Source organism: Bos taurus, chromosome 4 (assembly GCF_002263795.3).
Source record: "Bos taurus isolate L1 Dominette 01449 registration number 42190680 breed Hereford chromosome 4, ARS-UCD2.0, whole genome shotgun sequence".
NCBI lineage: Eukaryota > Metazoa > Chordata > Mammalia > Artiodactyla > Bovidae > Bos > Bos taurus.
The window spans coordinates 11308849-11380937 of NC_037331.1; the positions used below are offsets into that span (position 1 = coordinate 11308849).

Genomic DNA, 72089 nt, shown 5'->3' on the forward strand with positions numbered 1-72089 from the left:
ACCTTTTTAGTGTCTCCAATAATGTATTTTATGATGAATTTTCAAAGTGAACATAGAAAGCTTGAAAAGGACAAACATAAAATAAATAGACCTTGTCTGAGCCCTAAAAAAGGCAAGATGCCATTATCAAAACATTTTGAGTAACTGTGAATTAGTTATAATAATTGCTATAGATATTTTTGTTATTATGTTATTTAGAAAATGACTTCGCAGAAAGAACACTCATGGTATTAGCAAAATTCCCAGTATACCTAAATGATAAATCTAATTTTATTTATACTTATTATATTTATACAGACTCACATACATACTGTATATTCTGTGAGTAATATTTAAACAGAAATATCTATAAAATCTAATATATACAGAGGTAGTTCTGTTTCCCATCAAGGTTTATCTAAAAGCCCAGAATTGTCTTTTAACCATGTATCCTCACACCTGTAGAAAATGTGTCCCTTCATAGGGGAGGGCGAGGGAGGTGCCATACAATGAGGTTTAAATCTAATAATCACAAAATTAACGTACTATTGCTAATACATTAGCAAACACTAGATCAAAGTCTAGGACATCAATGCAGGAGATCTATTCCTTCTTTGAAACTTGGGGACAATTTAGGTATACAGAGTTTTTCTTAATGTAACAGTTAATGCTCAAGCTTAAATGACATGCAAACATTCCATTCAGCACCAAAGAATTGATGCTTTCAAACTGTGGTGTTGGAGAAGACTCTTGAGAGTCACTTGGACTGCAAGGAGATTCAACCAGTCCATTCTGAAGGAGATCACCCCTGGGATTTCTTTGGAAGGAATGATGCTAAAGCTGAAACTCCAGTACTTTGGCCACCTCATGTGAAGAGTTGACTCATTGGAAAAGACTCTGATGCTGGGAGGGATTGGGGGCAGGAGGAGAAAGGGACGACAGAGGATGAGATGGCTGGATGGCATCACTGACTCGATGGACGTGAGTCTGAGTGAACTCCAGGAGTTGGTGATGGACAGGGAGGCCTGGCGTGCTGCGATTCATGGGGTCGCAAAGAGTCAGACACGATTGAGCGACTTAACTGAACTGAAACATTCCATTTCATGGGGGAAAAAAATTACAAAATGCTTCTGCTAAATCTAAACAGCTGCCTCACTTCTGCAGGACTCTCAGATACCAGTAATCAGACTAATCAATCTTTCTGGAAAGTTAGAGTGACCTTCTGTCCAGGTTTTCTCAAAGCCATCCCTAACTATGCTTCATGGTCCCAGCATAATTATTAATGAAGTGTACTTTCCCTCCCAAGTATCTCATCCTGGATAATAAATTATAGAGTTACCCTATTTTATGTTAAAGCAACAAATAGGAAATTTTGTTAAAGATATGGGCTGGTTGCAAATGATATTTAAGTAAGAAATCTTTTCAATTATATACTAACTTTTTATGAAGTAAGTTGACTTTTAAAGGGGCAGATAAAAGCTTTATTAAATAAAAATTTTAAAGATATTTTTTAGCTCTTTTTAGCAGCTGCAGATTTTTTTTTTTAAGTTCAATTGGAATTAAAAAAAATAAAGAAGTCTTGAGAAAATTCCTAAGAGGCTTTGCTTTTCTTAAAATAGAGCTCTATTTGAGGTATAGGCTATGGTTATATTTCTTTCTGTCCAGAGAACAACACTCTATATATCAAGTCTTTGGCCATAATTCTACTGTAGACATTACTGTATCATCCTGTCTGGATGTGATTGAGTGTGAAGTATTAACTCTAGAACATGAGCTGTCAGAGACAAATTTTGTTCCTCCTGTGCTATGGTGTCCATGACAGTGCCTAAGTAGCCAGGCAACAAAACCAGTACACGCAAAAGGCAGAACGTGCTGACCCAAGGTTGTTTTCTGATTCAATTAACTTTTATAGAAAGCCTATTATGTGCCAGGCCTTTCGACACAACTTTTTTTATTTGATCCTAATAACAACGTGTGAGGTATGTGTTACATTACAGACAGGGAAAGAGAGCCAGAAAGATTAAGTGACTTCCTTAAAGTCACTTAGCTGGTAATTGATGGAAAGTTGATTCAAATCCAGGTGGATTGATTTAGTCTGTGTGCTCTTTCTGCCCCACCTCTGCTTATACCTCTGGCTCCAATCTTTGATGGTCTGGCTGAGAAGAGTTTTCAGATGGGTGGAACACCACTTCCTGCTACACTAACATATAATCCCTGCATGGAGGTAAAACTGAATATTCCTATTTAACTTGAAAATTTTTCAACACTTGCCTTTTCTTCTAAAATGTTTTCTGATGAAAAAGTTTTAAAACCTGAAACAAAATTTATCAGAGTATTAAAAGCAGTAATCTTTGGATGATGAAAAATCAAGATTATTTTCTCTTTTGTACTTTTCCAATTTCTACAATGAGTATGTATGTTCAGAAAAAGACATGTTTTTATTTTTGGTCAGGAAATTCCTTGTGTGTGTGGCTTTGATTATGGGCTTCCCTGGTGACTCAGACTGTAAAGAATCTGTCTGCAATGCAAGAGACGCGGGTTTGATTCCTGGGTTGGGAGGATCCTTTGGAGAAGGGAATGACAACCCACTCCAATATTCTTGTCCGGAGAATTCCATAGGCAGAGGAGCCTGAGGGCTACAGTTTTGCACAGACTTTGGTTTAAAAAAAAAAAATTAACGTATTTTTTTATTTTAAAAAGATAATGCAAAAACCTTTATACTACATGTTAGAAAATATCTGAAAACTTTAACACCAACGCTTTGGCCTTTGATGGGAAAAATTTCCTGCCCATTAACATTGTTTTTGTATAGAAACTGAGATTGTCATTGAGTTCTTTATGTTCTCATTACAAGCAGACACACACCTTTTTTGAACGCTAAAATGATCCCTGATATAATGAGCATATGTGGAAAATGCTTCAGTCTGTTGAATAGTTGAAGAATATCATGATACCATCTTTCAATATCATGCTCAATTATACCTCCATATACTGTTTCCAGTTTTCAAAGTATTGAGTGTCCACTAAGTACACTTGTTGTTGGTTTGTTTTTTTTTAAAAACTTACATCTTCCTTGGAAGTTTTGGAAGGCACTGTAGAATTTCAAAGTGTCTCTGAGCCATTATTTTGACATGTTATTACATAGCTCTGTGGCTGTGGTAGATGGGCCTGAAAGGAAGCCTGTTTCCTTTTCGGCTTCTGGACAAGTGACAAGCATCTGATGAAATTTGCAGAGCCAGCCTTCTGTTGTGATCATTAGTTGGAACCTGAAGGGTCCACTGCGAAAACACCTATATATTCATTTCTAAGTAATTTGAAAATTTTGTTTAAAGTTGAAGTAAATGGAATTCAAGGAGAGCTGCAGAAAAACTGAGCAGACAATCAGTGAATTTATGGAAGGCTGATGGAATGGGAAACCTGAGTCATTCTTTGACCCTTGATCTTTCCCATTCCCCTCATATCCAGAATCATTTTTCACATTGTGAAGGATGGATGTTAAGTTTTTACTTTCAAAAGTGGAGTGAAGAAGATATGACAAGATTATTCTGAGGGCTTGACTAAATGGTACATGTGAAAGGTATCTGTCTATAGTATATATATGCATATATATATATGAGACATATATGATATAGTCACAGTAAGTGGTGTAATGACCATTTTAGAATTTATTTATTTATTCGCTTTTGGCTGTTCTGGGTCTTTGTTGCTGTGCATGGGCTTTCTCTAGTGGCAAGCAGGGGCTGCTCTCTAGCTGTGGTGTGCAGGCTGCTCACGGCGGTGGCTTCTCTCTTGAGAGAAGCACTATTTCTGAGCACCAGTTCTAGGCTGTGGGCTCCACAGTTGCAGCACATGGGCGCTTATTGCCCTGTGACATATAGGACTTTCCCAGATCAGATATCAAACCTGAGTCCCCTGCATTAGCAGGAAGGTTCTCAACCACTAGACCACCAGAGAAGTCTGTGTAATGACGACTTAAGAATACTCTGAGGCTATCAGCTCTATCTAGTAGGGGAGATGAATGCAGGCAGGATCTCTGAACAATAGCTTTCCAGATAACTATAAAAGAAAACATTTTTATTATACTTGAAAAATAGGAATTAGCTTATTATTATAGACTTTATTTTGGGGGGCTTCAAAATCACTGCAGATGGTGACTGCAGCCATGAAATTAAAAGACGCTTACTCCTTGGAAGGACAGTTATGACCAACCTAGACAGCATATTCAAAAGCAGAGACATTACTTTGCCAACAAAAGTCCGTCTAGTCAAGGCTATGGTTTTTCCAGTGGTCATGCGTGGATGTGAGAGTTGGACTGTGAAGAAAGCTGAGCACCAAAGAATTGATGCTTTTGAACTGTGGTGTTGGAGAAGACTCTTGAGAGTCTCTTGGACTGCAAGGAGATCCAACCAGTCCATTCTAAAGGACATTAGTCCTGGAAGGAATGATGCTAAAGCTGAAACTCCAGTACTTTGGCCACCTCATGCGAAGAGGTGACTCATTGGAAAAGACTCTGATGCTGGGAGGGATTGGGGGCAGGAGGAGAAGGGGACGACAGAGGATGAGATGGCTGGATGGCATCACTGACTCGATGGACGTGAGTCTGAGTGAACTCCGGGAGTTGGTGATGGACAGGGAGGCCTGGCGTGCTGCGATTCATGGGGTCACAGAGAGTCGGACATGACTGAGTGACTGAACTGAACTGAACTGATTGTGCTTTAGTGCGTTTCACGTTTTATCTTGGCATGATCATTTGGCTGGTCTCCTGCAGATCTTCTTTTAATTCATAACATGGATTTAAGACTTGTCCACTGGCTTCCATTTCATTTAGTTTGTTTTCCAATTTCTCTTCTTTTTCCCCTGATGTTCTTTCTCAAGTTTAATAGGAAAACTTTTGTATGTATATATATATATATATATATATATATATATATATATATATATAAATGAATATTATGTATAAGTTAGAAATAGAAAACATGAATTTTTGCTTAGCTAAAAAAATTTATAACATTTTGATTCCACTTGTTTGACTTAGTTTGAAAGTTAGGTTTCTAATTTATATTCACTCAAAACTGATAGAGTTCCATGTATTTTGGCATCTAGTTTTACTACTAAAAGTCTAGAAAGTTTATTATCTTAATGATCTTTAAAAAAAACTTTTTTGAATGAGGCTTGAAACTTCTAATCCAATTCTGAGAATATAAAGAAATGCTATGTTGTTAAAAAAAAAAAAAACAACTAGCAAGTGATATAGTATTATTATAGTCCAGAGATACCTGTAGTAACAAGCAAGTTTGCTCTTGGAGTACAAAATGAAGCAGGGCAAAGGCTAGCAGAGTTTTTCCAAGGGAACGCACTGGTCATAACAAACACCCTCTTCCAACAACACAAGAGATGATTCTACACATGGACATCACCAGGTGGTTAATACAGAAATCAGATTGGTTACATTCTTTGCAGCCAAAGATGGAGAAGCTCTATACAGTCAGCAAAAACAAGACCGGGAGCTGACTGTGGCTCAGATCATGATAAAGATATTGCAAAATTCAGATTTAAATTGAATAAAGTAGGGAAAACCACTAGACTATTCAGATATGACCTAAATCAAATCCCTTACAATTATACAGTAGAAGTGACAAATAGATTCAAAGGATTAGATCTGACAGACAGAGTGCCTGAAGAACTATGGACAAAGGTTCATAACATTGTACAGGAGGTGGTGACCAAAACCATCCCCAAGAAAAAGAAATGCAAAAAGGCAAAATGGTTGTCTGAGGAGGCCTTACAAATGGCTGAGAAAAGAAGAGAATCAAAAGGCAAAGAAGAAAAGGAAAGATATTGTAATGTAATTAGCCTTCAATTAAAATAAACAATTAAAAAAAAAGATATACCCATTGGAATGCAGAGTTCAAAGAATAACAAGGAGAGATAAGAAAGACTTCCTAAGTGAATAATGCAAAGAAACAAAGAAAAATAATAGAATGGGAAAGACTAGAGATCTCTTCAATAAAATTAGTGATACCAAGGGAACATTTCATGCAAAGATGGGCTTAATAAAGGACAGAAATAGTATGGACCTAACAGAATCAGAAGATATTAATAAGAGATGGCAAGAATACACAGAAGAATTATGCAAAAAAAAAAAATCTTAATGACTCAGATAACCTATATGGTGTGACCACTCACTTAGAGCCGGACATCCTGGAATGTAAAGTCAAGTGGGCCTTAGGAAGCACCATTATGAACCAAGCTAGTGGAGGTGATGGAATTCCAGTTGAGCTATTTCAAATCCTAAAAGATGATGCTGTGAAAGTGCTGCACTCAATGCACCAGCAAATTTGGAAAACTCAGCAGTGGCCACAGGACTGGAAAAGGTCAGTTTTCATTCCAATCCCAAAGAAAGGCAATGCCAAAGAATGCTCAAACTACTGAACAATAGCACTCATTTCACACACTAGCAAAGTAATGCTCAAAATTCTCCAAGCCAGGCTTCAACAGAACGTGAACCAAGAATTTCCAGATGTTCAAGCTGGATTTAGAAAAGGCAGAGGAACGAGAGACCAAATTGCCAACATCCATTGGTACATAGAAAAAGCAAGAGAATTCCAGAAGAACATCTGCTTCTGCTCTATTGGCTATGCTAAAGGCTTTGACTGTGTGGATCACAACAAACTGTGGAAAATTCTTCAAGAGATGGGAATACCATACCACCTCACCTGCCTCCTGAGAAATCTGTATGCAGGTCAAGAAGCAACAGTTAGAACCAGACATGGAACAACGGATTGGTTCAAAATTTGGAAAGGAGTATGTGAAGGCTGTGTATTGTTATCCTGCTTATTTAACTTATATGCAGAGCACATCATGTGAAATACCAGGCTGGATGAAGCACAAGCTGGAATCAAGATTTCCAGAAGAAACATCAATAATCTCAGGTATGCAGCTGATACCACTATTATGGCAGAAAGTGAAGAGGAACTTAAGAACCTCTTGATGAAAGTGAAAGAAGAGAGTGAAAAATCTGGCTTAAAACTCAACATTCAAAAAACGAAGATCATGGCATCTGGTCCCATCATTTCATCGCAAATAGATGAGGAAACAATGGAAACAGTGAAAGACTTTATTTTATTGGGCTCCAAAATCACTTCAGATGGTATCTGCAGCCATGAAAATAAAAGATTGCTCCTTGCTCTTGCTCCTTGGAAGAAAAGCTATGACAAACCTAGACAGCATATTAAAAAGCAGAGACAACACTTTGCAAACAAAAATCCATCTAGTCAAAGCTATGGTTTTTCCAGTAGTTATGTATGGATGTGAGAGTTGGACCAAAGAATTGATGCTTTTGAACTGTGGTGTTGGAGAAGAGTCTTGAGAGTCCCTTGGACCTGCAAGGAGATCCAAACAGTCCATCCTAAAGGAAATCAGTCCTGAATATTCATTGGAAGGACTAATGCTGAAGTTGAAGCTCCAGTACTTTGGCCACCTGATTCGAGGAGATGACTCATTAGAAAAGACTCTGATGCTGGGAAAGACTGAGGGCAGGAGGAGAAGGAGACAACAAAGGACAAGATGGTTGGATGGCATCACCGACTCGATGGACGTGAGTTTGAACAAGCTCTGGGAGATGGTGATGGACAGGGAAGCCTGGCGTGCTGTAGTCCATGGGGTCGCAAAATCAGACATGACTGAGCAACTGAACAACAGCAAGAGTATTATTAACTAAATTTTGTTCAAAGTTCACAGAATTTTATGCGTGTCCGTTATTTCTTTTCATATCTTATTTGAGACTCCACATTGTATTTAACTGCGTTGAGTAACTTCAGCTGCATGCAACAAATTCTGGGAAATTTCTTTTCATTTTTATTCTATTACAAATATTTACTATTTCCTTGTTATGGCTTCTTGGATACACCCATCATTTAAAGTGGACATTTAATTTCCAAATACATGGGATTTTTATAGTTATCTCTGATAGTAATTTTTCTTTTTTTTAAATTTTATTTTATTTTTAAACTTTACAATATTTTATTAGTTTTGCCAAACATCAAAATGAATCCACCACAGGTATACCCGTGCTCCCCATCCTGAACCCTCCTCCCTCCCCACACCCTCCCTCTGGGTCGTCCCAGTGCACCAGCCCCAAGCATCCAGTATCGTGCATTTGACATTAATTTTTAATTTTGATTTTAATTTCTCAATTAAACGCTTTCTTCTCTGCAATTACCCTCCAGTTTTCCAGTCTTCTATCTTTATTGAAGCTTTCAAGGGCTGAGTTAAAGATCTCTCTTGGGAAATGTCACATTGCGTTTGAAACTATGTGGGTTTTTTTCAAATATCTTTTGATATTTATCTCTAACATTATTCCACAGCGATAAGAGAACAGACACTGTGTGATTTCAATACCTTTAGACTGTTAAGTTTTTGCACCTGGATATTTTCAGGGTCTCCTAGTTTATAGTCTATGGGAACTTGAATAGAATTTATGTCCTGCTGTAGTGTGAAAAGTCTATAAATGTTAATTATGTTGAATTGGTTCATGGTGTTTTCAAGTCTGCTATGTCCTTCTACTTTTCTGTCTACTCATTCTATTAACCTGACAGTTTGATATTGAAATTCCAACTGAAAATCTTAATATATCTACTTAAGAAATAATTGTAATATACAGTGGAACTGTATGTAACTTCATTCTGTATTTTCCAAGTCTCCTCTAAATGTGTTATCATATTTTCATAAATTAAAAAATTAAAAAAGAAGCCCAAAAGAGTGCATAGACAAGCCAAAAAAATTTTTAAAATGTCCGTTTTTCATAGGACTTTTAGCTCAAAGGTGATGGAGTAATTGCGCTTGATAGTGACTTAGAATCTGCTTTAATCTAGACAGTAGGATGGTAGTTGGGGTGTGTCTTGTCTTTAATATGTGATTTTTCTCAAAAGTTTGAATTTTATGTAGGTTGAGTCAGGACACTATTGCCTGAAATGGACAGGGATGCGTGATGAAACTTATAGAAGGAATTTAGTTGTAGAGCTTTGTTACTGAATCTTTTAAAGTCAGTTTTATTTGAATGGTCTGTTTTATTTGGCTGGCCTCTTTTGCTCAGAGCAATTTTTCAGTAAAAGTAACAAGACATGAAAAATACAGGAACACCTCAAGGGGCATCAAGGTGAAAACTTTTATAAGCAAGATATTTGTTCAGCTCATTCTAGATAATTTAGCAACTTTGTCTACCACCCTCTGAGATCATGTAACTGAATTTGAATGTTATTGAGACTACCAGGAATACACTGTCAGAATATGTATTTTGCTAATGATTTCATACAGAATGACTAACCAGTTAATTAAATTGTAGAAAGAAAACATCCCACTTGTTTTTCTTTGAGTGTTTTAGAATTGATGACCCATTCTGAAATTACACATTCCTAAACAACTGTATTCAAAATTATTTTTTCTCCTCTTTGAAAATATCTCAGGCAACTATGGTAGGCTACCGCCCACGGGGTTGCTAAGAGTCAGACACGATTGAGCAACTTCACTTTCACTTTTCACTTTCATGCATTGGAGAAGGAAATGGCAACCCATTCCAGTGTTCTTGCCTGGAGAATCCCAGGGACAGAGGAGCCTGGTGGCCTGCCGTCTATGGGGTCACGCAGAGTGGGACACGACAGAAGCGACTTAGCAGCAGCAGCCTCAGCAGCAGGCAACTATGCTTAACGTGTTATAGTCAGATTAATTATGGATTTTTTCCACAAGCTTTCATGAGTTGCTATTTTACTCACTAGACTTTATGCCTTTGGAACTCACTATACCTGTTACCGTACAAGTGTTTGTGTCCAATCAAGTGTTCGTGTGCAAAGCAGAATGACTGTTAATACAAGAGGGTGTGGGTAAGGGGGAGGTGAGGCAGAAGTGTTGGATTGTCTGTAGATGCTTTTTACGAAGCATCTCTATGAGTCAGCCTCCCACCATCGCAATTCTGTCTGCAGCTCCAGTGGCCTTAACCCCAAGATCTTTGCTCCACTGGACTCATCTCTGTTCTCCCAACCTCAGCTTTTCAGTGAGACGGTCTCTGGCCATGCCCTCTAAAGTGGCATCCCCAGTAATTCTCACTCTAATTACCCGACTTATTGCTTATTTATCAAAATATGCTTATTTTTATTATCCATGGGTTTAGCTTCTCTCTTGCCTGCTCTGTGCTATATTGCATCCCTAACATCCAGCAAAGTGCATGGCATGCAAAAGTGGCTTATTCAGTATTTTGCTAAGCAAATGAATGACAGATCCCTTCAACAGTCCTGGGACGGAGATAAAGGTACCCTCAGTTCACAGAAGAGGAAACAGTGCCAGAGAGATTATGCGACTTGCCACACAGCTAAAAATGGAAAAGCTAAAATTTAAACCTAAGTGTTTCTGACTCAGAACTTTTTCCTGCTCCATTAAAGCTTCAATTATTTGGCTTTTAAGACCTTTGGGTAAATGACATTCTTTTAATTGTCATAATATTATTGCTCTTTGTGCAGGCAATTGTGCTCCTATGTTAACCTCATATAAGCTGCACAGCACCTGAAAAAAAGTTAATGTTTAAATAAGCTAACAGCACATGCAGTTTAAGCAACAGAGGAACAATTTATTTGGCTTTCTTTCCCCTAAAAATATCTAGTGCTTTTAGTGACAATCTTGATATTCCCATTCAGATGTTTAGATCTTCTCTACACCAAGGCTATTTCATTTTTTCTCCAGGTATTTCCCTGAAACCATGGTGAATTTCCAATTGTTGTTGTTCAGTCACTCAGTCAAGTCCAACTCTTTGTGACCCCATGGACTGCAGCACACCGGGTTTCCCTTCCTTCACCATCTCCTGGAGCTTGCTCAAACTCACATCCATTAAAACAGAAAAAATACCTATGGCATAAATTGTCTGCCCTACTTCATTATTAAATTGGGTAAAACTGAATTGAGGGGAAATGTAGCGTCTATGTGCAAACTGTTTGTCTAGTAAATAAATAAGTGTGTTTCTGAAGAAACTGAATCTTCAAATCATATGGGTTTTTAAAAACTGGTTTAAAATTCTAGTTGTTACATCTTATATGTTATCCACTAAAAAAACATCTATTTAATAACATATTTCATGAAGCAAGTAGGTATAATCAGGTATCAAATTTCATTAGCTGTCTTCTAGTAGCATTTTTTTCGGAGAAGGCAATGGCACCCCACTCCAGTGCTCTTGCCTGGAAAATCCCATGGATGGAGGAGCCTGGAAGGCTGCAGTTCATGGGGTTGCTGAGGGTCAGACATGACTGAGTGACTTCACTTTCAGTTTTCACTTTCATGCATTGGAGAAGGAAATGGCAACCCACTCCAGTGTTGTTGCCTGGAGAATCCCAGGGACTGGGCATCCTGGTGGGCTGCCGTCTATGGGGTCGCAGAGAGTCGGACACGACTGAAGTGACTCAGCAGCAGTAGCATTTTTACAGATATAGGAATTATTCGGTATGTATAATGTATAATAAAGTGAGTATTTCCCCTGCAAAGCTCAGAGGAATATGTATATATATATATATTGGACATGGAAATGGCAACCCACTCCAGTATTCTTGCCTGGGAAATCCCATGGACAGGCGAGCCTGGTGGGCGCAGTCCATGGGGTCGCAAGAGTCAGAACATGACTTAGCAACTAAACCACCACTATGTATATATATGTATGTATGTGTGTGTGTGTGTATATATATATATGGCCTTCCCTGGTGGCTCAGATAGTAAAGAATCCGCCTACAATATGGGAGACCTAGGTTTGATTCCTGGTTGGGAAGATCCCCTGCAGGAGGGCTTGGCAACCCACTCCAGTATTCTTGCCTGGAAAATCCCCATGGACAGAGGAGCCTGGCATACAGTCCATGCGGTTGGAAAGAGCTGGATACGACTGAGTGGCTACGCACAGCACATACATGTGTGTGTGTGTGTGTGTGTGTGTGTGTGTATATAATGTAATCATCACTGCTGCTCACCAAATATTGTTCTTTTTTCTAGGCATATAGTAAGATTTCCCTCTCTGCCTTCTGATATTTGGGTTAGGCTTTGGCAGGGATGTGTGAACAGAATGTCACGTGTTACTGCCAGACCCAGAATAAAGAACTGTTTGCACATCCCTGTTTTCTTCCCTCAGTGATTATGAAGCTCAGAGATGGGGCCTCCCCCAGCTTAAGCAGAGGATAACATAGAGCAGAGCTCCCTAGACAACCTGTAACGGGCATGTGGCAAGGGCAAGAGATGGATCTTGGCCTTTTGAGCCCCTGAGAACTTCCTGTGGTTCGTTAAGCATCATCAAGCCTGTCTTGCCTAGTGTGTATGTTTTTGTTTTTAAACCAACAGAGAAGCCTGCTGTTCACTGTATTTCATCCACACGACAAAAGTGGCTGAAAAACCACATGGCTGAGGGACAGTCTAGGTGGTGATATGGGTCCAAGCACTTAGTTAAAAGGTAACCTTATCTAGTTTCAATTTTGCCACCACCTACCTACCACTGGGATCTGGCAACTCAAATCATGTGATGATCTAACTTAAATTAGATTCTGGTGGTTTGGATCCCATTGACCCTGAAATTTCTTTCACAACCATTAGCTTTTTTTTTAAGTGTATTTTTTACTGTTTATTGTAATAGGAGGAGGCAGATGTCAGAAATAATAGTTTAAAGTTTAATTCTTGTAGAATAAATATTTACCGTGGCTTTAATTATTCTTAATGACATATCTTTTCATGAAATAGTTTATGTGGTTATAGACTTCAAAATTTTAAATGTTGATATTCTACTTATTAAATATATTTATCCTATGAATTAAAAAGTTTTATCAATTTCCCACATATTTTACAGTTCTTAACTTTTAAGGAGCAATTTGGCTTCTCTGGTGGCTCAGATGGTAAAGAATCTGCAATGCAGGGGACCTGGGTTCGACCCCTGGGTTGGGAAAATCCCCTGGAGAAGGGAATTTCCACTCCAATATTCTTATCTGGAGAATTCCATGACCATAGGAGGCTGGTGGGCTACAGTCCACGGGCTGCAAACAGACACGACTGAATGACTAACACTTTCACTTTATCCAGATAGTAAGATTTATTGGATATTATCAATCCTGAAAACATTCATCTAGCCATTTACAACATCTTGGTATGTTATAGTACCCCATTTCCCAAACAGATCTTAACCAGTTGTTTCTATGTGCCAATTATTTTTTTAATTGTACTGTCAAATCATTATGCATAAGTAATATAAAATAGCTCCAAGTAAGTGGATAAGGGCTTTTGCATGGTAGGAATCATGCAGAAGTTTAATAACTGATGAAGGGCAATTAGGGAGAAGTCAAAGGAGAGACAGAGCCTACATGCTTTAGATAGAGTACTGAAGCCAGTTAACAATGAATTCTTCCTTGATTAAGGAAAAGACATTCTCTTCTCTGTTAGCACCTGAAATTCCTAATTCATAAAGATAGACTGAGAATCTAGTTATAATAAGGAATTTTTTTCCCAAAGAAACAGCAGAAGTAAAGTCATCATCTTACATTATCCAGGCTTATAGAAGACTTGACAGGTAGCACCTTCCCATATTACCTCCTCTCAGAAAGGAACTCCTAGACCTCATAGTTTGTGGAACAAGAAGTCTTCCGTATGACAAAAAATCCTATGGTGTTGCCAATAGGAATCAAGGTCAATATTTTTAATTTGGGTCCTTTGAAAAATAAACATTTATTTGATTACATCTTCCTTCCATTTAAGACTGAGAAGTTTTTGTGTATTTTTTCATTGTTAAAGTTTAAATTCCTCTTGATATGATGATATCTTAATGAATGAGTGAAAATAAATTTATTTCTTTTCAAAAACTCACCATTGAGAGTATTTGTAGAATTAGAATATGTTTATGTAATAGAACATATACATTATGTATATAATTCTTTTTTTTCCTCTCCTTCAGCAAAGTCAGAAAGTTAGATCTTTTGGAAAAGTATTCAGTTTTCTTTTCTAGACCTCTATGAGGATATGAGATTTTTAAATTACTTTAGCATGTACAAGTTAGTTTTTTTTTATGTTTATGTATAACTCAGAAGGATATTCAAATGATGAATCAGATCGGCATGTTACTAATCAGCTGCTTAATTACTTATAACTTAAAGGCAAATAGCATCAATGTATAGATTAGAAACATCATCAATATCATACTCCCAAGAAATAAGTTACCTGGTTAAAAATGAAAAATGCCTTCGTAATAGGAAAGAATTATCTGAAAGGCAGTGTATGATATGGCAGTCAGATTTTGAGTCAAATATGAAGAGTCATTTGCAGCTGTTATGGTCTGCATTGCTGTCTATATAGATAATAGTTTATGTAGAACCAAGACATCAGGATTACTGCCTAACAAATTAATTAACTCACTGCACAATTATCAGACCTTTTTCTTCTCTGTGAGTTAAGGTGGCAAATATGTAAGGGACCACGTGTCCATTTTGTGTGTTTTCTCTCAGTAATACTAAAATTACTGTCATACATGGATCTGTGCCACAAATGGTGAGGTATATCAGTAAGTTTTATGCCAAGAAAATAGCTTGGGCTAACTTGATGAGAAAATGAACCTGGTTGCAGTTTGCCCATATAATCGTGCTGAAGTCCGGGGGATCAAGAACAGAAAGTGGATATGGACAAATAAATGAAGGCTGGCTAGAGAGCAGGAAGCATGTCTAATCACGACTCATGAACACCCTGGTTGGTGGCCACTGGCATTGCCACTTGTAGATACCAAGGCTGGTTTTTCACTGTCTCTGCCAGACTATTCAACATGGGACATTCAGGTTGCTGCCTTTGGACTGTGCATTGATCTCTGTTAGACAGTTGAGGCGGAGGCTTCTGCCATTAATAGTTTCTCAGCTGCTTGCATCTTTTGAAATCTTGGTTGGTCAAGTTTGGATTCTGAGCCTACGACCTAGTTACCAGAAGGGCAGGAAGAGAGTGTCTTCAGTCACTCTGGCTTCTGAACCAGGAAGCCACACTTACATGACCTGAGAACGCCCCACAATAGGCAGTCCCTGGGAGCTGGTTACATAAAACAACCAATGTCCACCAATAAAGCCTACCTGTGTCAATTTTCAATGCAATAGGAAGGACATACAACCAACTGAAAGGTGCATTATAAAAACTTCTACTTAAAAATATGTTTTTATTATTCATCTGAAGACAGTAGTCTTTTCCCTTAAATGTCATGTCATAAATTAATGAACTCCAGCTTAACATGATCTCTTAATTTTCATAAACTCGTCCTCTTCTAATTATGATTACATAAAAATTCAGTAGTTAGATTCCGCTTATTTTAAATACTGTCTTGAGGAAGTATGATGCATTTTGGAGTGATCTAAATTGCATGTTAAAGTTATAACTCACTCTGTGTTTCAGATTGCATTCATTCTCTCACTCAGTAAATATTTCTGGAGCACTGGTCACTGGGAATAGACCAGGGCACACAGCAATCAACCCTGATTCTTATGGAACTGATTCTTTCCTTTGCTTATAATTATGTCCAGTTTTGGTCTTCCCTGTAGCTCAATCAGTAAAAAATCTGCCTGCAACGCAGGAGACCTGGGTTCGATTCCTGGGTTGGGAAGATCCTCTGGAGAAGGGAATGGCTACCCATTCCACTATTCTGGCCTGGAGAATGCCATGGACAGAGGAGCCTGGTGGGCTACAGTCCATGGGATTGCAAAGAGTCAGACAAGACTGAGTGGCCAACACTACTACTACTACTGCTATGTCCAGCTTTAATCCTGTGTTCCTTAGACCCTTCAGCCTCAGGCGTGGGAGTAAAACACTGCAGAGTCATTTCCATCCATTGCTGGGGAGTTTACTTCTTATCTGGGCAGCTATGAAACTGGTACAGCTTCTGATGTTAAAACTGAGTGAAACAAGTCTTAAATTACCATAATCCTACGTGTTTTTCCCAGATTTGCCTTTCCAACTGTGTTTATTACCGTTTTTAAGGATCTTATTCTTTGCATTAGTGGGTATGAGGCTCTGAAAAGAAGCAGTGCACTTGAGGCCATATTATCTTCCTGTACAAGAGCAGGTGTGATGTAATTGCATGAATTTGGGGCATTTAAGCTTACTTCTTCTTCTCTGACCCCTGTTCCCATTAGTCCTCACCTGTGTGTCAGGAGTGATACTATTTCAGTCTCCATTATGGAAATTCTATAGATTGAAGTGATTTTATTCACAAGCCATTCCCCTCACCCCCCACCCTTATTTTTTTACTCTGTAAGATCTGAGAATAGGGCAAGGAACAGAAGGAACAGTTCAGTTCACACTGGCAAGAAGATGGCCTGAAAAATCAGGTACCTTTTTGTCTTTAAAATATTCCTCTTATGTTCATCTTCATTCTATGTCCAATCGTCCTCTTATTAAAGAAATGCATTTAAAACTTATTTTCTTCATCTTTAATGTTTTGCATTTTTAATATGCTGTGCCTGTGAGGTTTTGCTTCTTTTATTTTCTTCTTTTTTCTTTATAATCTCTTTGCACTGTAGTGTGGCATATTGATCAAAGAACTCATGTCATTTTTTTCAATTCTGGAGAATTTTCACTCATTGTCTCTTCAAAACTTGGCTCATTTCCATTTTGGCCATTTTCCCTTTGGGACTTTTAGATACATGTTGGAATTCTCATTTTACAAATCACCATAAATTCTATAATCCTGTGATCAGACCAGAAATTTTTAGCTCTGAAAATTCATGACAGACTGAAAGAGCAGAGTTACTGCTGCTGCTGCTAAGTCACTTCAGTCGTGTCCGACTCTGTGCGACCCCACAGACAGCAACCCACCAAGCTCCCCTGTCCCTGGGATAAGTTGCTAATATTTATCACTTGCCTTTCCTGAATAAGAATGGACTGCCTGTCCTGAAAGATATAAAATAAAGCTTCTATTTCCTCTGATTTCCTTTTTCAGCAGATATTAAGAGAACGGATGTGATGACTCTATTGTCAATGGTAACAAAGTGTAGGCAACCCAAGAACACTGTCTTAATTGGACAACTTCCTCCACTAGTATATAACGTCCCACTCTCTGACCTTGATCTGTGTGCCAATGAAGTTCCCACCACTTACAATGGTAACTGGGTTACATATCTTGTTGTAGGGCTTTGAGTGATATGCATACATCTTGGCTAAGGATAGAAGTCAAGTCTAAATTACTCCGAGACAGAAAAAAAAATTCTTGAAAACACTAGGTTTTGTGGAATAGAATGCCTTACCCACCTGATTGACTTGGGTCAGAGACGTTGATAAACCTCTTCTGTTTTTTCAATTTATTTTTTAAACTTGGTATTTTTGTATTGGGGTATATCCAATTAACAAACCATGTTGTGATAGTTACAGGTGAATAGCGAAGGAAGGGATAGTTAGGGAGTTGGGATGGACGTGTACACGCTGCTATATTTACAATGGATAACCAACAAGGACCTACTGTACAGCACAGGGAACTCTGCTCAATGTTATGTGGCAGCCTAGGTGGGAGGGGAGTTTGGGGGAGAATGGAAATCTCTTCTGTTTCAAAATGTGATTGATGATGGATGGAAGAAAAGGAATATTAAGTGGCTTTCCTCAGATCCTCTGCTACTTGGGTCGGATTTGGTGTCATCTGTTCTCAACGTTTTAGGCAGAGCATTCTATTTTAGCCCATAAAATAGAATGGGCTTCAGCTTTCTAAAGTGAAAAACAAAAGAAGAATTTTACATTAGTGATGATTTTTGGCCCCTAATTAATTGAATGGCTACAGTATTGTGTCTCCAATATTCAGAGAAGTTCAGCTCGTAACTGGGCTTATAATGTTACTACTTACATTGCACATTTTTATTGAAGGTTTTCTATGATATCAGCACTGAAATTTTAGTGAGAGATAATAAAAAAAAAGATATGTCTTCTAATAGGAAACATCAACTTATTTACCGAAAGCTTCTTGAGATCTCCTGCTCTGCCAAGTGTTTGAGGGAAAATTCTAGTGTGTATCATAAGGTAGATGCCATGTCCTTGGCATTCAGTTCTCACCAATTTTTCAAACTGGAGGATATTTGTTTTACAATGTTGCAGTTGTCTCTGCTAGTTTTTCTTTTTAAGCATCATAGACACCTGGGTAGAATACTTACAATGGATAATGTGGTTATATTTTGCATTACCCTTTACTACTAAAGCTACAGATGATTAATTAAGCTTCTGTGAATTTTCAAGTCTAATATCAAATATATGGAATTTTTTTTTTTGGTCCAAAATATTTTATGTGCATTTTGATCTTTCTGTTCACATTGAAGATTAGGAAAGATTATTCTAAGACCTCTTTGCTGCTCTCTTCAATTCATATGGTGAGTTGAAAGAGTTTTCACAAGAGTTTTTCTCATGAAAAACTCTTCTCAAAAGGCAAACAGGTAAGACTTGAACTCCTCAGCTAACCTTCATCTATAAAGAGAAATCTTCATAAAATATCCAGAACAATTCCTACACTCTGGGAAATTAATTGGAGGGAAAACCATAGAGAATAACAGCAATCATCTACCTTTACAATATACAATTTGTATACAGTATTTGAACGACCGGAAGATGGGAGATCAATATGTGTAGCATGCATTTACCCATAAATATTGAGAAAAGAAGGTGACATATGCCATTTGAAAAACATTATTTTGGTTAATCTATCAGTTTATGTTGCCTGAGCTTTTGTCTATTAAAATTTAAGCAAGAGATTCTCATTTAAGGAACAAATAACTTCTACATTTAAAAAATGGCTTTTAAAACTATTTTTTTTTTTAATGGTACGGGGAGGGAGAAGGGAGGGGGGTTCAGGATGGGGAACACGTGTATACCCGTGGTGGATTCATATTGATGTATGGCAAAACCAATACAATATTGTAAAGTAATTAACCTCCAATTAAAGTAAAACTAATTTTATTTAGTTGTGCTGGGTCGTCCTTGCTCTGTGGGCTCTTCTCTAGTTGCAGCGAGCAGGGGCCATTCTCCAGTTGGGTGTGCAGCTTCTCATTGCTGTGCACAAGCTCTCCGGCACATGGGCTTAGGTGCCCCATGGCATGTGGGATCTTCCCTGACCAGGGACTGAAGCCACATCTGCTACTCTGGCAGGCAGACTGTTTACTACTGAGCCGCCAGGGAAGCCCTGACTTCTACATTTTTAAAAAGAATATTTATCATCAATATAACTAGTGGTGTACCAAAGCCAGTTTGTACCAGCTTATTAGAGCCAACTATCATATGTTTTCATAATTCTGTGTTCAGTGCTGTTCCATTCGGTAGCTTCAAATCAAAGGTGGTGGAAATATTTATACCATAGAAATTGAAAGTTACTAAAGCTCAGTCCCCTACCACTAACTGCAAGGAGCTGGTTTACCACTATATATCATTAAATACAGACATAAAGTGAAAAATGTTAAATTTGCTTGGAGTCAAAATATAACATTTCAATAGGGAAACATTTGTTTTCTTTTTTTTTTTTCCAGTGAAGATTATAAAATATGAATGTTTATCAAAATCCACTATGCTTTATTAAAATACTATCAGACCACACTGAAGTTCATTGGAAATAATAAATTGAATGAATAAATATGAAAAAGGAATGTGAAATAAATAAATAAGAAAAAAGAATAAATTGGTATGTGTTGTCTATTAAAATACTATGAAACTACAATGACGAAAATAGTGTGGTATTGGTACAAGGATAAAAAAATTGAGTACAGCAAAATATTATACATACACAAGAAAATGACTCTGTCATCTAACCACAATAACATATAAGGAGAGAAAGGTGTTAATATTTACTGTGGGAATAACTAATTGGTGTTTCATAAATTAAAAATAAAATCATTTGTGCCCCTTACCTCAACATTTCAAAATAGAAGAAAGTTAAATCTATATAGAAAAAGTAAAAAGAAATGAAATGTTTATAACTTTTTACCAAGCAGAAAACCTTCTAAGTTCTCTCCCTTCAAACTTCTGTTTTCAGAAAGCTGAAAAGTTTGTTGTTCTCACTCCAATAACTCAAGGTTTTTTAAAAACGAAATCCCATGATTGCTGAAGATACAAACATTAAAAAAAAACTAAATTCCAGAAAATGATGACCCTTCCCAGAAAAGACAAACAGCTGCTTATATCCCTGGTGGGATTATGGGAGAGAGAAAGCAGCCAAAATTTATCAGCAACATGTAGGCTAGCATGACATTAAAATTCCCAAGCACCTGTCCATAGACCCACAAAGGCAACAGCCATCATTGAGTGCCAGGAACCCATTCGAAGTTCTTTACAAGGAATATCATTTATTTATCACAATAACTCTATGAATGTATTACTGCTACCTATATATGATTATTTTTGCTTTACAAATAAAGTAACTGAGGTGGAGAGGTCATCAGATCAAAGTTATGACATGAATAGGGGAGCCAGGATTTACGCTCAGGCAGTGGGACTGCATAGCTTTCAGTCTTACTATGCTTTTGTGTTTCCCAGTAAATACTGAGTCAAAGTTTGTTCATCAATATGGCCTGATAAAGTTATTTACTGATTGAATGAACCCAAATTATCAAGCACTTTTCCCACGTTTTCTACAAGGATGCAAACTCAAGACACAAAATGAGAAATTTAAGAGCACTGAAAAATCAGGGAAACTAGGTTGATGGAAATAGATGGTTTTTATGGGTGCAGGTGCTATAGTTTTCTGCTCCCAAATTCTGATGTTTAAAATGTTGCCTATTTAACAACTCTTCTCTGCTTAAGTAGTATACAAGAATTAATTTGCATGTTAAAGTCTATCAGTATTATGTATAATTCTCTCTTTCCTCATTGTGGAAACCTATGCCTGGTATAGGGGATTCCCTGGTGGCTCTGACGGTAGACTCTGCCTGCAATGCAGGAGACCTGGGTTTGATTCCTGGGTCAGGGAAGACTCCCTGGAGAAGAAAATGGCAAGCCGCTCCAGTATTCTTGCCTGGAAAATCCCATGGACGGAGGAGCCTGGCGGGCTACAGTCCATGGGGTTGCAAAAAGTCAGACATGACTGAGTGACTCCACTTTCATGCCTGGTATCCATAGGGGATGGGGCAGGTAAATTAAAGTTTCTACCATTTGGACCAACTCCTAGTGAAATAACTAGATATTTTTCAGAAAAAATCTAGAGACTTGAGATTTTTCTGAAGCTTCCTTTATCATTTAAAGCACAGGGTTTACAGTATATCACCCACCAAACAACCTACAAGTCTCATGTTTGAATAAAAATAATAATATGAATATTTTGCTTATTCAGTTATTACAATCAACCTCCCAGACACCAAGAGCAATAAAGTCCTTTTCAATTTAGCAATGAGTTTGTAAAGGATTATGAAAATATTAGAACTTTCCCATATTTGATGTTTTCCCAAAATTTTATTTCCGGAAGTACTTTTTCTTAGGGGTCCCCAAGCAGAAGGAAGAAAGAATTAAATAGATTTTTGAAATTGTTGTCATGATTTATCTCGTTTGTTTGAACCAAGTAGTGAAATAATACATTAAGCTTTTCTGAGTTTGTTGTGAGTTTTCAGAACCACTTCTTGGTTTGTGGGGGAAAAAAAAGACTTGAACAAAGAAGCAACAAAGTCAATTAATATATTTTACTAAAAGTTTTATTTTTGAAGCCCATCAATGAGCAAATTCCAAAACAGTAGCAATACAGACAATTTCACAACATTTTGACATCTACTTAGCAGTCCATTTTTGCAAATGTTTCCTATAAACAAATACACTGGATTAAAACAACTGTGCCCTTAACCCCAAGTTCAATGCCTGAGTATTTATTTTGAGCACATAATAAAGCAGAGGCAATTACTTTTCCTGAACATTTTATTTCCATTCAGAGCTTAGCAATTACTTTAGCTTCACATTATTCTGTCATAAATGATAACCAAATGGCCTGAGTGGCTAAAATCATAAAACTATTATAAGCCAAGTCAATGTTATATATATATAAAGTTAATATAAAATGACAACTATACTGGTACACACTTGTTTTGGATCCTACTAGAAATATGCCAAAATAACAAGTTTTAGTAAAGACTGAGGTCCTTGGGTAGAGGGGGGGAAGAAGAGTCCTATCATCAAAAATTATTAGGAAAACTGCAGGTTAAAAAAAAATCAGCCTACAATTTAAACAAAATAAAGGAGGAAAGAAGAGTACAACATTGGGGCGATGACAATCCAGGAAACACACTCCTCATCCATCACAGACTTGCTCACCACCTCAAGAGCACAGCACCAGGCTCTTTAGGCACTGCTACTCTCCCAGTAAGTCTCTTTATGTGGAACAGAAACCTACATTTATGATCACAACAGAATTTTATAACTGCTCTTTCATCTCACAGCAAAAAACAGGGAAAAAGTGTTAGGGCCAGAGTGAACCTCAGAACATCTCAGTACCCCTGAAAATAGGGGCAAAAAGTGAATCATTAAGAAACAGTATCCAAAGAGCACTGTATTATCTGGTGTGATTTATAAAACAAGATTCAGTACTCTTTGATGGGAATAGCCATAGTAGCTGAAATTTAGGAATGTTTTGATGCTGATTTTTTTTTTTTTTACTGATGTGGTACTCCAAGCTGTTAAGTTGGAACAAATTCCAAACTCACACTGACTCGCATCACCTCAGTTTAATAATCCAGTAAATGACAAAAAAGACAAATAATGAGAACAGCATCATATAGCAGAGCAACTTCGTTTGGCTTCCTCTGGATAAAAGCTTCAGTTTTCCCATAGTTTTACCTAGAAATCCAGTTGTAGAATCAAACTGTGAATCCTGTGAGGAAAAAAGGAAAACATAATGGTTGGATTCTAACATTCTACATATGCATATTTGAGTAATTTAATATACAGTTATTAGAATACACTTTTAATGACATATTCTGGAGCCTGTGTATAACTTGGATAATCAACCTGATTACTCCATGCAAAATAATTTTCTCAATAAATAAGCTCTTTCATTATCCAATAAACATTTTTTCAGCTCCAGAGTAATTCAAAATCCCAAAGTATTTAGGTCTTATTCCAATTATGTGGATTAAAAAACATTAACAATAAAAGTAAGAGGTTCATCTACCATCACACAGGTTTCCCCCTCATTTTGTTGGAGGTATCACTCTCCAAGGTTAAATTCCCAGTACAGCAATTTATCCACTGAATATGGTTAGCAGTTAAATCTACCTTTACTTTTCAGACCCTTTTGTTTAGGAAGCTGACTTCGAAGGTCAGCAGAATCTATTAAAAGTTAAGAGCCTATCATGCAGCGGTAGTAAACTGTGGCAAAGACTTCAAATATGGATGGGGAAAAGCTGCCACATTAAAACACAGCTAGAAAAGTCCTGAAGGGGAGAGAACTGCGCATGATTTGGAAAGACCGCACTTTTTTAGAAATCTCAATAACCTGGGATGTAAGGTCCTGACATAACGATAGCCTCTGTACAGTTCAGGTTCTGGGCAGCTTAAGCACTTTACATGAATAGTTCTTCCCTAGGGCTATGCAACAGAATCACCTGGGATGTAAAATATTATCAAAATACATATACCGAGCGACGCCCCCTCCCTAAAACTCTCAATCAGTATATTTCAAGTGAGAACCAGGCATGGATATTTTCAAAGTTCCTCAAGTGAGTCTCATGTACAACCTTCACTAGAAAATTTTCAGTGCAATATTCATTTTTAAATAGTACAATTTTAAAAGCATTTGAAGAAACTAGGGACGGTCCAGAGGAGTTTGACGTCCAAAATGAACAGTAAGGAATAAAAAGAGCCTCTAGCAAGGAAAGGCATACCTTACTGAGCTTGCTTAGAGAGAAAAGGCTTGGGGATGTTACTATATTCAGTCCTATTGACTCGTTCACAGTGATCCTTAGGAGATCAAGCAGAAGACAGGTTTACATTAAGTGAAAGACATTTGGTTGACTGGATATAAAGCATTTACTTGGCAGTCTATATCCGCTGAGATCTTAAAGACAGCTTGAAATAGTCATTGTCCCGAGTCTCTAACAGTGTTCTAAATACAAGATAAAATATACACTCACTCCTACCTCCTCCTCCTACTCATGTGGGTTAGGCGAGATGAAAAATGTAAAAATAGGGCAGAAACAACTCTTAGAGTTATTCCAAGCCAAATTTGAGAATATCCAGTCAAGTTTCTTAAAGTTAAAATCATAACCACTTACCATTTCAGCTAATAATTTATTTTGATGTTTAACTTCATGCCCTATTTCAATGGAAAGCTACAAAGAAGAAAGCATAAACATTATTACTTACCTAAATGTTTTTAAGTGTTATAAACTAAAAACAACAATGCCATTCTAAGCATAAATGTTTTCTCAAATAAAACTGTCTTAAAAATATAAAGTATACTTTATTCTTTGGTTATTTTTCCCACTGAAATTAATAAAAACTAACTTAGAAATTAAATGTCCACTTTTAAATGATGGGTGTATCTAAGAAGTCATAACAAAGAAAATTAGAAAATATCTGTAGCAGAATAAAAGTGAAGAGAATTTATCAGAATTTGTTGCATGCAGTGAAGCTGATCAATGCAATTAAATTCAACATGGAATCTTGAATAAGGGATGAAAACAAATAATGAACACTAGCATAAAATTTTGTGAAATTTGGATAAAAGCTGTAGTTAATAACACTGTATCATATGTTAATTTCCTTTTTTTTTTAACATAGTATATATGGGGTTTTTAAAGTATCTTTGATATTAAGTTCTCAGTTTGATATTAACTTCACATTTAAATGCTTTGCTCTCTGCAATCACCCTGTTTTTTCGATCTTTTAACTTTGTTGAGGCTTTCAATGGCCAAGTCAAAGATCTCTCTTGGGAAATGTCCCATTGCACTTGAAAATATGTGGGTTATTTTCAAATATCTTTTGATACTGATCTCTAACATAATTCCACAGTGGTAAGAGAACAGACACTGTATGATTTCAATACCTTTAGGCCATCAAGTTTCTGCACTTGGTCTTATCCTCTGGATATGCTTCAGTGTCTCCTAGTTTATAGTCTATGGGAACTTGATAGAATTCATATCATTATGTGTGAAAACTGTATAAATCTTAATTATATTGAATTGGCTCACAGTGTTTTCAAGTCTACTATATCGTTCTACTTTTCTGTCCATTCTATTCATTTTTGAGAGTTTGATAGTGAAAATTCAACTAAAAGTCTTAATCTACATAATTAATTGTAATATATAGTGGAAATATTATTCATTCTGTATTTTCCAAGTCTCCTATAAAGTTACCTTAGTTTCATAATTAAAAAGAAAACCAATTTAGAATCTCTATTCCTTCTCAACTATAGACATTGTCTCTCTGTTCTTCATTTTGATTTAAACTTAATATTCAATTCCATCTTTTAATTTAGGTACATGTTTCTTTCCTGTCCTCTTATCCTTGAATTCTTTTTTCTCTCTTTATATCATTCACACAATAGCATTTGTTTGTATATTTCTTCATTTACATTTTAAAAATGTTATCTAAGTTCCCATATTAAGTTCAGATATAAGTAATATTTTCCTAATGAATGTGACATTACTTTGACTATAAGCCTAAATTAATTATTTCTTTAGATTGTAAAGGTATTGTTTCTTCAAAATTTGATAACAAATTGGAAAAAATTTACAAGTTAGTGTTACCCACATCATGAAGCTATGCAAAGAAGAGGCTGAGTCTGAATGAAGATTCAAATCAAAACCTATCTAATACTTCATATGATAAATTCATCAAAGACTTCACTTCTAAAATAGCTGAATAAATACACTACTACTAAATCTTGGAAACTACTAAAAATCATGGTAAACCACTGCAAATATTGTCCTCAACTTATTTTGTAAGTATCTGGGGTAATATCAACACAAAATCATTCTAGGATTCTATAGATCAGAATATAAGCTTTTCCACAAAATTTAACAATTCAGAAATAATAAAGCAACTATGAAACTAGCCAGCCCAAATCGCCGAACTACTTTTACAACTGTCATTCATGCCAAGGAAAGAAATATGCATGAGAAAAAGGCTTTCTTCTAACAAGGAGCCTAAAATATCAATATTGGAATTAAAAAAAATCATTTAATTCTTAATTTCCTCCAAAATGTTGTATTTTCTAAGTTATTAACATTATACAATATTGCTTAGTTCATAGATCAACTCCTTTTGATTTAATTAGACCTTGAAAACAATACTCATTTCAGGAGATAACAGTCTCTAGGCTGAAATACAATTCAATTTTCCAAAGACTAATGAACTATCAATTAAGTTTTGGCAACATAAGCTTCCAATGAATGCTCTATAAGTGTACCACACATGTTTATTTTAAGGCATAATCAAAACTGTCTTTTTGTAATTCCTTTATTTTATTTAATACATATTAACTCAATACACTATAAGGAAATACGTTAAGTGCTATGCAGAATGTAAAACTACAGTAGAAAACGCTGTATTCTGATAATTTTTTTTTACATACAAATAATTCCAATGCAGATCGTTATGCAATAAGTGCTACAGAAATGGTACAAATGATCTTACGTTCACAAGGAAAAGGTTAGGTTTATGTGGTGATCAGGTGAAGCCTGGAGGAGAGAAGGTGAAAAGAAGAGATGGAGCCTTTCAGATGGGTAAGACTTCAGCCAGGGTCAGGAGGGAGAGGGTGCCCTAGGCAAGGGGACTGCATGACCCAAGATGCAGGAGTGGGAGGGCGACAGCGCGCACAGGGCACGAGGGATGCACAAATCCGTCTGGCGGCAGCACGCACACATTCTAAAGCACAGGAGGTGAGGTCTAAAACGCTGGGGCAATCTCTGCAGAACCTGTCTCATCAAGCTACAGAGTGGGAACTTCATTTCTTACATCAGGGGACGCCACTAAGACTTCTGGGAGTGTAGAATGCAATTTAAAAAATACTCTAAAAACCAAGGAGATGACTGTGATGATGACTGGGTGTAGCTCAGACCAAAACATACGAAAAATGGGAAACAGGTTAAAAGGCTTTCCCAATAGTCCACTGATGAAAACCCGGGCAAAGTATTAGAAACAGGAAGGTCAAAATAGGAACAGTAGAGAGAAAGAACATAGGACTTGGTGACTGACACGAGGTTCAAAGGCAAAAACACAAAAGACTGAGATTTGTAGCTTTTTGAGACTAGAAGAAGAAAAGTCAAAAGATGGGCTGCTTGGGGGTGGAAGGTAGAATGCTCTGAGATATTACTACATTGTAATTGTACTGTAGTATTGCAAAATACTACAAGCAGTATTTTAGATTTAACCACCAAAAAAAGCTGAAGTTAAAAAAAAAAAAAATATATATATATATATATAACTTCAGCTTTTTTTGGTGGTTAAATATATATATATATATATTTATATATATAAATATATACACACCATAAGTTTTGACATTTTCTAATCTGTACTCAGATTGTGTTTAAATTTTGAGTCACGTTGCTAAAACTTAACTGATATTTCATTAGTTTTTGGAAAGTAGAATTGTATTCAGTCTGGAGACTGTTACATTCTGAAATTAATATTATTTTCAAGGTCTTAATAAATAAATAGGAATTGATTATTGAACTAACAATATCATATAATGTTAATAATTTGGAAAATACAACATTTAGAGGAAATTAAGAATTACTTGAGTTTTAATACCAATATTGATAATTTAGGCTCCTTATTAAAAGAAAGCTTTTTTTCTCATGGAAATTTCTTTCCCTGGAATAAATGACAGTTGTATTAAAGAAAGTACAGTACTTGCATGCAATCACAAAAACGTAAGAATGATCTGTTTGTTTTGAAGGCACACCATTCAATATCACAGTAATCCATGTCTATGCCCCGACCAGTAACACTGAAGAAGCTGAAGTAGCTGAAGCAGAATGGTTCTATGAAGACCTACAAGGCCTTTTAGAACTAACACCCAAAAAAGATGTCCTTTTCATTATAGGGGACTGGAATGCAAAAGTACGAAGTCAAAAAACACCTGGAGTAACAGGCAAATTTGGCCTTGGAGTACAGAATGAAGCAGGGCAAAGGCTAATGTAGTTCTGCCAAGAGAACGCACTGGTCATAGCAAACACCCTCTTCCAACAACACAAGAGAAGACTCTACACATGGACATCACCAGATGGTCAACACCAAAATCAGACTGATTATATTCTTTGCAGCCGAAGATAGAGATGCTGTATACAGTCAGCAAAAACAAGACCAGGAGCTGACTGTGGCTCGGATCATGAACTCCTTATTGCCAAATTCAGACATTGAAGAAAGTAGGGAAAACCACTAGACCATTCAGGTATGACCTAAATCATATCCCTTATGATTATACAGTGGAAGTGAGAAATAGATTTAAGGGACTAGATCTGATAGACAGAGTGCCTGAAGAACTACAGATGAAGGTTCGTGACATTGTACAGGAGATGGGAATGAAGACCATCCTCAAGAAAAAGAAATGCAAAAAAGCAAAATGGCTGTCTGAGGAGGCCTTACAAATAGCTGTGAAAACAAGGGAAGTGAAAAGCAAAGGAGAAAAGGAAAGATATAGGCATCTGAATGCAGAGTTCCAAAGAATAGCAAGAAGAGATAAGAAAGCCTTCCTCAGTGATCAGTGCAAAGAAATAGAGGAAAACATTAGACTGGGAAAGAATAGAGATCTCTTCAAGAAAATTAGAGATAGCAAGGGAACTTTTCATGTAAAGATGGGCTCAATAAAGGACAGAAATGGTATGGACCTAACAGAAGCAAAAGATATTAAGAAGAGGGAGCAAGAATACACAGAAGAACTGTTCAGAAAAGATCTTCATGACCCAGATAATCACGATGCTGTGATCACTCACCTAGAGCCAGACATCCTGGGATGTGAAGTCAAGTGGGCCTTAGGAAGAATCACTATGAACAAAGCTAGTGAGGTGATGGAACTCAAGTTAAGCTATTTCAAATCCTAAAAGATGATGCTGTGAAAGTGCTGCACTCAATATGCCAGCAAATTTGGACAACTCAGCAGTGGCCACAGGACTGGAAAAGGTCAGTTTTCATTCCAATCCCCAAAAAAAGGTAATGCCAAAGAATGTTCAAACTACTGCATAACTGTACTCATCTCACACGCTAGCAAAGTAATGCTCAAAATTCTCCAAGCCAGGCTTCAGCAATACATGAACCATGAACTTCCATATGTTCAAGTAGGATTTAGAAAAGGCAGAGGAACCAGGGATCAAATTGCCAACATCTGTTGGATAATCGAAAAAGCAAGAGAGTTCCAGAAAAACATCTATTTCTGCTTTATTAACTATGCCAAAGCCTTTGACTATGTGGATCACAATAAACTGTGGAAATTTTTGAAAGAAATGGGAATACCAGTCCACCTAACCTGCCTCCTGTGAAATCTGTATCCAGATCAAGAAGCAACAGTTAGAACTGGACATGGAACATGGGTCCAAATAGGAAAAGGAGTATGTCAAGGCTGTATATTGTCACCCTGCTTATTTAACTTTTATGCAGAGTACATCATGAGAAATGCTGGGTTGGAAGAAGCACAAGCTGGAATAAAGATTTCTGGGAGAAATATCAGTAACCTCAGATATGCAGATGACACCACCCTTATGGCAGAAAGTGAAGAGGAACTAGAGAGCCTCTTGATGAAAGTGAAAGAGGAGAGTGAAAAAGTTGGCTTAAAGTTCAACATTCAGAAAACTAAGATCATGGTATCCAGTCCCATCACTTCATGGCAAATAGATGGGGACACAGTGGAAACAGTGGCTGACTTTAATTTTTGGGCTCCAAAATCACTGCAGATGGTGACTGCAGCCATGAAATTAAAAGACACTTACTCCCTGGAAGGAAAGTTATGACCAACCTAGACAGCGTATTATAAAGCAGAGACATTACTTTGTCAACAAAGGTCCGTCTAGTCAAGGCTATGGTTTTTCCAGTGGTCATGTATGGATATGAGAGTTGGACTGTAAAGAAAGCTGAGCGCCGAAGAATTGATGCTTTTGAACTGTGGTGTTGGAGAAGACTCTTGAGAGTCCCTTGGACTGCAAGGAGATCCAACCAGTCCATTCTGAAGGAGATCAGCCCTGGGATTTCTTTGGAAGGACTAATGCTAAAGCTGAAACTCCAATACTTTGGCCACCTGATGTGAAGAGTTGACTCATTTGCAAAGACCCTGATGCTGGGAAAGATTAAGGGCAGGAGGAGAAGGGGACGACAGAGGATGAGATGGTTGGATGGCATCACCGACTCAATGGACATGAGTTCGGGTAAACTCCACGAGTTGGTGATGGACAGGGAGGCCTGGCGTGCTGCAGTCCATGGCGTCACAAAGAGTCGGACACAACTAAGTGACTGAACTGAATTTAGGTGATTTGGGCTATCTAGGTGCTTTATTATCCCTGAATTGTTAAATCTAGGGGGAAAGCGCATATCACTGAACTATACCGTTTTGTGGGACTAAATCCCCTATGCCAGTAAAAATAAACATTTTTAAACTGTTTTAATTTGTACTGGAGTACAGCCAATTAACAATATTGTGACAGTGCAGGTGAACTGCCAAGGGACTCAATGGATACACATGTATCCGTTCTCCTGCATACAACCCTCTCATCCAGGCTGCCACACACATTGAGCAGAGTTCCCTGTACTATACACTAAGTCCTTGTTGGTTATCCATTTTAAATATAGCAGCGTGTACATGTCATGTACAAACTGAAAAGTACCTGTTATATACTTACAGATTTTATCGCAGTTACTTTGTTTCTCAGACTTTCCGTGAGTCTCTCGTTCTCCTCTTCACAGGCACTATACCCACTATTAGGATAGCCATAGTTCCCATAGTTGCCAGGGGGTACTCCTTCACCTGCAAGGATCAGTTCCGAGCAGAGTTGTAGCAAAAACAAGTCCCTTCTGAAACCCTGACTAGAAAGAACTGAAAAAGACCCCTGGAGGCTGCTGGCAGACAGACCAGGTATGTCTGTAATACTCACACTCCAAATGAACTTTAAAAATTAATAACCAGTGCCAGTGCACCAGCCCCAAGCATCCAGGATCGTGTATCGAACCTGGACTGGCAACTCGTTTCATACATGATATTATACATGTTTCAATGTCATTCTCCCAGAGGGATGGTATGGAGAGGGAGGAGGGAGGAGGGTTCCGGATGGGGAACACATGTATACCTGTGGCGGATTCATTTTGATATTTGGCAAAACTAATACAATATTATAAAGTTGAAAAATTAAATAAAATTAAAAAAAAATAAAAATTAATAACCAAACAGAGTTCAGAACAACTCTAATAACCTCTCTTAAGCAAAGGATACTGAATTCAGCTCAATAAGCATTTGTTGACTGCTTACTGATTGCCCATAAAACTGTGAAATACACACTGATATATAAGGGTATTCTGGACATATTTCCTGCTCTCTAGAACTACACCATTAAACACACACCCCTAAAATTAGTAACATCAACTACCTATGGAAGAATCTTGGCTGTGCAGGGAAAGGCAGAGACAGGATAATACAACAGGACGGAGTTAATGGTAGAGGGAAGGTCCTTTATGGGCAGCTCTTTTAAACAGAAGCGAGCGAAAATAACTTATGGAGAATATTAACTCAGATTTAAGAGGAAGACTCATTCATTCTTCAACAAATACTTGATAAACTATCATGCATCAGATCCCTTGTTCTTTCTAGGTGCTATCAATACTTTTCAGAGCTCTTCTTCTAGGGAAGAACATTGGGATACAGGACAACAGTCCCAGGCACTGCCCAATATAACTTGATATTCATCAGGCACTCCAACAGGTGGAGTGAGCCTTGAACAGTGAATACATGTACTAACACGTTGGAGGACTGAGAAAGGAAAGCATAGTTGAGGGTATTATTTAACTGCATTTAAAAGAGAAAAAAAAAACTGTTGACAATTTTCTCAGTGAAATAAGAGAAAAGCCTGTCTTTGAAAAATGGTGATCTTTTGGGGGAAAAAAACTGTAGAGAATAATGGAGGAAAATAACTGGGGTTGTACAGGATTACTACAGGGGTAAAGCAATTGTGGCTGAGGCAATTATACTGTAGTGGGATTTTTCACCTGGATGTGTGATTTTTCTGCAGAAAAACTGATCAGCCTATATCAGCCCATGAGAACCTGGAGGGTTAGACTGAAACAAGAGTTGGAGTGCAGTGCTGGGGCTGCTGAAGAACAGAGCCCCAAGACGTTGCGATTCCTTGTCAAAAGAGTAGGTGATATATATGGATTCTGGGGACTAGACTGGACAAGGATTGTACTGGCAATGGAAGCCCGGCTCTGTGGAGGAAAGGGATAATACAGAGACTAGAGGCCTCCATCTACTCAGAGTGAATGAAGTGGCTCTGACAGTAAGATGGAAGTGCAGAAAGTAGCAGGCATCACTGGTGACTGATGGAAGTGTCGGAAAGTGAACAGAAAGCTCTTTCCAGGCATAGTAAAACTCACTTTCTCTAAAAAGCAAAATCCTCTTTTGAATTCTTACAGTTCTGACTATACATAACACTAATATCATGCTCTGGACTGCACTCCAAGGGCAGAAACTAAATTTGTTCTGCCCATGGCTATAGATCCCCCCCAAACATATATACACAGCAAGGCATAGCCAGTAAATACGTGTAAATGAACCAACTAATGAACAGAATCTGAAATCAGTTATTCAGCTTTGAATGTGTCTGCCTTTGTCAACAGTGGGGTCATAAGCTTCTTTGAGGACAAAAGCGGCGTCTCAGCCTGTTTCTGTATCCCTGTATCTAACAAGTACTTCGAGCAGGAGACACACAATCTCTGCCACCACAAAAACCACAACAAAATGTTAAACAAGTATATTACTGAGGAGAAAGAGTTGCCTTCCTCAAATTTCCAATTGCTGATCCATCATCTACAAAGTTCTCTAAGTGTGCCATTGTACAACGTAAGGACAAGTGACTACACATAATATTTCCCTCTACTCAACAGTTAAAAGAATCATTTAAAAAATGCATTCTCATCCTATTCACCAATGATATGCTATACAAAGTCTACTTTAATAAAGACCAAAATCCTTAAAGGAAATAAAAATCTCTTCATATTTTATACGATTAATATGCTACATAAATAATGTTCACCCAGTAAGTCATTACTGACTGGTTGAATTAACCACTTGACAACTTCCCCAAGGAATTCAGTTCTAAATTAGTGGCTATTTGTTTCCATTTCCTTCATTATTATTTTTGCATATCTTATTTTTATTTTTAGAGTTCTTCTGCACTGTTCCATTTATTAAAAGTGAAATTCCCATTTTATTTATTGTCCAGAAAGCTTTCAAAGCACCTTCTCCTATTAAAGAGTTAATCTTCCCCCACACTATCATCCATTCCCAGTATTTAAAAAAAAAAAATCAAAAGTTAGGAGTTGTTATTCCAAGTTTAGCCACTTGTTTTGTGACTTACTGGCATGAAAATTTGTAGGAAAGCTAATGGGGGTCAAAGATAATCCTCACACTGTGTCCATAAGCAAATGCTACTTCTGCATAATTTGTATCATAAATGAACCGAGTCACTTAGACAGTCATGTGAACTGTGGGCCTGCAGAGGGAAATGGCAACCCAGTCCAGTATCCTTGCCTGGAAAATTCCCTGGACAGAGGAGTCTGGCGGGCTATAGGTCTTGGGGTCACAAAGAGTTAGGCCCGACTGAGGCACCAAGCATGCAGATGAAGTGCGGGGGGCTTCTCTACATGAATATTTATCAGATTAATGACCCCAATACACATTGATACTTAAAAAAGAAAAAAAGCTCTTGTCACATCATGTCACATCACTCCAATGTAATTTACAACAACAGACACCTAAGGAATCATCTTTCCTCCTCTCAACTACAGGGGAGTTTAAAAACAAACTAAAACAAAAACACTCTATCCTAGAGATTCTAACTTAGTTGGTCTGGGCTGGGGTCCAGGTATTCAAGCCTTAAAAGCTCTCTAGGTGATTCTAGTGCACAGTCAGGGCTCAGAACCACCATCTCTCAAGTTCTTCTCTCTGCACTTTCACAGCATACTGCTGCACAAAACTTTCAAAAAGGCCCAAAGACCTACTGATGAGATCCAAATTCTTTGACCTGGTACTCAAAGGTCTCCACATGGTTGGTTCTGGTTCTATGTCTCCTACTTCAACCGAATTGGTTTAATCATAATCCCTTAAACACATTATTCATAATTCTAGATTCTAGTCCTACAATTGTTTTGGTGCAAGGAGAGGGTCACCCTTCCAACTGGAAACAAACTCTCCTACACTTTGCTATTTAAGCTGCAGTTGAGGCTTCTATGTCCACACAAATTACCAAGCACTCTCTGTGAAATCCCTGGGATATTCACGGCCTGTAGAACTTATTTGGTATTTGGTTGTATAGCTACCACCTTGTACTATAACTTATCTTTGTACATATTTCTACTCCTCAACTAGATTAGAAGCTTGGGGAACATGAACAGAGCTACACAGGACTGCGTGTGAGTGCTCAGTCCTGACTGACTCTTTGTGACCCCATGGACTGTAGCCCGCCAGGCTCCTCTGTCCATGGGATTTTCCAGGCAAGAATACTGGAGTGGGTTCTTTCTTCAGGGGATCTTCCTGACCCAGGGATCGAACCTGCATCTCGTGTGCACCTCCAGCACTGGCAGGTGGATTCTCTACCACTAAGCCACAGGGAAGCCACAGAGGACTGTATACCTACAGCTTACGCAAATACACAATAAATGTTTGCTGTCATTAATGATAAAAAGGAAACTCATTTAGGCATATAAAACTACACTTACCCATGGTGGATTCATGTTGATGTATGGCAAAACCAATATTGTGAAGTAAAAAAATAAATAAATAATAAAAATGCAGTACACACACACACAAAAAACTATACTTGTTCAAAATGAGTTATTTTTTTTTCTATACAATTTACCCAGCCAATTTTCCTTTTATGACCCAAGTATTCACAAAAACTACATTTTTCAAGAGCTTTTTCTCATACTATAATTTACTAATCACTGTACATGCCTAGAGTTACTGGCAACTTTCACTAACTTTAAATACCTGACACTTTTGAATAACTTTTTTTCCATCGAATTATAAGAATTGAAAAAGGTAACAAACATTATCCTTTTTCAAGTATTTCATATACTTTCTCAGGTCTACTGTATACTAATATGGCAGGTTTCTTCTTCTCTTTTTTCCCAGTCATCTCTTAATAGTTCCAGAACCAGAAAATGCTGTTTTAATGGATTTGTGCTGTAACAGCCCACTGTAAATTCTTGTGCCTAATTTGTTCTGCTGCTTGGTGAACTACTTTCTAGGCCAAAAGTCAAGAACAAATGCTAAGTCACCAGGTATTACTACATTCTACCGTCTTACCAGTGGAACAAGGGTGAGATAAGAAATGTTCTGGGTAAAATGGCCTTTGACTCCGAAGATCCACATCACGGCCTTTAACAAAAATGACACTTGGGTTTACCTGTGAAACTCACTGTTACCAGGCTAATACGGTTATTATCAGTGTGCTTTGCATGCAACAGTCTTCAAACTTCACTTCTGAAGAAACTAACATTAGGTCCAGTAGAGAGAAGCGAAGACAGACTTCAGCAACTATGGAAACTCAGCAATTTCCATAACCGCGCTCAGTCAGTAACACTACAAAAAAACTCCTCACTGCGTTGGTACCTGTACATACCTCACCCCGAGTTCTCCACTATTCCATCTAAACCTACCATCCATAACTTGAGACAGAACCAAACTTAAGGAACCCCCTAGGATCTGGAACAAACGGTGGTGTTTCCACTTGACACCACTTCCAAAGACTCCTCCATACACCCTGCTCTCTGCCTCAGGTTCCACAGACAAGAGGCCAGTCCGATTTCCCCCCCGCGCCCCTGCGCCCAGCACCGCCAGTTCTAGGGTCCCGGAACTTCGAATCTCAGCCTCTTCTTACCCAGGCCTGCACGCCTCATCCTGCCAGAGGAGCGGGGGAAAAGGCGAGCAGAGGGGTGGGTAGGAAGAGGCCAAGGACCACCTCAGGACCAGTGCCCGGCGAAACAGCAACTTCTTCCTCCAATGCGCCACGACATCAATAGAGTCTAAACACCGCGCTGGCTGATGGCGTCATCCAAGGCGCTTACTGGCGCCCTGCGCAGCGGCTTGAACGGCATTCTGGGAAATATAGTTCGCCGCCGAGGCCGACCGTGAGGCCGGGACTTGGAGTGAACCCGGGTGAAGAAGTGGGCGGGGCTCCCGGCAAAGGGGCGCGTCTGCTTCAGCTGCCACTCAGGACCTGGGACTCAGACTCCGGACCTGGGACCCTGGATCTCCGCTCCTGGACTGGCTCTTTCTCTCAGCTGCCGGACCCCGAATTTAAATCAGTACATCTGTCTTTCCCAGACCATGAGAGGATGGTTAACTTCTCTTTCCTGATTCCGCCTCTCACTGCCTGTCACCACGAGTTAGTTCAGGTAAAGTCGAAGAAAACTTTATCCAAGTTTCTGGTCTCACACATAAGTAATCTAAGAGCCATTGAAGGGACGGAAGAGGGGTAGCCAGTTGGTGCCCGGGTCACCCAGTGGTGTAGAGTAAAACCAAGCCCCTAGTACTAGGATCCTGCTCCATTGAACTAGTCGATCAAATTAGTAACTGGGTCTCCTCAGAGGCAGTGGAGGTTTCATTTGCTTTACTGAGTTGGTTGCATTTCTAGAAAGAATAACAGCCATTAGTTAAGGGACTGAAAGACCCTTAAACATCCCCCTACTTAGATCTTTTAAACTTAGACAAAGGATACCAAAATCCGTCTAGTCAAGGCTATGGTTTTTCCAGTGGTCATATATGGATGTGAGAGTTGGACTGTGAAGAAGGCTGAGCGCCAAAGAAGTGATGCTTTTGAACTGTAGTGTTGGAGAAGACTCTTGAGAGTCCCTTGGACTGCAAGGAGATCCAACCAGTCCATTCTGAAGGAGATCAGCCCTGGGATTTCTTTGGAAGGAATGATGCTAAAGCTGAAACTCCAGTACTTTGGCCACCTCGTGCGAAGAGTTGACTCATTGGAAAAGACTGTGATGCTGGGAGGGATTGGGGGCAGGAGGAGAAGGGGACGCCAGAGGATGAGATGGCTGGATGGCATCACCAACTTGATGGACATGAGTCTGAGTGAACTCCGGGAGTTGGTGATGGACAGGGAGGCCTGGTGTGCTACGATTCATGGGGTCGCAAAGAGTCGGACACGACTGAGCGACTGAACTGAACCGAAGGTGCCAATTTAAAGAGTTTATAAGCTTGTTGGTGGAGGTGGAGTAGTACTGGAAAGGTGATTATTCCTAGAATGTCATTGTACCTCACAGGATTATGGTGAGGATTGAATGAGAAATTAAAAAAAAAAAGAATCTGATACACAGTAGATGAACAAAGGCATTGGATCCTTGCAGTTTTATCATTGCTGCTGTATGACAGTGAGATAATCTCTGTATTAGAGAGTTCTGAGAAGGAAATCTCTGATCACTTCAGTCAGTTCAGTTCAGTTCAGTCACTCAGTCATGCCCGACTCTTTGTGACCTCATGAACCGCAGGACGCCAGGCCTCCCTGTCCATCACCAGCTCCCGGAGTCTACCCAAACCCATGTCCATTGAGTCAATGATGCCATCCAACCATCTCATCCTCTGTCGTCCCCTTCTCCTCTTGCCCTTAATCTTTCCCAGCATCAGGGTCTTTGCAAATGAGTCAGCTCTTCCCATCAGGTGGCCAAAGTATTGGAGTTTCAGCTTCAACATCAGTCCTTCCAATGCACACCCAGGACTGATCTTTAGAATAGACTGGTTGGATCTCCTTGCAGTCCAAGGGACTCTCAAGAGTCTTCTCCAACACCACAGTTCAAAAGCATCAATTCTTCAGCGCTCAGCTTTCTTCACAGTCCAACTCTCACATCCATACATGACTACTGGGAAAATCATAGCCTTGACTAGATGGACCTTTGTTGACAAAGTAATGTCTCTGCTTTTTAATATGCTGTCCAGGTTAGTCATAACTTTGCTTCCAAGGAGTAAGCGTCTTTTAATTTCATGGCTGCAATCACCATCTGCAGTGATTTTGGAGCCCCAAAATTAAAGTCAGCCACTGTTTCCACTGTGTCCCCATCTATTTGCCATGAAGTGATGGGACCGGATGTCATGATCTTAGTTTTCTAAATGTTGACCTTTAAGCCAACTTTTTCACTCTCCTCTTTCACTTTCATCAAGAGGCTCTTTAGATCTTCTTCACTTTCTGCCATAAGGGTGGTGTCATCTGCATATCTGAGGTTATTGATATTTCTCCTGGCAATCTTGATTCCAGCTTATGCTTCTTCCAGCCCAGCATTTCTCATGATGTACTCTGCATATAAGTTAAATAAGCAGGGTGACAATATACAGCCTTGAGGTACTCCTTTTCCTATTTGGAACCAGTCTGTTGTTCCATGTGTTCCCTTATAGTTTCTCAATAGGAACATTGACTATAGTAGTGGCAGAGTGAGTCTCTGCCCTAAGGTTGTTTTTTTAAAACACACACAAAACCATTTTTTGAAACTTTATTTTATATTGAAATACAGCTAATTAACAATGTTGTGATAATTGAGGTGCACAGCAAAGTGACTCAGCCATACATATACTTGTGTCTGTTCTCCCCCAAGCTCCCTCGCATTCAGCCTGCACATGTTGAGCAGAATTCCCAGTGATATACAGTAGGTCCTTGTTGGTTATCCATTTTAAATACTTGAATTTAAACTGTGTACATGTCAAAAAAGCCAATTTTTAATAAAAGTTATTAACCTGGCAAATAAGCTTAATCCAATAATGTTTTGAGAGGAAAACAGTCTTCATAAAATTATACAACCATTCTCTAAAAACACAAGAATTAAATAAAGATTTTATCAGAAATAGTTATTCCAAATAACTGAATTTTCAATAAGAGAAATGATGGCATTTTATCTTACAGTCTGTGACAGTTCCTTCTTTTGTAAGAAGTACATGTGTTCTATAATCAAAACATGTCAGAAAAATCATCTTACTTAGAAAGCTTTCTCATGCTAATGTAATTTTTTAAAATCGAGAGTTAAGTTTACCAAAGCAGACTGTTTAAATTACAAAAGTACTTATCCTCTTAAAAACTGCTTCCCCTACATGGTACTGTGCTATGTTTAGTTGCTCAGTTGTGTCCAACTCTTCGCAACCCCATGGACTATAGCCTGCCAGACTCCTCTCTCTATGGGATTCTCCAGGCAAGAATACTGGAGTGGGTTGCCATGCCCTCCTCCAGGGGATCTTCCCAACACAGGAATCCAACCCGAGTCTCCCTCATTGCAGGCAAATTTTTTACCATCTGAGCCACCAGGGAAACCCCAGAATACTGGAGTGGGTAACCTATCCATTCTCCAGGATAACTTTTTGACTCAGGAATTGAACCAGGGTTTTCCTGCATTGCAGGCAGATTCTTTACCAACTGAGCTACCAGGGAAGCCCCTGCCCCTACTTGATAGGGAGATATAATAATAAAATGTAAAAGGGAGAAAAAATAAAATAATGAAAGGTACTAAGAATATAATGTCAGACAGGCAAAGCTGGTTTTTATTGAGCTGGTGACCTAAAAATCCAAATAGTTACTTTCTCCTTTCTGCAAAAGAATTCTGGTTCATGTGCTCTTTCAGGGTTGTCAAGGCCCACACTTATTCAGTCATGGACTTAACACACTGTACTCACTTTAAAGTGAGTTTTGCTGAATTTTCATGCATTATGGGTCCTGGCATTTTGTGCTCATGGGGTGCCATGTATGTTACATGTGAATGAGATGGCAAGGAATGATAAACATGTATATGGCACTGGCCCTTGTCTGCGGAGGTAAATCTTCCAAGATAATGGGGACATAATTGGTAAATGAAAAGGAAGAGAGTGAAGGAATATAGAGGACATACATATCCATACAGGGACTATTTTTGTGTGATGTTAGGAGGTGTTCTAATTTCATTCTTTTACATGTAGCTGTCCAGTTTTCCCATCACCACTTATTGAAGAAGCTGTCTTCTCCATTGTATATTCTTGTGTCTTTTGTCAAAGATAAGGTGCCCAAAGATGCATAGGTTTATATGTGGGCTTCCTACCTTGTTCCATCTGTATTTCTGTTTTTGTTCCAGTACCATACTATCTTGATGACTATAGCTTTGTGGTATAGTCTGAAATCAGGAAGGTTGATTCCTCCAGCTCCATTTTTCTTTCTTAAGGTTGCTTTGGCTATTCAGGGTCTTTTGTGTTTCCATTACAAACACTGATCAAGGTGACATAACTGAGAAGTGAAATTTTCAGGGAAACGAGAAAATAGAGTATGTGATGCCCCAAGCAAAAGGAACGAAGGAATGGAAGGGGTTGTAAGTTCCACCATTTCCCCAAACCACCCGCCACGTTGGCTTTTGTCTTAAGTGGATAATGAACCGTAGGAGAGTGAATTTCATGTGACTTGGTGGGTATAGGCAGTAGAAAAATTTTTTATCATGGTGGACATGATATCAGAGAACATGAAAGATAGAGTGTAATTGTAGAGATAAGACTTTTTCTCATGTTTCACTCTGAGATATTTCAATCGTCCAGCAATTCTGATGTATTACTAAGACCTCATTCTGGGAAATGACTCCTTCCTTAATGTCAGTGAATCAGTAGCTTTGATTTTTTTTTTTTTCCTGAATATCTGGACCCATAGCAGAGCTAAATTTCAAATGGCGCTTTGCATAGGCTGCCCTTATGATAGTCCAATTTTAGAGACATTCTTAACATTTATAAAACAGTGTTTTAGGTTAAAGATGATAGATTTAATTTCTATTGCTTAGAAAATATCAATGTCTGTTTCAAAAGACTCTGCATTATGTCTCAAAGTTAGAAACCAGAGTATCTAACTTACAAATTGCTTTACAAGGTAGTATTTTTTAATGGACACTAAAGTTAACAGTGAGTAAAGTTGGCATGATGTTATATTTTTGCAGGGCTTTTTGCTTTTTGCATTTGGGGACAGGTAGGAAAACAGAATTTCAAGGTGGACATTTTGGAATCCAGCTGCACAAAGTACAACCTAATTTCTTTGTGGAAAGACGAGATGCAGCTTATTTTGTCCCTCTGGGGCTATGTGGTGCCTCCTCTCTGTATCTCTCACCTAGTTTACTCTTCTCTTTGAACATTGGATTCCTTTATCTGTTATAGAACAAAAGCCTCTGCATCATGTCTCTTTGATGGTCCAGTTTGATCCCTGTACCACAGTATTCTCAGTCCCAGTTTTCTGGAAGAGAAAATCTGATTAGTCAACCATGGATAAGGGGTCTCTCCCTGGTTGGTCCAAGCAGTTGATGCTGAGTGTTAGGGATTCCAGTACTTTGGGCAGAGCAGATTCTCCAAGTGCAAGCGGGTGTAGGGGGAAAGGTTATTTCTTAATACATTAAAGCATGTGTGTGGTTTGAGCACTTGCATAAAAGGTGTTCATCTCTGTTCTGAGTAATAAACAGGTTTCATGGAATAGCTTAGGGCTAGGTGCTCACTCACATCACTGAGGCCTTTATCACTATCATAAACTGGCCATGAAAGTTATGGTTCATTAGTTAGGGCGATGATTTGTGTTCTGAACCCAGACGTGTTTGGCCACATGCTTTCACTCCTGTTTATCTTATGTTGTTGAATTTTCTTTATTGCAATTAGAAGACCATCTTCTCTTGGAAGGCAAGGATAAAGACCTGATCTTATTTGAAGCAAATCTTTATGGGAGATGCTAAGAATTTGATTTTTTCTCTTGCCAAAGGCCTCTCTCCACTGCCTCCTTTAAAATTCTCTATAAATAGGGCCTCAAGGTCAAAAACATAATCTGAACAATAACTATTAGCAAGGAATTATGTGGAAATAACAATTCTTACAGAGAAAATTAGAAAAACTGATTTCGTAGAAAAAGGGAGAGAGAATTTGCCTTCATAGCCCCCAAAACCTCAAACTTTATTAAAGTGTGAATATGGCACTTCTGGGCCTTTAGCCTGGATGTCTAGTTCTAGGCTACTGTGACTTTTTCTAGCTCAATTAGAAAGGTTTGAGAGTTTTTAAAAAGTGTTTCTAAATGATAGTGTTACATAAATATTCATGATTATGCAGTCCTCTGATATCTGGACCATTTAGAACTTTCTTCCATTAAATAATGACTTTTTTTTTTTTTTGCTACAGGTGCCATCCATTAGCTAGTGACCAATGACATCCATTATGCATGGCCATGAATATTTATCTAGTGCCTTATGCCCGTACCAGAGAGGACAGGGAAAGAGGAGTTACAAAGAAGCTTTTCTTCCACACCAGTTGACCAGCTCAACTGAAGAAACTAAGTGGATCCATCTTCAGGTAAGCCTTCATAAAGGTAAAAGATGCATGCTCAGTTGTGTCCAACCCTTTGAGACCCCATGGACTGAAACCCACAAGGCTCCAGTGTCCATGGGATTTCCCAGGGAAGAATACTGGAGTCGGTTGCTCTTTCCTCCTACAGGGGCTCTTTCTGACCCAGGGATCGAACCCGGGTCTCTTGCATTTCCTGCACTGGCAGGCGGGTTCTTTACCCCTGCACCACCTGCGAATCACAGGTGAAGCTTCATCCATTGATATTCTGCTGGGTGAGGGTTAGCTTAACTGTTGAGAGAAAGCACGTGACAGACTCCAATGCTCGCGGAATAATGGAGTAGTTTGCCAGAATATATTAATACATCTCTTTATCTGGAAGGCCTTAAGACAAGCTCAGTTCAAAATTTTGCTCAGTATCTGTGGGACTTAAGAGTTACTCACAGGCAGCCTTCTGAAGAATTGTCTGTTCCCGTTTTTACCAGCACTAGCTTTCCCTTCTCTCCAAAACCACCTGGTCTTACGCAGATGACACCACAGTCATCACTCAGTGAATGGATGGGAGAGAATTGGGACAGACAGTGAGTAGCCAGCCATGTGTCATTTATCTGCAGACATTACTGACATTCTACTCTATCACTCTAGACCTGGCCCCTTTCTTCACTTCCAGTAGCTTATTTCTACCATCATTTTGAGCATTTCTCTTTGGATATCCCACCATCAACTCAAACTCAATCAGTATCTACCCCAAAGCAGCTGGCCTTTCTGATTTTCTGCCCTTGTTAATGATATCATTAAGCCTCAGAACCTATGAGTCACTATGACTTTTCCCCATTTTGCGAACACTATCTACCCAATGGCCAAGTCCTCTTGAAATGTCTTTTTGATGTGCACCTTTCTCTCCATTTCAAAACTAACAACATTATTTAAAGTTTCAAAACCTCTTGCTAGGGCTTCTTCATTTCCTTGCTTTCACATCCACTCCCTTCAAACACATCAGACTAAAATGTCCAGACTCTAATTTTGTCTTACAACTGTTCCCCCTACCTTTTTTTTTTCTTTTGTCTGAACTGGGTGGTTTGTGGATTCTTAGTTCCCAGACCAGGGATGGAACCTGGGTCCCCTGCAGTGAAAGCTCAGAGTCCTAACCACTGGGATGCCATGGAATTCCTGGCTTACCACTGTGTGATGGCAGTTGAAAGCTTCTGCAGGATTTATTAGGGGGAGAGGTGGAGAGTTATGTTTGAGTTTCCATGAAGTCATCTGAAGATGCCCAGAAAGTTGTGGCTGTGTATGGTCTTCAGTAGTCACAGTTTTGAGGAACAATGTAATAGACATCTGAATCTTTCTGGCATTGTAAATTATTAGTGTTTTGTCATTCACATATCTCTACTTTAACTGTAATTAGTTTTGTGTATGGTATGAGATAGTAATCAAGTTCATTTTTTCCTATATGGATACCCGATTTTTCCATTATCATTATTATTACAAACACTGTTCTTTTTCTATCCCCCCCCAGTTCCTTCTCATAAACCAAACACCCCTATACCTGTAGCCTTTTTATACAGCTATCTATTTATTCCCTTGATCTGTTCTTTTATCCTTGCTTCAGCAACGCACTCTCTCTTTTTTTAGAAATATGTATTTATTTGTTTATTTGGCTGAGCTGGGTTTTAGCTGGGGCATGCAGGATCTTTAGTTATGGTATGAGGGACCTAATTCCCTGATCAGGATAGAACCCAGGCCTTCTGCACTGGGAGTGAGAACACACTCTCTTAAATAGCTTTATAATGAGACTTGCTGATGGCTGCTGCTAAGTCGCTTCAGTCGTGTCCGACTCTGTGTGACCCCATAGACGGCAGCCCACCAGGCTCCTCCATCCCTGGGATTCTCCAGGCAAGAACGCTGGAGTGGGTTGCCATTTCCAATTCTCCAATACATGGAACTGAAAAGTGAAAGTGAAGTCGCTCAGTCATGACTGTTAGCGATCCCGTGGACTGCAGCCTACCAGGCTCCTCCATCCATGGGATTTTCCAGGCAAGAGGACTGGAGTGGGGTGCCATTGCCTTCTTGCAGTCAGTAAAAATAAGTCCTCCTGCAATGTTCTTCTTCATCGAGGATGTTTTAACTAAGACCCCTTTGCATTTTTCCATGTAAGTTTTAGAAACAGCTTGTCAAGTTTCATTTTAAAATATCCTATTGGTATTTTGACTGAGCTTGCATTGCAGTGGGGGAACAATGATATTGTCAACATTGAGTTTTAAATGCAATGTTCTTTTCTAATAATATTGAATTTCCTTAATTTCAAACAAGAATGTTCTATAGCTTTCTGTGTAGACATTTTGAAAAATTTTTACTAGATACATCCCTTTGTATTGATATTTTTGATGTTATTATGAATGCTATCTGTCTTAAGAATTTCATTTCTAATTATTGCTAGTGTATAGAAATGCAATAAAGTTATTCTGATAGATTACCCACTGCTTCAATTACATCATCTATAAAAAGTAGATATTTTATTTGTTTATTTACAATCCCTAATCCTTTCTCTTTCCCTATTTTTTCTTTTTTCTATTGGTTAGGATGTCCAGTACAGTGTTGAACTTATGTCCAAAGTCACGGTGACGACTTTCAATATTATAACTTTGCATACAAATGTTTTCTTAGATACCTTTTATAAATGCTTTGTCAGATTCAAGAATTTTATATTCCTATTACCCCAATTTTTTTTTTTAATCATTAATGGCTGTAGGATTTTACTATATTCTTTTTCTGAGTTTTTTGAGATGATCAGCTTTTTGAGTTCTTCTTTTAATGTGGTGACTTAAATTAATTTTTAAATGTTAAACCAACTCTGCATTCCCAGAATAAAACCAATTTGATCATGATATAGTATTATTTTTTCATATACAATTTACTTTGACAATATTTGTTAAAAATTTATATATCATTATGAGAAAAATTTGCCTGGAATTTTCCTTTCTAGTTATGACTTGTCAGGTTTTATTGTCAAAGCTAGCCTAATTCCTCACATATTTGGAAGAAGTCACTGTGAAATCATTAATATCTGATGATTTTTTACCTGTTTTCTTGAAAATATTTATTACAGGTTACTAATGCATGGGTTCAATATCTGAATCACCTCTGGGTCTGTTTATGTTCCCTTTTTTCTCTTTGTTTTTAGTCACAGGTCTTGTTAGCATATCTATTAATTCTTAATTGAATTGTAGAATATATGTAATATCACTTCATAAAATTTTAAATATTTTTACTGGAAAAAAAATCACACAAATTCAGCCTTTTTCATCTCAGAATATGGTGTGATGCATTTTCTGGTTTGTTCAATGCTTTCAAAGCACAAAATGAATTCTGCTTTGGAAATACGCATGGGATTGAAGCATCAAAGATTTAGATAAACAGATGAGAATCTCAGTAAAAATTAAAACGGAATGAGTTAGTATAAAGACAGAGCATATCTATTATACATTTGAAAAGTAACATACCCATAAAATTGAAATCTGTACTAGTAAAATAAAATGATTCTCAAACTGATCCACCATGAATTTCTGAATTGGTTCTGTTACAAAAAGAATGGGGGTGAAATTAGCAAACTTTCCTTAAACTTTTAAAATCTAAATAGAACAGAAATCCACACCTTAAAAATGTATTTTTTTTCTCTACTTTATGGTGAGTCAAACAGTTCTGTTTAGGAACTAACTATGAAATGTTTCAAATAAATACAAAATTTAAAAAAACCTCTTTCATGAAAATCCTTAAGACAATAGTAAACTCAAAAGTAGTTATTTTGTCCCCCAGCGGCCCCACAGGGTTTAGTTCACTTTTATAGGACACAGTTTTTATGTTTATCGAAATGTCCAGCTATTTTCTGTTGTATTTGACACGCATTTAATTTCTGTATGTGCTGGAGAAGATGGAGGACTCTATTTCAGATCAGACAATTTGTTTTGATATCACTAATGACCTTAAATTTTAAATTGACTCTTACTTTTTGTACAGCATTCATACAATGTAATTCTAATACGCTGTACACAAGCTGAAATACAATAGGATGGCAATACAGTGTAAAAAGGGCTTGGCACTTTTTGTCATGCCTTCCATTTCCAGAATCTCCCATTATTATATTTCTTAAAAACCCATTTTGCTAAAGAAATAAAGTTGATTTACCAAGGTGTAATTAGAAATTAATTTTTTTTCCCCCAAAAACACATTATACAAGCAGATTTATTCCCTGCTTATTTGTTAGAAGTAGAAAAGGTTTCAGCTTCCATGGCTTTTTCCCTCTTCAGATTTTTTCTAAAAAATGTAAATGGAAGGTATTTGTAGAATGTAACAAAAATAAGTTTTTTAAAGTAAAACTGATTTAAAAACAAGAAAATTAGCACATTTAGTGTTAATGACAAAAAGCAGGTGTGGAACATGTAGAGTTGAGGAGAATGCATTTTTGCCCCCAGTTATATAGTAGCATTAAAATAAAGGAACGGGACTACATTTTCATATCAAATACCTAAACCAGTTGCAAATACCTAAATAATTGTTTTACAATTTGTTTTTAAATGGCAGTAATAAATTCTTTATTTGTAAAAATTCCAGCTTATAACCAGAGCCAAATCAAATGTGAACCCCCAACTGTTCCAGAATTGTAGGGTCTCTGTGGCCCACAAAAGGTAAAGAGGAAGAAAGAACACTTTTTGGGGTGGGGGGCAGTGCATGCAATACACACAGGCTGCTTAACTCACAGTAGGACAAGCAAATCATGTCCTCTGGAAAATAAAAAAAATAAGCAAAAACAAATAACCTTACATCTCCAAGGCAATTAGCCAGCATTCTTTCAGTGTTCCAAGTAAAACCAAAAAATGAAGGAAGGAGAAAGGAAAGTATTGAATCATTCCTGGTTCCCTGTAACCAGTTTATCTCTCTAGTCATAAATAGATATGGAGAGCTTTCCATGGCATTACCAGATATTAATTTTAAGAAATTTAATTTTATTCTGGTAGGCACTTATAGCTGGTTAAGCTCCTCTGTTTTTGATCTGCTGTTACTTCTAGAGATAGCCCCTTCAGGCTCTCATTCCTTCTCGACCTGGGTCATTGCTCCCTGGTGAGCTCAAAATTCCATCTTCCTGGAACCATCTAATCACTGTGTTCTTTGCTTAAAGGATTAGCCTTTAAGAAGCTGTTTTCTGCGTGGTTTCTCAGAGCCTCTCACCATGCTTTCACTGGTTAAGGGGTCAGTAAATCACTGCAGATGGTGACTGCAGCCATGAAATTAAAAGACGCTTACTCCTTGGAAGGAAAGTTAGGACCAACCTAGATAGCATATTCAAAAGCAGAGACAGTACTTTACCAACAAAGGTCCGTCTAGTCAAGGCTATGGTTTTTCCAGTGGTCATGTATGGATGTGAGAGTTGGACTGTGAAGAAAGCTGAGTGCCGAAGAATTGATGCTTTTGAACTGTGGTGTTGGAGAAGACTCTTGAGAGTCCCTTGGACTGCAAGGAGATCCAACCAGTCCATTCTGAAGGAGATCAGCCCTGGGATTTCTTTGGAAGGAATGATGCTAAAGCTGAAACTCCAGTACTTTGGCCACCTGATGCGAAGAGTTGACTCATTGGAAAAGACTCTGATGCTGGGAGGGATTGGGGGCAGGAGGAGAAGGGGACGACAGAGGATGAGATGGCTGGATGGCATTACTGACTTGATGGACGTGAGTCTGAGTGAACTCCGGGAGTTGGTGATGGACAGGGAGGCCTGGTGTGCTGCGATTCATGGGGTCGCAAAGAGTCGGACACGACTGAGCAACTGATCTGATCTGATCTGATCTGAAATGTACTGAGGGCAGGATATCTAAAGAAGGGTGGACTTCGTTTTCTGTAGGTTCCCTTTTTTCCTGGGATCTTGATCTTTCAAGTCCTGATTGCCCTGAAAAGCTCTGAACTCCAATTACTGTCTCCCTAGCCCAGTGAGAGAGAAGACTGTTGCAAGTTCTAGGTTACCACTTTCTGCTCAGTCTCCATGCTTCCATGCAGTGAATCTGAAAATAATTTGCAAAGAAAAAGAATGATTGCTTTAACTTCATAAAACTTTGAAACTTCTGCTTGCCAAAATAGTTCAAGTGAGTTATATCAGAAATTGTATCTATGGAACTTCCCTGGTGGCACAGTGGATAAGAGTCTGCCTGCCAATGCAGGGCACACGAGTTTGACTCCTGGTCTGGGAAGATTCCACGTGCTGTGTTCCACAGCTACTGAGCCCTTGAGCCCTAGAGTGTGCACACTGGAACTGCTGAGTCTGTGCTCTACAATTACTGAAGCATGTGTGCCTAGAGTGCGTGTTCCACAGTGAGAGAATCCCATGAGGCTCAATAAGAAGCTTGCTTCCTGCAACTAGAGAGCAATCCCTGCTTGCTGCAACTAGAGAAAGTCTGCTCAAAGCAACAAAGACCCAGGGTGGCCAAAAATTTAGAAATGTAAATAAATAAATAAAAATTTAAAGAAATTGTATCTGTTTTCCTAAATTTTATCCATCCTTTCTGTAGTATACAGTTGTACATGGAATGTAACAGCCCAATCAGGGACTAAATTTCCCCATCACATTTGCCACTAAGTGTGGTCAGTGAAATATAAGTGAAAGCAATGCGTGCTGATTTCTGGGCCAAGAATCATGAAAGGCCAGTGTACTTCCCCCATGCTCTCTTCCCACCTCAGCTGGAGGTAGATGATGGTAAGGCAGATGTCACAGATGCTTGGGTCTTTTTCTGACGGTAAAGTCACAGGATCCAAGCATCTAGGTCCCAAAATCACTTCACTGAAGAGCCATTATAAGTTTAGAGATCTAGTTGTTAGAATGATTTAGTCTATACTAGCTAAAATGTAAGGTTGAAGTTATAAACGGAAAATATATGTTGTCAGAATATTTAACTTGCTATAATTTGAAAAGAGCCTTGAAATTCAATTAATAAAAGAAATATTTCAATAAAGATTAGAATAGAGGCACTTATCAAAAGAAGGTATTTTTAACTTAACAATGATGTTCAAACTGACTACTGAGATTAATATCATGCATTAACAACAGGGTCTGGTATATAACCTATGAGATTAGCAAAAAAACTTTAGTGCAAGTGTCCAGTGGTTAAATGTCCAACAGAAATATGCTTGATGTTGATATACAATGTTGAATAATGACTTTATACTTTTTTTTTTTTTGGCTGCACCAGGTCTTAGTTGCATTACTTGGGCTCTTAGTTATGACATAGGGGATCTAGTTCCCTGACTAGGGATTGAACCTGGTCCCCCTGCATTGGGAGAGAGGAGTCTTAACCACTGGACAATCAAGGAAGTCCCCATGATTTTATACATTGAAGCAGAAATAACATCCTGACATTTTTTCCGAAGGAGAAAATGACTGTAAAATGATGTAGCCACTATAATGTTCATTTTATCATTAAAAAAAAATGCCAACAGAAAATAACATTAGTGAGACCAACCATATATAAATTGTGCCAGTATCATAAAATTTGATTTATAACATATTTTGAGTATTCTTTCTATGAAAAGTTATTCTTATGTAAATATATACATTTAACCTGTATGGATGTGAAAGTTGGACCATAAAGATGGCTGAGCACCAAAGAATTTATGCTTTCGAATCAGTGCTGGAGAAGACTCTTGAGAGTCCCTTGGACTGCAAAGAGATCAAACCAGTCCATCCTAAAGGAAATCAACCCTGAATATTCATTGGAAGAACTGATGCTGAAGCTGAAGCTCAAATACTCTGGCCATGTGATGTGAAGAGCCAACTCATTGGAAAAGACCCTGATGCTGGAAAAGATTGAAGGCAAGAGGAGAAGTGGGCAACAGAGGATGAGATGGTTGGATGGCATCACCAACTCAATGGACATGAGTTTGAGCAAGCTCCAGGAAATGGTAAAGGACAGGGAAGCCTGGCGTGCTGCAGTCCGTGGGGTCGCAAAGAGTCAGACATGACTGAGCAACTGAACAACAACCACCTCTGTGTGTGTGTGTGTACACGTGAGTGTGTATAGAGATAGAAAGAGAGATGTGAGAATCTGAAAGACATTTACCAAAATGTGTATGGTGATTCTCAGTTGTGATGGTGTTCCTGCTTTCATGCTTGTACATCTTTGAACTTCCAGCAACACATCATTATCACCCAAAGTCTCTAACATACATTAGAGTTCACTCTTGGTGTTGTACAGTCTGTAGGCTTGGACACATGTATGATGACATGGATCCGCCACTATACTATTGATGCTTATGGTGTACAATGTCGGTTTGGTGATCTCCGAAGAAGAAGATTTAGCTTCCGGACCAAGGACCAGGCTTGATCACTTAAGAGCTTTTGTGTAGCAGAGTTTTATTAAAGTATAAAAGGGGACAGAGAAAGCTTCTGACACAGATATCAGAAGGGGAATGGAGAGTGCCCCTCTCGCTAGTGTTAGCCAAGGAGTCATATAGTTTTTGATTTTTACAATAAATCAAAAGAAAGTCTCAAGTGTGTGAAAATTTTACCAGACCCACTCCCATAATATACATTTTAAGATATCAGGATTAGTCAGAAGGTTTTCAGGAAGGAGAAACTGTCCTCAAGCAGGATACATTGTTATTATATAATACCTAGTACAATGGCACCCCACTCCAGTACTCTTGCCTGGAAAATCCCTTGGATGGAGAAGCCTGGTAGGCTGCAGTCCATGGGGTCGCTAAGAGTCAGGCATGACTGAGTGACTTCACTTTCACTTTTCACTTTCATGCATTGGAGAAGGAAATGGAAACCCACTCCAGTATTCTTGCCTGGAGAATCCCAGGGACAGAGGAGCCTAGTGGGCTGCCATCTGTGGGGTCGCACAGAGTCAGACACTACTGAAGCGACTTAGCAGCAGCAGCAGCAGTACAGAGTTTAAACTGAGTTGTTTGTTGTGTAATCATCAGTTCTGGGTTTAAAGAAAAAACGTTTTATGTGACTAAGACTAAGGAATGTAGAGGGAAAAAAAAAAAAAAGATTTTGTCCTTTCTTCCTCCTTGAGAACCCCAGACCCCTATCTCCACTTCTAGAGCCCCAGACCCCTTTCTCCTTCTCGGGGACCCCAGACTTCTTATCAATCTGCCTAGGAATTAACTCACTATCATACAGTTTTACTGCCTGAAGAAGCTTATGCTTTTTAAAGTGAGAATTCTTTGATTAAAGCCACAATCTCCTTCTCTCAAAACAATGGACCTGGAAAATGGACTTACATGGACATTAACTTTTCAGGTAATGTCAGGAATTTCAGGCTGCCTGAGAACCTCTTCGGCTCAGAGAATTGCATTTAAACCCAAAATAGTAGTCCCTTCTAGAGTCTTCCCAAGGGCAAACTAAGCAAGTTATCTTATGTACCAGTGATCTTCCTGGGTGTCTTTCAGAACATTTTAGATGCCAAAGAGGAAATATTTCTGCATTGCAATTTCTGTGTAATGTTTTCTCATAATGATAAATTATCCTTTAAAAATTATTATCATATCAAATAGATAAAAAGTAGTTTGCCTGGGTAAGAAAAATAACACAGAAACTTTCCTTTCTCCTACTAAAAGCTCTTCATCTATCATGTAGCTTTCAAGCATAGTGACCTTTCTTCTATTGATGTTTCTGGCAGAAATCTTGGAAACCTCAGTCTAACTGTAAGTATTCCCAGCAATAGATAAATCATTATTAGGAAGTGAAATGGACACTTTGAGAGTTGGATATGTCTGCCCATTACCTGTTTAAAAGTTTTGGAGGATGTTAATTTTAATATGATCCCAGCATATATTGGTGGCTTATTTTTGTTTTCATTAATCTCCTCTGTCAAAATTACGATTATAATTCGTTTACAAATGTGTGTCTTCTGGCGACCCTGTCTCCTGAATGCCATCCTCCTCTTTCACCATATTTTCCTTCACTTTCTTACTCAGATCCCACTGTAGTTGGCTCACCTTTTTAAATGCCATGCTCCTGTCATGCCCTGGGTCTCCACCTGCATATGTTGTTTATGGAACAACATGTGTTTAGAGTGTTCTTTCTGTTCTTTTACCTCTGCTAAGTTCATGCCGTCTGTAGTAAGCAAAATGTCATTCGTTAAAAATGATAGTATCCTCACTTCCAGGCTTCCCTGGTAGAGAATCTACCTGATGATGTAGGAGATGCGGATTAGATCCCTGGGTCAGGAAAACCTTCTGGAGAAGGAAATGGCAACCCACTCCAGTGTTTTTGCCTTGGAGAATCCCAATGACAGAGGAGCCTGGTGGGCTACAATCCATGGAGCTGCAAGAGTCTGACATGACTTAGCAACTAAAGGACAACATTCTTAACCTCCAGAATTCGTGTGTGTGTGTGTGTGTGTGCGTATGTGCGTGCACTCGTGTGCACTTAGGGATATAAGTGCAGATAGAATACAGTTGCTGATCAACTGACCTTAATCAGCCTGGATTATCCACATGGGCCCAGTGTCATCTGAAGGATCCTTAAGAGTGGACGAAGGAGGAGAAAGATGAGAGTCAGAGGACAATGAGACCCTAAAGAAAGGCACATGCATAGAGATACAGTGTTTTTGGTATTGACTACAGAGGAAGGGAGCCATGAGTCAAGGATGAGCGCAGACTCTGGGAGCTGAGAAGGGCGAGGACGCAGATTATCTTAGAGCCTCCAGGGAAGAGTAGAGTTCTGCTAATGCTTTGATTTTTATCTCGTGAGATCCATGTGGGAATTCTATCCTAAGGAACTGTACTACAATAAAACATTATGTGATAGTTTCTACTGAACACCAACAGGAATCAGTCATAGTTTACTCTCCCACTTCCCTCCCCATCTCAACCCCCTAGGTTGCTACTGAGCCCCTGTTTGAGTTCCCTGAGTCATACAGCAAATTCCCATTTGCTATCTGTTTTACATATGATAATGTATGTTTCCATGTTGCTCTCTCCATACTTCCCACCCTCTCCTTCCTCCCCACCACAGTCATGTTTATAAGTCTGTTCCTCCAGATAGTCAAGTTTCCCTCTTAGACACTGCATTAGCACAGCACTTATTCATTTTGACACCCTAAAGCTTGTAAAATAGCCATAACTAAAATGTATTGTTTTACAAACTTATGGTTGCCATGGGGGAAAGAATGGGGAGAAGGGATAGTTAGGGAGTTTGGGATGGCCATGTACACACTGCTGTATTTTAACTGGATAACCAACAAGGACCTGCTGTATAGCACAGGGAACCCTGTTCAGTGTTAGTGGCAGCCTGGATGGGAGGGGAGTTTGGAGGAGAATGGATCCGTGTATACGTATGACTGAGTCCCTTCACTGTACACCTGAAACTGTCACAACATTGTTAATCAGCTATACTCCAATATAAAATAAAAAAAATGTATTGTTTGTCTGTGTGTATATATATATAGTCATTGTCCCCTGCTGGTGTGTGAACTCCAGGATATGGTCCTTGTCTTTCTCGTGCTTGCCACAGAGTAGGTGTCATATGAGTGTGTGTTCCAGGATTGACTCTCCCCTTTTCTTCCCTAAGTGTGCACACATGCAAAGGAAATCAGATAAGTTCCCCTGACAAACTCATGGGACAAGGAGAGCCATCTTGCATTTAGTAACCCATTTAATTCATATGGTATTTCTTTTGTCTAGGACATCAGTTCAAAAAGTGTGGTCCCCAGACCCAGCAGCTCCAGTGTCGTCTTGGAACTGTTGCGTTAGGCTCGATCCCTGCAATGGGTGTCCAGATGGTGCCATGTACTAAAATTTGAGAACGAAGGATCCAGGCCCTGCTCACAGAATTTCTGACTTAGGAGGTCTCCAGTGGGGCCTCAGAACTTTCCCACCAAATTCTTAGGAGATTCTGGTGCTGCCAGGGCTGGGACCTCAGTGTGAGAGTAACTGACCTAGCCTACAGGTAGGCCAGGGAATTTCTGTTAGTGGAATTTGATCAGAAGAGATCTGACAACTTAGTCTTTATCCACCTACTGTTCTGTGGTCTGTGTGCCATCCTTAGCCAGAGATTGTCACTGTCTTTAGATCAAGATAATGGGATCCCTTATAAAGTCCGGCCTAGGTCTCTATTAGAGTGATTGACAATTAGATTGAACAATCCAATTGAAATCCAATCTAAACATATCTTTTCAGTTTACATAGTTAAAATTGCTTGATTTTTCTAAAGTCACAATAGTCCTTTCAAAGACGAATGAATAGTGACTGTAAACCAGTTTTCTTGGCTCTAAAACTTACTGCGTAATGATTTTCCTAAGGATGAATATAAAATCCCCTGATGTTATATTTCTGAAATAGTGACAGCAGTCGCTTATAAAATATTTATAATGTGCTTTAAACAACTAGGAAAAACAAGTTACTGAACATAAATTACATTTTAAGGAATGATTTGGTTTAATGAAAGATTAATAATATATAGAGTTTACAGATGGTTTTGAAGTCAGTTTTCACTTGAGTATTTCGGTAGCTAGGAATGACTCTGGTACCCGTCTTTTGGAGGGAAGGTCCTTGTGGAAAGTTAAGTTATTGTCTTAAATCAAGATGCCAGTGCTTATGAGAGTGACAAGGCAACACTCCAACACCCACGGTGACACACGATGGCCTCTTAGACTGATTTCAAGGTGCAAATAGGATCCCTCTGTCCTTTATTCACCTGCCTGCTGCAGGAAACAAGTCTTACATTTCACAGCTGAGGGAACCAGTGCTCAAAGTGTCAATGACTCTGGACAGGTATCAGATTGCTTTCCATCCTCTGATAATAGATTCCATTTGAAAGAGGATGCAGTGAGAGCCTGAGAGAAGAGCACCCCTCCAAGAAAACCTGGGAGACAGAAAGTGAATAGAGGAGAATAAAAACATAACTAGGCATGAAAGTGCTGGGGAACAGGACTTAGCTGAAAAGCTTCAGTATTTTGAAACAACGAGTCATTGGCTTACAGCAACACTAAGGAGGTAATTAGGCTGGGAAATTAAGCATGGGTGTATTAAGGGACTTCCCTGATGGTCCAGTGGTTGACGGCTTGCCTTCCAATTCAGGGCGTGCAAGTTTAATCCCTGGTCTGGGAACTAAGATCCCTCATGCCTTGGGGCCAAAACACCAAAACATAAAGATAGAAGCAATACTGTAACAAATCCAATAAAGACTTAAAAAAGGAATTGGTTTCTTAAAAAGCAAGCAAGTTAAATGAGGCAGTTATTAACTGAAGAGAAAATATAAATATGTTACATCTGTCTCTATGAACAGTAAATACTAAGTTATGCTGATATATAACATGATTTTCTATAAAACCATGATATAATTGTATTGGCTAGGAAGAGAGGGGAGAATGAGCATCTGTAACTGGGCTGTATCCACCCACATATCATTTAGAGTTATGAAAATGAATACAACAGCATAACCAAGAGCGATCATACAGCTGAAAGTGTTCTAAGTGATGGCTCTGCAAAGTGGAAGCAGGGTGACCACATTGCAGGGTGTATATAATGACCTATATTATAACAACCCTTCAAAAAATAGTTCATACATCAATAAAATGTCTTTAATGGAACATGATCACCTGTTATTTCTTTATTTTGATTATTTCAGAGGTGACTTGCAAATTTATTCTGAGGTCACTTTTAGAAAGAGTATTTTCATCATTCATTTTTAAGAAAAAGATTATCGACAACAAAATTCAATCCGTTCTCTCTAACCTTGGGTGTTGAGTTCTAGCTCTTGCTGCCTCCCAGCGCTGTGTGAACTTGGGCGAGTCCTCTTGTCTACCTCCCTGAATGTTAGCATCCTCATTTGTTAGAGTTACTGTGAGGGTTAAATACAGTGAGGTCTCTAAAGCACTGGGATAATGTCAACCACTCTGCTGTCCATTCCTCCCTTCCAGTTTCCTGTAACTTCAATCACCTAGGCACAGAAACAGCTTTTAAGTCCATGTCCATAAGTACAAAGAGCTTTTATGTGACTTTAGTATCATTAGCCATATTTGCATTGCTTTTATATTTAGAGCATCTGTTTTATTATCTGTTTTATTGCAATCTCCCCCAATGCCTTCTAGCTGTGTGGCCCTAGCTTCTTCATCCCTTTTGATAGTTTCTCCTTCCAGAAGCACTTTCCCAGGGACTCTTGTCATTCTACAACTCCACTCCAGATGGCCGCGTCTATTTTCATGGTCTTAACAACCACACAGTGGCAACTTCCACGTTTGTATTTCCAGCACAGACCACTCATCTGACTTCCAGACGTGTACATCCATCCAACTGCCTGTCTGATATCTCCTTTGGGATGAATTGAGGCGTATCTCAAACTCAACCTGTCTAAAACCAAACTCCTAACCTACTTCCCCTACATGCTCTCTTCCACCCTTTCCTAATTTCAGGAACAGTACTTTCACCATCCAGTTAGCACATCCAGAAACTTCCAGTTCCTTGACACCTCACACTTTTGAAATTATGTCCTGCCCAAACCCAAGATCCTGTCCATCAGCATAGGCTGTTGATTTTACACCCACTCTCAAATCCCTCTCCTCGTGTCCTCCACCACCATTATATCTAGACCATGCCACTCCATACTTATACCATTCCAGCTTTCTGTTTTATACATATCCCTTCTTGCACCAAAGCATCCATTTTCCATAGAATATTCAAAAATTGTTGGCCTTTTGTCACTATCCCTTCTTCTGGTATAAGGACATATTTTGTTGAATAAATGAGTATTTATCTGGGGTCTACTTAACTACTTTTGAATCATATGTGTATACTAAATTCAGTAATGTTTATAAACTATAAAGCAAGCCTTAAAATGTTTGGTAATGTTGACTTTAATACTTTAGAAGTAAATTCAAAGTGTAGAAAGCTCGCCCACCTCTTCAAGGGAAAAAATCAGATTCAAATATATGAGAAAATAGAAAAATAAATTTCAGTAGGAGAGAGACAACATTTTGACCCTTTGTAACAGTGTTTCTGGGTTGTTTTGGTGGGGAGTGGTTTTGGTGGGTTTTCTTGGCTTAGGTTCTTACTTTTATCCCTTTGGGTTTCTGAAGTAGCTATTTAAGGCATTTGATGTCAAGGAAAAAATAATTTATCTTCTGTGGTAAAAGAGAGAACACATTCATTAGTTTAACTCTGGAGAGGATTAGAATTCAACCATGTGTGATGAACTGGCAGATGATCAAAACAGGGGCTTCCCTGGTGGCTCAATGGTAAACAATCTGCCTGCCAATATAGGAGTCATGGGTTCGATTCCTGGTTCTGGAAGATTCCACATGCCGAGGAGCAACTAAGCTTGTGTGCCACAACTGCTGAGCCCCATACTCTAGGGCCTGTGAGCCACAACTACTGAAGCCTGTGTGCCCTAGAGTCCATGTTCCACAACAAGAGAAGCTACAGCAATAAGAAGCACACACACTGCAACTAGGGAGCAGTCCCCACCCACTGCAACTGGAGAAAAGCCCATGCAGCAACGATGCCCAGCACAGCCAAAAAACACAATAAATTTAAAAAAAAAAAAGGACATACAGCATAAGGAACAATGGGAAGGTATTCATATAAGAAAAGAGAAAGAGGAACCAGAAGTGGCAGGGGTCAGGGTCTACGCACCCAGCCATATGAGAGGAAGGGAGGAAGAACCTGAGTCCAATTGGACTACAGGAGAGTGCAAGCCACCACTTGGTGGAAGGGCAGAGTGGGCTGGAGGGCCCACTGGAAAGCAGAGTCTATAGGAACCGGGTATCACCACCAGATGGTCGACACTGAAATCAGATTGATTATATTTTTTGCAGCCAAAGATGGAGAAGCTCTATACAGGCAGCAAAAACAAGACTGGGAGCTGACTGTGGCTCAGATCATGAACTCCTTATTGCCAAATTCAGACTGAAATTGAAGAAAGTGGAGAAAACCACTAAACCATTCAGGTATGACATAAATCAAATCCCTTATGATTATACAGTGGAAGTGAGAAATAGACTTAAGGGACTAGATCTGATAGACAGAGTGCCTGAAGAACTATAGATGGAGGTTCATGACATTGCAAGGATACAGGGAGCAAGACCATCCCCAAGAAAAAGAAATGCAAAAAAGCAAAATGGCTGTCTGAGGAGGCCTTACAAATAGCTGTGAAAAGAAGAAAAGCAAAAAGCAAAGGAGAAAAGGAAAGATATACCCATTTGAATGCAGAGTTCAAAAGAATAGCAAGGAGAGATAAGAAAGCCTTCCTCAGGGATGAATGCAAAAACACAGAGGAAAACAACAGAATGGAAAAGACTAGAGATCTCTTCAAGAAAATTAGAGATACCAAGGGAACATTTCATGCAAAGATGGGCTCAATAAAGGACAGAAATGGTAGGAACCTAACAGAAGCAGAAGATATTAAGAGGTGGCAAGAATACACAGAAGAACTGTACAAAAAAGATCTTCATGACCTAGATAATCACGATGGTGTGATCACTCACCTAGAGCCAGACATCCTGGAATGTGAAGTCAAGTGGGCCTTAGAAAGCATCACTATGAACAAAGCTAGTGGTGGTGATGGAATTCCAGTTGAGCTATTTCAAATCCTGAAAGATGATGCTGTGAAAGTATTGCACTCAATATGCCAGCAAATTTGGAAAACTCAGCAGTGGCCACAGGACTGGAAAAGGTCAGTTTTCATTCCAATCCCAAAGAAAGGCAATGCCAAAGAATGCTCAAACTACCACACAATTGCACTCATCTCACATGCTAGTAAAGTAATGCTTAATATTCTCCAAGCCAGGCTTCAGCAATATGTGAACCATGAACTTCCACATGTTCAAGCTGGTTTTAGAAAAGGCAGAGGAACCAGAGATCAAATTGCCAACATCCACTGGATCCTTGAAAAAGCAAGAGAGTTCCAGAAAAAAAACATCTATTTCTGCTTTATTGACTATGCCAAAGCCTTTGACTGTGTGGATCACAATAAACTGTGGACAATTCTTCAAGAGATTGGAACACCAGACCACCTGACCTGCCTCTTGAGAAACCTATATGCAGGTCAGGAAGCAACAATTAGAACTGGACATGGAACAACAGGCTGGTTCCAAATAGGAAAAGGAGTACCTCAAGTCTGTATATTGTCACCTCGCTTATTTAACTTATATGCAGAGTACATCATGAGAAATGCTGGACTTGAAGAAACACAAGCTGGAATCAAGATTGCCAGGAGAAATATCAGTAACCTCAGATATGCAGATGACACGACCCTTATGGCAGAAAGTGAAGAAGAACTAAAGAGCCTCTTGATGAAAGTGAAAGTGAAGAGTGAAAAAGTTGGCTTAAAGCTCAACATTCAGAAAACTAAGATCATGGCATCTGGTCCCATCACTTCATGGCAAATAGATGGGGAAACAGTAGCTGACTTTATTTTTGGGGGCTCCAAAATCACTGCAGATGGTGACCACAGCCATGAAATTAAAAGACGCTTGCTCCTTGGAAGGAAAGTTATTAGCAACCTAGATAGCATATTAAAAGCAGAGACATTACTTTGCCAACAAAGGTGCGTCTAGTCAAGGCTATGGTTTTTCCAGTAGTCATGTATGGATGTGAGAGTTGGACTGTGAAGAAGGCTGAACACCAAAGAATTGATGTTTTTGAACTGTGGTGTTGGAGAAGACTCTTGAGAGTCCCTTGGACTGCAAGGAGATTCAACCAGTCCATCCTAAAGGAGATCAGTCCTGGGTGTTCATTGGAAGGACTGATGTTGAAACTGAAATGCCAGTACTTTGGCCACCTGATGTGAAGAGCTGACTCATTGGAAAAGACCCTGATGCTGGGAAAGATGGAGGGCAGGAGGAGAAGGGGATGACAGAGGATGAGATGGCTGGATGGCATCACGGACTCAATGGACATGAGTTTGAGTAAACTCCGGGAGTTGATGATGGACAGGGAGGCCTGGAGTCCTGCGATTCATGGGGTTGCAAAGAGTCGGACACAACTGAGCAACTGAACTGAACTGAACTGGTGGAAACTGTGAAACAATTACTCCATTATGCTCCACTCTGAGCAGACCTAGAATATTCTGCTTTTCCAGAGAAGCAGGATGTGGGAAATGTGTGTGGGTGTTGGAAGGAAATCCACAGACATGAATAAATGCTGAGGACATTAAATCTGTATAGATTATTTCCACATGAAAATCCCAAGGTTTACAGAAAGGGAAGTGAATTCTTTTGGAGCTGTATCTTCCCATTTTCAGAAGGAACCTTCTCAAATCACTTGCAGTGAATCCATGAGGAAGCATTCCTTTAGAGTCCTAGTCTGGTAGACTATCTGGGTTGTGCTGAGGACCTCATTGGAGGGAGTGAATTGCCAGAGCTCTGTGCTGTGGAAGAGCTGATGGAATACGTGAAGCCATTGTTCAGTGTGACGTCTATCTGTATAGGGAGTTCAGCTGTAATGAATGAATCGAGTGTGGGTTGATGATTGCTAATTGTGCTAGTACCATTCAAACACCATGACTGAGAGATGTAGTATTTGGGGTTATTCTGTGGATCCGGAGCATCCGAGAAAATAAATGAGTCATGGGAAAAAAAATGTTGACCCAAATCTGACTTTTAATGATGACTTTTTTTTTTATGTCATTATATTTACTGACTAGGATTCTCTAGAAGATGGAAAAGCTTTGACTTCCTTAGTCTGGCTACACAGGGACCTTTTGGGCAAAGATATGGAATAAGTTTGAAAAGGATAAGAGAGCAAAATCTGTAATGGGAAGATGGTCATTCCAAGAAGTGAGGTTCCTCGTTTTCCTTTTTAATATCTATCTTGAGAATATTTTTTAAGTTTTTATACTATAACAAAAGAGAATGACTCCCTCCTCCAGATTATACAGCCATTTCTATGTCTTTTCTTATATTAAATTGCTGACAACACAATCCAACCAGCCCACCATTTGCAGAATGCTGTGCTGTGTGGCTGATGTTATAATTGGGACACTGAAGAATGTGTGCTCTAATGAAAGGCTATGCTATGATGCAGGGTATGTGGGGTGGGGGACAGAAGGCAGGAGGTGGCGACCCATCTGAGGGACCCAGATGACATCCTATGCCTTTTGAAACCTCTTTTTAACAAAATACTTTTAATTAGCAAAAGAACTATTGTAACACCTTTGCTTACAAAACATGTAGTCTCAGCCCTCGAATAGCGTATAGCTATGAAATCAGATGTTGATTTATTTCTCAGATGTTGGTGGAGGTCTGAGTTCATAAAGGATCTCAACAGTGCCTTCAAGTTTGTTTGCCTCTAATCACCTTTTGCATTTTATCTTTCATCACACTTAGCAGGGGCTCTGTGATGTTCTTTTAGACCTCTTGTAGGGAGGAGTCTTACTGGAAATCTAATTAGTATTTGTGTCCTAAAACTGCTACCTTGTATGAAATGATTAGGTATCATTCCTCCTGAAGTATGAATGGTGTATCCATTGGCTTACAGCCTTTAAATGTCTGCAGTTCAAATCATGTTAGTTCCAGGCAACCTTCCTATGGTCTTGTTGCTTGTTGACTTATTATTGGGAAGGGGTAACTGGGCTGTGGCACTGCCATTCCACTGTTCTCCAAGACCAATTCTGCTGGAAGATCAAGTATCATAATGCTCTCCTGTGGCTCTCAGTTCTCTCCACCCAAAGCTGTATGCTGGGTCAACAAGGGCAATCTACCAAATGACAGACGATCCTCAGGATGTGGGTATCAGCATCAATATAAAGAATTTTTTATAGAAGCATAGAAGCAGAGTTTGTATCCGTCAGGGTTCTCTTGATCACAATTCAAATGAACTTAAACAAAAAAATTATTAGCTCACTTAACAAAAAAGTCCAGGAATGATGCCTTCAGGCCCGTGTACCCAGAGTTTCAAATCTTCTCTTTGAAGAACAGGGGATGACAGACAGAATAGTTTGTCTTCCCCTCCATGTCATATTTCTGTTTGTCTCGTCTTATCTCTGCATGAGAGTCTCTTTACTTTTTGTTACAGTTTCTTCCATGTGACCAGAGAAGATGGCCACTTGCAACCACAGCTTCACACCATCCTGGTTTGCAAGCCAGTAGAAAGAAAGCAACATTTTTCTCTGTAGGTGTGTGTCAATCCCAGGCAAGACTCTCCTTGGTCCTGTTTGCAAAATAGGCTTCTGTTTATACTCAGTGTGCCCAGGGGAATTGAGTACTGGGACGGACCATTACTAAAGCATAACTGATATCCCATCAGAAGCGGATAGAGTGCAGGAAGTATTTTCCAAGGAATCAGAGGACAGCAGGAGGTAAGTATGCTAAACGATAGAAATGATAGATGCTATAGTTTTTGGCATGAGTTGTCTCTCATTAGAGCTCTTCTGAGACTAGATATCAAGGTAGCTTGCAAGCTCTCTGACAACCTTTGACAACAATATCCTACCATGATTTGATCAGTAGAATGGTTAATTTTAAATGTCAACTTGACTGGGCCATAGGGTGCACAGATATTGGCCCGAACATGTTCACTGAATGAAAGCAGATTGCCCTCCCCAATGTCAGTGGGCCTCATCCAATCTGTTGAAGGCTGGAATAGAACAAAAAGCAGAATAAGAAAAAATTCATTCTTTCTGCTTGACTGTCTTTTAGCTGGGACATCTCCTTCAGCCTTCAGTGCTTCTGGGTTCGTTGGATCTCCTAGGTCTCCAGACTACCAACTGCAGATCTTGGGACTTCTCAGACTCCATAATCCCATGAGCACCGCCCTACCCTCTATGTATATGTGTAATGTATGTAGGCTTCCCAGCTGGCACTAGTGGTAAAGAACCTGCCTGCCAGTACAAGAGACATAAGAGATCCAGGTTCAATCCCTGGGTCCGGAAGACCCCCTGGAGGAGGGCACAGCAACCCATTCCAGAATTCTTGCCTGGAGAATCCCATGGACAGAAGAGCCTGACGGGCTACAGTCCAGAGGGTCACAAAGAGTCAGACACGACTAAAATGACTTAGTGTGTGTACATACACACACTATATATATAATTATTACTTGTTTTTTTGGAGATCCTCAGCTAATACAATTAGGGATATGTGTGTGGCAAAGGGGAGAAGGAATATCTGGACTACAAAATCAAGTTTTATGTGTTATGGTTTAGCTTCAATTTGGGGCAACATTTTTTCTCATCTTCAGATTCCAGAAGATAAACTGTAGTCTTTTGTAGGGTGACTTTTAAAAATCAAGTGAGAGATTTTTATTTTGCATTTATGCTTCCAAAAGCAATTTTAGATATTATCACCAGCAAAACAAGCATAAACTCTACCGAATAGCATGAAATGTTAAAAACTTTTGTATCTCCTACATGATGTGATCCAATTAAAATTCACATTGCTTTTCCTACAAACTTAAAAACCACAGAGGACAAATCCAATGCATTAATATTCCATGAATACTGGGGATAGGTAAATCTAACAATTTCCTTTAAACTGTGTGCTAGGATTAGAATAATATCGTGTAGAAAAGACAGTTGTGGTTTAAACTTACAACCCATGAAAATGATTAAATTGTAAACTTGGCAAATACATTTTCCAATTTCTAAAAGATGTTTAAAAATGAATTCAGAAGGGCATCAGTGGAAAAATAGAGGAAACACTTACTTTGTGACAAAGCAGGAAATAAATGACACTTCTAAAATGGTGCAGTGCCACATCACCAACACCTCTTCCATGACTTTTATTAACATGCCCCTCCTGAATGTGTCTGTACAAAGTTTCTTGTAAGTTTGATCTGAGGATCAGATTTGGTATCACTTGTATAATTACATGGGAACAGATGGAGTTGACTGATTTGATTTTTCCACATGGGCTGACTTGTTTGTTTGTTTTTTATTTGTTTGTTTGTTTGTTTCGGTTCTCCTTAAAGAGAAAAGAAAAATAAAACATACTTTTTGGAACTGTGGTTACAAAATTAACCATATACCAGAAAATAGGGTGTTAGATTTCCTGTTGTACTTTTTAGAACATAGATGTACAATTTACTATTTAAGATGCTTAGTTCTTTGGGTTAATTGCAGTTTATATCCATGTACATGGTATTGCAGTTCTAATTAATTGATAGAGTACTAGGTAGAATAGTTCTTATACTAATTTCAGGCACCAACCAAAATTGAAGAGAAAAACTGGCAAACCTTGAACTTCCTGAGTGATTATGGAAATGGTCTCTGAGAAATAAATCTCAGATCAAGTGATTAAGCCAATCCAATCCATAAATTGGGAGATTATCTAAATAATTCAAGCTGGCTTGCCTTTAATTATATAAATGGAATTTAGGGACTGATTTTCTCAAATCAGAGTTTCACTCTAATCTTATTATTTTTCCATTTTTATTTTTGGTCGCACTCAGTCTTCATTGCTGCACACGGGCTTTCTCTAGTTGCGGCGAGCAGGGACTCCTCTCTCTGCGGTGTGCTGGCTTCTCACTGTGGTGGCTTCTCTTGTTGCTGAGCACAGGCTTTAGGTGCACAGGCCTCAGCAGTTGCGGCGCTTCAGCTTAGCTGCCCCCATGGCATGTGGGATCTTCCCAGACCAGGAATTGAACCCGTGTCCCCTGCTTTGACAGGGGGATCCTTAACCACTGAACGAGCAGGGACGTCCTGCATGCAAATCGTTACTGCCTGAAGTCATCCAGTTGAATTCACTTCCCCTTGTTGCGGGCACCCATTTCCATTCAGCGTTTCAGATCCCATAACAGTGGTCTTACAGTGAAATAAGATGAAAGAAAAACATTTTATAAATGCAAGCCAGTCCCCTGGACTGCTCAATTGACTGAATCTGATGTCTTATAAAAGGCCCTCCCCTTTACCCTGTGGGGAAAATAATAGAGATGATAAAAAGGGCAGGGGACATAAAAAGGGAAAGTTCCTGAGGGACCATCTGGGATGGAAGCTTCCCTGACTGAAGGATCTTGTGACTAGAAAAGTGAGTGTGGCATTCCATGGCCCAGACGCACATGCACAGCCACATGTGCAAACCACAGCCGGCGTTCCTTTAGGTGATGGAGGTTTAGCAAATGGCGTGACCTCAATAAGGCCAGGAACTCTAGGCTTTTGAAACTGTAGTCCACCCTTCTTCCCACTCTCAGCCCTCACCAAATTTCATGTAAAGCAAAGATTAAATGATATCATTGGATCAACATGATAGAATCAGCTTTTTTAATATATGTATAAGAGAATCAACTTTTGGTTTTGGTTTTTTGGAGCATCCATTTTATAAGAACTTCAAGAGAACAGTTAAATAAGTAAATAATATAAAATATAATGTGTCGCATGAATTTTTAAAATTAAACCTGAGTTGGGCGAATACAGTTTCTGTCTGGAGGTGTATCATTTCTGGCAACCTCCATACCCTCTGAGGTGCACGTGAACTCTCTGGCCATAAGGGATGTATTGATGGATAAATTGAGAAGCACTGGAATAAACCAAAAGATCCCTCTAGTTTATGCTTTTGTCTTTAAATATCATAGAAGAGTAGTATATTCTACATTTGAAAGAGCCCTGGAGACCTATACTTCCATACTCTTACTTAAAAAAAAAAAGTCCAGATCATGCCTTATCTATCTGGCCAATTTCAGGTGCTCCTGTTAAAGTTCTGTCACATCTATTCTAAAGTATGAGAAAATCTAAATAACTTTGAACAACAACTTGACACTATTTTTCAGTAGTTTTGTTTTAAAATAATTTTAGATTTACCTAGAGTTGCAAAAAGAGAACAGTTCCTATATACTCTTGGAGAAAGAAAGGGCAAACCACTCCAGTATCCTTGTCTGGAGAATCCCATGGACAGAGGATCCTACTGGGCTGCAGTCCATGGGGTCACAAAGAGTCAGGCATGACTAAGCGACTAACACATATACTCTATCATCTAGTTTCCCCTAATGCCAACATTTTACATAATCATGGTACATTTATCAAAACTAAGAAATTAACATTGGTACAATACTATTAAACGAGATGCCAGTCCAGGTTCGATGCGCGATACTGGATGCATGGGGCTAGAGCACTGGGACGACCCAGAGGGATGGTATGGGGAGGGAGGAGGGAGGAGGGTTCAGGATGGGGAACACATGTATACCTGTGGTGGATTCATTTTGATATTTGGCAAAGCTAATACAATTATGTAAAGTTTAAAAATAAAATAAAATTAAAAAAAAATAAAGTTTGGCAAGTTGAATTAAAAAAAAAAATTAAACTACAGACTTCATTCAGATTTCCCTAGTTATTTCACTAATGACCTTTTTCTATTCCGGGATCCACTTGCGTTTAGGGGCTATGAATTTTTGCTTTTCCCTCTTTGTCTTTAAATAACACAGCATTTACTATTAAAAGCTTTGATGTTTCACAATTATCAAAAGCTATCTTCCTATCATTTTTAAAAAGTAGTATTAAATTCTTGCGTTAGGCTGAACTGTTCGAAATCAATAAGAGATTTATCATGAAAAATGTTAAAATTGCATATCTCAGGAAGCTTGGTCAAAAAACAAACTGCAGCCTTTTCAAAACAGCACAAAATCTCTTTACATCTAGAAAAATCCTTTCCACCTAAGAAATGATTTTCTGATCAGTTCAATTTGATTTCCTACAGAAAGGTTCTGAATTTTTCAACCCACAGCTCAAACTAGCCTTTATGAAACAAATAGATTTTGAGGTGCTTGGAGGCAAGGACCTGTTCCCAGCCATTTCTGTATCCATAACATTGCCTTAAATGTTATACATATTTGTTGAATTGATGAATACATGAAATTTCCTAGGATATTCAGGCTGGAGAGAATTTGAAAACCCTGACACTGTCAGGTTAATGAGGCTCCAGAGCCTCCACCTCTGACTGCCTTTGGGATGTTTGGGTGTAGATAGTGTCAAAGAGGTTTACAGGTGGTGCTTTATAGACAGCTTCATGGAAATGTCATGAACCCTTGCAGAATTCTTACTGCCAGAAACATGCCACGTTTTAAATGTGTTTCTTTTTTTCTCAACGAACAAGAGCCCTTATCTTCTTATGAATGTGCAATCAGAATATTATAGAGAAGTCAAAACATTGTATGAAGCATTGGTCATATCCTGCTTGGTTGTAAGCAGTTTCCTAGTAATGAAGGTATCATTCAAAACACAGTCATTCCAGACGTAATGCCATTTACAAATGGTAACAAGCATGGACCTAGAGATTGTGACAACTGAGTGAAGTAAGTCAGACCGAGAAATACTGTATGACATCCTTTATATGTATAATCTAAGAAGAAATGAGAAAAATGAACTTACCAAGAAGAAGGAAACTCAGAGACTTAGAGAACCGACTTATGGTTGCTGAAGGGTGGGGAGTAAGGATTGAAGAGAAGAGATAGCTTGGGAGTTTGAAATGGGCATGTACACACTGCTGTATTTAAAATAGATAACCAACAAGGACCTACTAGATGGCACATGGAACTCTGATCAATGCTATATGACAGCCTGAATAGAGGGCAGTTTGGGGTAGAGTGGACACATGTACATGTCTGGCTGAGGCCCCACTGCTGTTCACCTGACATTATCACAGCGTTGTTAATCAGCTCTGCATGTGTGCTTAGCCGCTAAGTCAGGTCTGACACTTTGCGACCCTGTGGATTGTAGCTCTCCAGTCTCCTCTGTCCATAGGATTTCCCAGGCAGGAATACTGGAGTGGGTTGCCATTTCCTTCTCCAGGGGATCTTCCCAACCCTGGGATCGAACACGCATCTCCTACATTGCAGGTGGGATTTTTACCCCTGAGCCACCAGGGAAGCCCTAATCAGCTATACCCTAATACTAAATAATTTTTTTGTTAAAAAGCAAATGTCCTGGAGCTCTAAATTCTGACATGTACAGTGCATTAGAGCAGAGTATGCCCAGCGGTCACTCTGGGATCTTCAAGTACCTGTTTTATTTGTTTGTTTGTTTTTCATCTTTTCCGCTCAACTCTGGAAAATTTATAGATAGACTAAACATGTTTGAATATTCTCTTGATGTTAAATACAAATAGTTGTTTATAGATTTTATATATTAATAACTTGCTGTATGAAAAGCATTTAAGTAGGAATGTCTTCATGTAACTGTAAGCAAAGAATGCCTGCCAAGTCAAAATAATAGTTATATTTTTTAAGCCTAAGACACTTGTGAGTCTGAATAGGTTGTTGGCATGGCTAATCCCAAAATTTAAATCTTGACGGCACTAGTTTCTTATGAGTCTGTCTTGTCCAGGCAGAATGTCAGCTGTGTCATAATGTAAACTGGGCCTCATATGTCATATATTGCCCAAAACACTGAGAAGACGACCATAGGAGACGGCCGTGAGTCCATATGTGCTTCATGAAAGATTGTGGTGTTGGCCATGACCCTGGAACTGCTATGCAAGCACCCAGCCTCGTAATTTCTACTTGGTTAGATGTTACCAGGGAAGATTCTACCTAACATGACTCAGTGAGAGGTGAACATATCAGTTTGCCCGTAAGAGGATCATATAATCAAAACTGTGGTTTTTCCAGTAGTCAGGTACGGATGTGAGAGTTGGACCATAAAGAAGGCTGAGCACCAGAAAATTGATGCTTTTGAACTGCGGTGTTGGAGAAGACTCTTGAGAGTCCCTTGGACTGCAAGGAGATCAAACCAGTCCATCCTAAAGGAAATCAGTCCTGAATATTCATTGGAAGTACTGATGCTGAAGCTGAAGCTCCAATACTTTGGCCACCTGATGGGAAGAGCTGACTCATTAGAAAAGACCCTGATGCTGGGAAAGATTGAGGGCAGAGGAGAAGGGGATGACAGAGGATGAGATGGTTGGATGGTATCACTGACTCAATGGATATGAGTTTGTGCAAGCTCCAGGAGATGGTGAAGGACAGGGAAGCCTGGCATGCTGCAGTCCATGGAGTTGCAGAGTCTGACACACCTAATTGACCGAACAACAATAGTAAGCTTTGTTGATTTGTTTGGGTGTAGTCTATTCTGAAGGAGATCAGCCCTGGGATGTCTTTGGAGGGAATGATGCTGAAGCTGAAACTCCAGTACTTTGGCCACCTCATGCGAAGAGTTGACTCATTGGAAAAGACTCTGATGCTGGGAGAGATTGGGGGCAGGAGGAGAAGGGGACGACAGAGGATGAGATGGCTGGATGGCATCACTGACTCGATGGACGTGAGTCTGAGTGAACTCCGGGAGTTGGTGATGGACAGGGAAGCCTGGTGTGCTGCGATTCATGGGGTCACAAAGAGTCGGACATGACTGAGCGACTGAACTGAACTGAACTGATGATATAGAATTTGAAGCAGAATTGGGCATAGTTTAGATTAGGAGTAGACAAACTTTTTCATGAAGCACTAGGTAGTAAATACATTCAGCATTGCGTATCTCTCTCAATACTACTCAAGTCTGCTCTCATAGCTTGAAAGCAGACAGATAATATTACAAAAACAAATGAGTATCATTGTTGTCCCAATAAAACTTTATTTATAAAAATAGGTGAAGAGGGCCCTATTTGGTCCTTGGGCTATACTTTGCCATCTTGGTTTAAAGTAAAAAAATGCCTCGGGTCTTTCCCAAGGCAAACCCACATTTGGAACAAACAAATGGATTTAGACTCCTTAAAATGACACCTATGCTGATTATACCTTGCTGCTTTCCTCTGCAGTGACTGCTGCCAGCATCATAATTTGCAGATGGTCTCCTAACACATGGGCTTCCCTGGTGGTTCAGATGGTAAAGAATCTGCCTGCAATGTGGGAGACCTGGGTTCGATCCCTGGGTGGGGAAGATACCCTTAGGAGGGAATGGCAACCCACTCCAGTATTCTTGCCTAGAGAATCCCATGGACAAAGGAGCCTGGCGGGTTACAGTCCATGGGATCCCAAGGAGTCAGACACGACTGAATGACTAATGCTTTTGCTAACATACAACTAGCATATGGAATATGAAGAAAAGTCTATTTTGACTCTGTACCAATTATTTTGATTGCAAACAGATGACCGATGGTAGTGGCCTACTCAAAAATGTTTATTTCATTTATGCAGAAGCAGTGCAAAAAACTGAACCTCAATTTAGCAAGAAATATTCAAGGAATGGGTTTATACCTTAGCATGTTTTTGGTGAACATTGGGTTAATCAGGCTCCCGTTTGTGTCTTGTTTTCTGGTGACTCAAATGGTAAAGAGTCTGCCTGCAAAGCAGGAGACTCAGGTTTGATCCCTGGGTATGGAAGATACCCTGGAGAAGGAAATGGCTACTCATTCCAGTATTCTTGCCTGGAGAATTCCATGGACAGAGGAGCCTGGCGGGCTACAGTCCATGGGGTGGCCAAGAGTCGGACATAATTGTGTAACTAACACACTTACACCTTACTGGTAAAAATGTTTCTTTCCTATCTTAGTGAAATGGGCTCAGTTGGCCGTAGGAAGTGGGACACCATGCCCCTGTCATACAATCTTTGCTTATTTGCATTTCACCCTTGCCTTACTTCAACATTTATTACGTACCTTAGTGGCAGGAGGAGGAGGAAAAGACCAAGAAGAACATGCAAATCAACCACCCTTGTGTGCCATAATTAAAAATGGGAATTACATAGATTTAGCATAGTCACATCTGTTCTTTCCTTTCTGGTGTTGGAAAGTGCTTGGGCTGGATACAACTGACACTTCTTTACAAGCATTCCACTGCCTTTCAGGAGGCTGCTATTAGTAGACAATTACCTGATGGTTTCTATGAATCAGTCTGATCAGGTTTAACCAGAAGTCACTTGCTCTTGTGCTCTGTCTCATAATAGTTGGCATTTGATATCAATTGCTGAGATGTCTCCGCCCACTCCCACCCCCACCCCTGCCCCGCACACCCCTGGCAACAGTTGAAATTAATTTGGCTTTCTTCCTACTGTGCTTATCCTTGTGGAACATTATATCTTCTTAGTTCTTGATGTATTGGTTACTTGATGCGTGTGTGTGTGTGTGTGTGTGTGTGTGTGTGTGAGTCACTCAGTATCTGACCAGGCTTCTCTGTCTGTGGACTTCTCCAGGCAAGAATACTGCAGTGGGTTGCCATTTTCTTCTCCAGGGGTTTTTCCAGACCCAGGAATTGAACCCAGGTCTCCTGCACTGCAGGCAGATCCTTTACCATCTGAACCCCCGGAAAGCCCACTTGATGCATGACTAGTGCTGAAAGTCTTCCTTCAGGGGGACAGCCAACCTGATCCCAATGAAGAAACAACCCAGCAAGGTGGTCCAGCAGGTGATCTGGCAGATCGTGAACCAAATCTCTGGTCTGCAGGCCACTTGGTCTCCTTGTACTACTCTACTCTAGTTTGGGATGAGACCTTCAAAGGGGCTGTTGTTTAAGTAGTGATTTATACTTAAGAGGCTGTACATTCTAGTAGGAGGAAGAAAGACTCCATGATTTAATAGATCTGGTTTTGCATACTTTTTAATTTTGGCTCCTCTTATTTGTAGGACCTGGAACAAGTCATTCATCTTTTTGTACATTAGTGACTTTGTAAAGACTGAACTGAACTGAAGGGCTTCCTAGGTGGCTCAGCAGTAAAGACTCCACCTGCCAATGCAGGAGATGCGGGTTCGATCCCTAGGTTGGGGAGATCCCCTGGAGAAGGAAATGGCAACCC

The 72089-nt window shown here is 39.1% G+C and overlaps 1 protein-coding gene across 1 annotated transcript; it reads right to left on the reverse strand.

Annotated features, from left to right (window-relative positions):
- Nucleotides 1–21632: 21632 nt before the first annotated feature.
- Nucleotides 21633–36153, reverse strand: BET1 (Bet1 golgi vesicular membrane trafficking protein). Its single transcript, NM_001099157.1, is given in 4 exon segments — nucleotides 21633–22816; nucleotides 24219–24275; nucleotides 30780–30904; nucleotides 36027–36153. Coding segments are annotated over 4 exon segments (357 nt in total). The 5' UTR covers nucleotides 36046–36153; the 3' UTR covers nucleotides 21633–22660.
- Nucleotides 36154–72089: the final 35936 nt, after the last annotated feature.